The 72089-nt window shown below is 41.0% G+C and overlaps 1 long non-coding RNA gene and 2 pseudogenes across 2 annotated transcripts; 2 read left to right on the top strand and 1 right to left on the bottom strand.

The window, feature by feature from the left end:
- Positions 1-16018: 16018 nt before the first annotated feature.
- On the bottom strand, positions 16019-19185 carry LOC146261663 (uncharacterized; annotated as a pseudogene).
- Positions 19186-41016: 21831 nt separating this feature from the next.
- On the top strand, positions 41017-43226 carry LOC146261662 (uncharacterized; annotated as a pseudogene). The gene is made up of 3 exons (XR_014724784.1): positions 41017-41844; positions 42101-42389; positions 42590-43226. The product of XR_014724784.1 is annotated as an uncharacterized LOC146261662 (transcript).
- A 19285-nt stretch (positions 43227-62511) lies between these two features.
- Positions 62512-64169, top strand: LOC146261661 (uncharacterized). Its single transcript, XR_014724832.1, has 4 exons — positions 62512-63113; positions 63235-63318; positions 63696-63887; positions 64043-64169. It is a non-coding gene; the product is annotated as an uncharacterized LOC146261661 (long non-coding RNA).
- The last annotated feature ends 7920 nt before the right edge of the window (positions 64170-72089 follow it).

Here is a 72089-nt window from a genome sequence, read left to right as displayed (position 1 = left end):
TACCCACTCCTCTCGCCATGGACAGTTGCTCACTTCTTTATCGTCACTCATGTATGAAAATAAGAATAAATAAAGATATATACATAAAATAATAACTATCACTTTTCACTAATAAGTAATTGAGGAGTAGTGATTTCTAAAGTCAGAACCCAACCAGGGGTCTTACCAATGCTTCAGTAGCGGGGTTTGAGGCGTGGCTCCTGGGAGTCTGGGAGGCGTAGGGCAGTGGCTGTATGTGTCCAGTTGTCCTGGTTCTGTAGTAGTCTGGTACTCTGTCCCCAGTCTGCTTCATTTATGTAGAGGCTGCTGTTAAGCCTTTTTATAGAGACACACCCCCTCCCTCTCTCTATGGTGCAGCCCCCCTGCATCCCCCTCTTTCAAAACTCCCCCCTTTCATCAGAGAGAGAAAGGGAGGGTTGCAGGGGTGTGAGGAAGGAAGGGAGATGTGTGAGTGGAGCTGTAAAGAGAGAGAGAGGGACAGAGCAAAGAGAGATAGATGTGAGGGAGGGAGTAAGTGAGAGAGTGGGATGGGATATAGGAAACAAGTGTACAGTATTAAATGGAGCAGGAGCAACAGTGTGTAGAGGCGGATGGAGCAGGTAGAGCCTAATACATCCTACGTCAGACATCACACATCCTGCGCACTATCAGGCTAAAAATATACCGGAAGTTTCTAGTTTGTGGTTACGATCATCACCCCAATACCTTTTTCCATAGACCCCCCCCCCCCCCCCACTGTGCCTCCCTCCACCACCACCCCTCTCTTTCTCTCCAAGTTTATGTACCCATGTTTAGTTCTCCGTCTGTCCTTTACTCTGTCCATTCCTCCATGTCAAGCCATCAATTGATCCATTCTTTCATCCTTCCATCCCTCTTAAGGGTCTCACTCACCGCAGACATCTCCCGAATGGAGAGACCATGAAGGATGAAAACAGAAGTGGTACTATCTCTTCCTCCTTTCTCTCTTTCAGTCCGTTTCTAACAATTCTGTTTACTTTCAGAACATGACATTATGTGACATGACACAGCACTCTCCTCTTCATCTCCTTGTGTTATCTTTAAACCCTGGTCTGAATCAATGAGCCAATCCATAAATCGTTCATGCTTATCTGAGACCACTCTCAGTGCTTGAGACACACAAAAAAACTCTCATTATGTTCATCCGGTGCAGAGAAGATCTGAGAGGAGGAACACACAACAACAACTTGCTACCAGTGAGAGATTTACTTCTATCGTGTGTGTGTGTGTCTCAAAAGTATACTCAGACCCTCTCTCTTACACTTACACATTTATTAGGGTGTTTAGAGCAGTTTTCTTACAAACATCCCAAGTAAATTTCCTGCACTGCACTAAAGGGCCTTCTAATGGCTACCCTAGCCTCTCCTGGTTGGACCAGAGTTTCCATTAGGCCAATAAGGCTGATTTTCTATCCAGCTCATCAGAATCAGGCCTCAATAGAGGAGTCTAATTTAAACTGCTACAGCCTCTTTACAATCCCACTTCAGAATCAAAGAAAGGTTTGCTCAATACCTCCAATATCCCCTGTACACAGACACTCACACACTTATGCAAGGTCCCATTATTATTTTGGGTCTGAACCGAACACACGTCATCATGCATGTTGACAGGTGATTGTCCTTGCAATACATTTTGTGCACACCTGGCTAGTTTGGGAAAAAGATTTTTACATTTACATTTATCCAAAGCGACTTGCAAGAGAGAGCTTTACAAAGTGCATAGGTCACTGATAATAACAACAAGATTGCCCCAGAAACATTGCGAGTAGCCAAAACATGAAGCACATATTGTGAACAACCAAAATAAGTGCCAAAGGTAATAACCATAAGAGCATGTAATCAAGCAATTTACAATTAAACAACATGAACCGCTATAAGTGCAAGTGTACCTGTAGAAAAACAAAAATCAATAAAAACAATATATCACAGCTAGTACAAAAATGTAAATCAGTTACCACTAACCACAACAATTCTCTAAGCAAGAGTCACTGTGATCCTTGAGGAAACTAACATCGGGTCAAGCAAACCATTCCTAAGTACCGTTGTACTCCCGGAACAAGTGCATCTTGAGCCTTTTCTTGAAGGTGGAGAGACAGTCAGTGTCTCTGATGGAGGTGGGGAGTTGATTCCACCACTGGGGGTCCAGACAGGAGAAGAGCTTGTGTTGGGACCGGGAGGTCTTGAGCTGTGGGACCACCAGGCGGTTGTCTGAAAAAGACCATAGGTGGCGGGGTGGTTGTGTAAGACTGCAGGAGATTGTCAAATTTGTATCCAATTAAAACACTTTTTGGCTGTTGCCATTCTTGTTTGTCACATAGACAAACCACTCGTCCCTCTGACTTCTGAGTCTCAATGACTGTGAAAAGCATGAACAGAAAACTAAATTCTGAAGTCTGCACTGGAAGGTAAATGTTAATATGTAGAGGTTTTCAACAAGAGTGCAGACACACAAACAATAATGTTTCTGTGTCTGTGGAGAGCACCAATCATCTCTCTTCAGAGAATCTAAAATCCCATGTAGACATAAGCCATCTATCCTTCATTCAACTCAACTTCTGGAAGGCTGTGTGTCTTACAGCAATGCTTGTTGCATTCTGTCTCCTTGTGTCAACAAAGTCTTAAATTGGCTTCTTTAAAAAGAATAGGCTACTGCAGGCCTCCAGTGTTTACTCTAGGTCCGACAATTTAGAACCGTAAAGGTTCCGGGGCAGGGTCTGATAGGGTCTGCACTATTGTTTCCACCAGGGTTTGCTGTGCAAAATAATTAGTCAATGTTTTACTAACCTTTTTGTAATTCTACCTACTCTTGGTAGAATTGGTGCAACACAAAGTTTTATGTATCAGTGTATTATAATTATAGTGGCCTCTGTTGTTCACCGCTGCATGTTGTGCAGATGACTATGAAATCAATTTTGTTAAGCTAGTAATAGTTCAATCAAGACACTCGTGTATTAGATTTGACCATTTATTGATACCATGATATGGACATGTAGGTTTGACTTTGGCAGAGTAGATGATCTAAGGGAAGCACTCCCTTCTTTCTCGATTCAACACATACATGACATGATGGATAGAACATACAGACAGCAAGGGGGAGAAGGGGATGGTGGAGGGCTGCAGCAGCAGCACTGATCATACAACAACCGGGTTGAGTGTGTGCGTATCCGGGTGGCTCTTACAGTAATGCCGCCTTATCGGATGTGGCCCAATGGGTTTGCGTTGCTAACACGGGTGTAGTAATGGGTGGATGACGGACGCTGCCCGATTGCCATGCCTGAACTAGCTCAGCTTATTACAGTTTTTCTCGATTGCTAAGACACATTTCTTGAAACAGTCACCCATTTTCTCAAAACTGTAAAAACAAAACCTCATCTTCAAGCACTATTTACAAAACCTCTGAATCCTCTTGCAAAACAAAACTTTCACCTCAAAACTGTTTTACCTGTGCGTAAAATCAAAATTTCGCCTCAAAACAGATTACTTGTGCTCAAAATCAAACACTGCTTTCACAGAACATCATAAACAAAGTGGTCAAAATCATATACACTATCAAGCAGTCAGTAAACAATACACCAAAACATACAAAACACATTTTTAAAATACAATAAGTATGATTTTTTATTGCATTTGTTCAAACTTTAACAATGTTGTGTATGTATGAATTTATGTAAAACAATTATTTAAACTAATTTGAGTGTTTTTTCATGTTCATGAATTGGCCATGACTTTTGAAAATGTCATATGGTGCGACCGTGAAATATTCAAAAAATTAACATATTTTCTTAACATTTGTACATTTATTTGACAAGTTCTCAGTAATATGAAGTCTTTAGAAACTAAATATTTGGATTTCTTCTGAAATTCTATAGTTGTTGATATTTGTTTTTGTTCAATAACATCCCGGTCACCTACCTACATGTAGTTAACATACTGTAGGCTGTGAATCGAAAGGCCAGAGACGCGCTTGGTGTTTGTCCCTGGCTTGGGAACCACAATTCACCTTTGGTTAGATTCTCAGGGAGATAATTGACTCGTTAATATCTGACTCCAATTTTTGACAATGTGCACAAGTGCGTTACCTGTAACCTTGAGCGCTAAACAGTTAATGACATGAAACTCTGACGTAGGTAAAAATCGTCTGCTTGATCAGAGCACCGACCCTAAAGTATGCGTGTTCACTAAACAGTCGTTTATCTCTACTATAATATGGATTTTAACCATAGTAGACCTAGTAGGATATGTAATCGATCACTCAGAGGCTCCGGTAAATTCCTTCGGAGCGTGGAGATCCACTGTAAGTGACTCAGAGGCCTTAAGCTAAAACCTACTCCAAAAGTCTATGTTTATAATCAGTTAGCCGCATCAACCAGACTAGATCAAAGTTTTCACCGCCGTAGCTTGATAGATACGTTTTAAGGAGAACAAGTAACTTTAAAATGCACACATTAATAGTTTATTATCTAAATAGCAAGATAATCAATACAATGATAATGAAATATCATCAAGTACAAAACATACCTTCAGAGCAATGGTTATCGAAGGTATTCACAATGAGGACTAGGCGCCTAACGCATCGGAGCTGTATCGTAAACAGAACTCGAAGTGATTGGTAAAAACTTCTTCCTATATACACCCAAACCTGACTAAAAGGGGGACACCGGTCATGTGACGGAAAAGTTGTCTAATGCATACAAATTCAAATTGGATCATTAATCAAGACTGCAGTAGACCAAGTGGTGCCCTTGCAAGACAAGGGAATATGTTAAACATATGTTGGTCTGCTGCAGGCACAAACTCTGTAAACCCTGTACATGTACATGTTACAGTGTTAAAATTATTACTAGAATGTAACACACAAAATAAGAAACAAAAGCATATCAAACATGACATTTAAAGCTGTTTAGAACCTTATTTTCAAGAACACAACTTTTAATGATTTTTTCAGAGTCTTCCTCATTGTCATTTTAGCATTCATGCAAATCAACAACTGTCCCAGACGAGTGTCTGGGTGACCAGTGACAAAGGGGCTGCCAAAACAGCCCTACAATACGCATTTTTCCTGTGAATTGCACAACACTGAAAAAAATATTTAAACAATATAATTCCCTTCAGTATACTCTATCAGAGATTAATATTTTAGCCTCAGAAATGTCACATTGCATTTTGATTTTAATACAGTTATTGCCATTTCTGGTCGCACCACATGATGTGTGGTCGCACCAAATGATCAAAAATCTATATATTAGGAAGCAATAAGTTCTATGCAAAAATCTAACACAGATTTGTATTCAAATTTAACAGATTTTAGTGAAGCAAACATCATTTCATCATTTCATCCATGGCATTTTGTAAACATTTCATTTTCAAAACATCAAATTTTACTACTTATACAACTTATTATGATGAGACCATTGTGATTGATTATAGGCATTTCTTTAACCTTTCATTTTCATAACATCAAATTGCTCCTCTTACTACTCCTACTCATTCTGCTGGGACCATTGGGATTGGGAGTTTGTGGCCACTTGAATAAGTTCTTATTTTCTGACTGCTGCATGGCATTGACCCTGATCTCCTCTCCCACAACCGCAAGGACCTGGCCAATGTATGGAAGCTCATCATATGTTATTATTACAAACTTTCCACTTAAGTCCTGAAGACTATCTTGTTCCATTGGTGGCTCAGAATTTGTTGAAGCATCCTCAGTGTGGCATGTGGTGTCTGTCAGGTCAACTTTTACTGGCTGGTAGCATAAGCAGGTCTTCATTTCTGCATGCTTGCAGAAGCACGACACCTCCCTATGGCTTATCTGTGCAGCTTGTGAAGACAAAACCTGGAGGATCTTTAAGGTGCCCTTCACAGCCATCATCTTGCCTGGAATCAGCTCATCATACTTTTGTATTGCCTCTTTGCTTATCCAGTGATGATTAATGCTTGATCCTAACTTTTTGGCCAGCATTTCGTACAAATCCTGTGGAGTCTGCAGCTCGCATCCTCGTAGAATGTATTGATCGGCCTCCCTCTTTACGGCACCACCAATACCGTCCGGAGCACCCTTTCCATGGGATCGTTCAGAATAGTTCCATGAAACATACTCAAATCCAGACAGGAAAGGTACAGTACTAAGCATGGAAAAGTTTGCTTTGTTCCTGTACTGTGTAACCGGTCCATCACTTATAACATGCAAAGCTGTAATCTTTGGGTAGGTTGCCCGTAGTTCCTTGAGTATGGGCTCTAAGTAGGCTCACAACGCCCGCTCGTCATGACGGAGCCTGTCTGACAGTGTTGCAAAGGATTTTGTGCCATGGAAAGTGTAGAGGATAGCAGTGTGGATTGTGGCTTGCTTTCGACTGCTTACAAAATGATAAGCCTATATCTCTGTGCTCATCTTGCATGCACAGTTCTCTGAGAAATCAATGTGAAGAACCGCTTCAGAGTCAGTGAGATTTCATTTTATGTATCGAAACTACTCTGTTTGGTGGATCCAATTGAACTGATGTATGGCTAAAGCTTCTAGCTTTTTTTGGAACAGCTCTTTCAATTCCTGTATTGGCCCTGTATGTGTGCGCTTTACAACACTTGCAAAGGTTTTCTCTCCATTTGTTGAAGATACCCGCTCCCATTGTTCCCGGTCAAGAGACCGTAATACCGTCTGTTTCAGGAAATTCAACTTCGTCAAAGCAGCACTCAGGACAAACACGATCCATACATGCCTTATTTTTGGGGTCACATACTATGATTTCCACCAACTCTGAGATGCTGGTTGTCTTTAGCAGCCTTCTCTTGGCAAGTTTGTTCATCAACAGACGGATGTTTTCGTGTTCTGAACATGCACAGGTATCTCGGTCCTTGGACTTGGGCTCTGTGATGTAAAATGGCCGCCTTTGAACAAATTGTCTGTAAGACATGGACAGATGCTGTTCGACCTCAGTCTGATACTCTGTGTGGAGCTCAGTGAGGGGCTTTATTAGAACTCTTCTTTGTACCTTCAGTTTATTTTTGGTGATGGTGTCTTTTTTCCCAGCTAAAAGAGAACTGTTTTCATCTCTGGACAAAAACTTGATAACAGTCTGCTTTCTCTCTCCTGACAGTTTTTTGCCTTCCCTTTGCTTGAATTTTTCACTTGGGCCATGACTTTGTCTTGCCATCAATCTCTTCTCTCTCCTTCTACATTTATCCTTTAGTTTTCTAATTTCTGTTAGCTGTTTCCTCAGATACAAGACCTGCTTTTCTAGTGTTCCCTTCTTCTGCAGTCTTTTGCTAACTTTCTCAGCTGAAGTATTCTTCCTCTCAACTTTCTCTGGCGTGGATGCGACTGGTGGATTAAAATCCTTATTAAAGGGTTCTTGGTCTAAGATAGGTAGACCTGCATTTTCTGATGGCTCTGGAGCTACAGCTATATCAGGCTGAACTGGCGGGGTGTTGTCCATAGATGGCGGTGTGAGGTCTGGCGGTGTGAGGTCTGGCGGTGTGAGGTCTGGCGGTGTGAGGTCTAATACAGCATTCGCCATCTTTTTCCTATCCCTATATGAACTGGATGCAGCCCTTCACTTCTCTCTCTGCTTCTTTTTCTCTCTACCAGACAGCTCACTTGAGTTAACATACTGAATCTTTCCCTGCTCTTTTCTTCTCTGGTAGCTGAAACAGATATAATGTCATAAATCTACGGCGTAGTGTTTTCTTTTAGACAAATGACAGTAGATTCATATTTTAATGCAAAAATGCATGTCCTCCACACAAGAACAATATGTAGCTCATGGTGCTTTTCAATTTAGGTTCTGCATTTTACAGCAAACCTTTCTTTTCTCCTGGCAAGGTAATGTGCTCTTGCTGCAGGGTCGAAATTGACGCGTTCCCTGTGGCGAGCAGTCTTTACCTTACTTGGCAGCGGCATCTGATAAAATGGATTAAAATATATTATGAATAAAATGTTATGTTTATGTATTTTTCTCATGATATTGTACAAATACTAATCATTAACTGTTGTCTCTGAAATACATGATTTTTTTTTGAAAAGCCTTAATCTTGTTTATTGAATATTAAAATGAATTACTATTTGTATATAAACCATCAAAAAAATAGAAGAGCACAAAACCTGTCGATATTGGATATATATCAGTCTTGGAAGGCATAATTTAATGGTCACACCACATGATATTTGGTCGCACCACATGATTTTTTAAAATTCAGTCAAATTTTACAGGCACAGCATTGGCCACCTAAATAAAACTAGCTAGTTTCACGCAGAAGGCCACTACGATATTTTCTATCAAAACGTCAATTTGTAAATATAAATGAACATTTATTGTCTTTTTGAGGTCATACCACATGACATCCAAAAGTGGAAACTATATACCAGCCATTCAAAAAGTTACTTTCTTCAAAATATGAGAGAGGGTTACAAACCTGCTTGTTGCTTTCAAGGGTCCTTTGCAAACTGATGTATGATGCAACTTCCTGTCTTTCAGTGGAATTCAAAATAAAAGCTCCAAAATGGTCATTTCTTGACGGTCGCACCGCATGACATTTCATAAAATGGACATACTCAAAGTTTGTTTGTATATTATAACAGAAATATCAATAAAAGAGCACTGTAATTTCATATTAGACTACAAAACACTTGATGCCAAACACGGCAGAAAATACATTTTAATACATTATGAGCAAATTTCCAGGAGTTTCCAAAATAGCCCTCATACCCGACCGGTCGCACCACATGATATTTTGACACTTGTAGTGACATTTTTTTTTTAAAGGCCATATGATTTTTGAAAAATGAATGTGATTACATAAAGGGGAGAGACACTAAATATAAATAGTGTGTAGTCTATAAATCTAAACCATTTTTTACTGGAGAAAATGCAGTCGGAGAGTAAATTTAGGCGTCATGTCATTGACCCACGAACCTGCAACCAGTCAAAATCTATTGAGCAGTCAGTACTGTTACTCTAACCAATGAAATGCACAATGTTCAGTGCCATACAATTTGTTCATTGTACAGTAAACAGCCTACAATGCACTGTACTTTGTCTCGACCAATCAGGGGCCTCTTAATAATAATACAAAATAATAATGATGAAATCGTCTGTATTCGCGGTGTCATTACTCTGCTCTACAGTGGCATCCGGTGGTGGATGTGGAGGGAGGCCCCCCTCTCCTCTTTTAACAAAATGTAACAAAAACTATAGAGGGTAGACTGTACTTGCTTGCGTCGGTTGCAAATGTGTCAATATATGAAACAATATGCAACAAAGTTATTTTAACAACGTTGTCACCAACGGCAATAATTGTCAGATGGAATCGCGATTAGACAGTAGCTACCATCTGCTAACTGAAAATATGCCCCTAAACGCAACTTTTTGGTCTCAGTCGGTCTAGAGCCCTGCGTGGATAAGCTGAATTGTGCTACGAGCAAGCTAGCCTCGCTGCTGTTACCAGTACTATCCAAACTACACTGAGTCGATTGTTTGAATGCGCCGGAAATTAAAAACATTTATTTTGACATACATTTTAGGCTGTGGCATTGAAGACAGTGACAGTGACCACACAAGTTTTAGTTTAAATACATTATTTAATGTGACATTACTTACTGTACATGCAAGTCTTGAATTGTATAAATGTATAATTCTGCTACACCATGGCACAATACAATACTTGTTGTGAGTGCAACAGAAATGCACGTTGTATCCATGCGTTGTTGCTAACGTGTGCTGACGTTGTGACGTAGGCTAGCACAGTTCCCTTCATTGACACAAGGCACTTTTTGCATTTCAGCCTAAACCGTAAAACGGAACGTAAATAAAAATACAAGCAACTCAAGACGATGGTCTCGCTACCAAGACAAAACTTTTAACATTGCGATTAGCGGGCGGGGGCCTCAAAAAATGAAGAAAAAAAAAGTCCATAGCCCAGGGGCCTCAAGTGCTATTACAGTTTTTCTCAATTGCTAAGACAAAATTCTTGAATGTGTACTCTGTTTTCTCCAAACTCTAAAGACACATCTTCAAACTTACACTGTTTTGGCCAAACCCTTGATTTTTGCCCCAAAATCAAACACTGTAGTCAAAACCATATTATCTGTCGTATAAACCTAACTTTGCATTCAAAATACACACTAAGCCCTCAAATAAATTCAACCTTCTGAATACCCTTTAGACACTGCTGGGAGGAATTGAAAACACAATTATAAAAAGGTTTTCAAGAACCATTGACAATAAGGTGTCCCTGAATTTTAGATATGTTCCACCTCTTGAGTTTGACATGATGTAAATCATAAAACTCACAATTACTGCAATTGTCCTTCTTACAGGCTGTTTATTTTCTATTTACATTATACAACAATTGCATTTTGAGCTCTTGTTACTGTAGTGGTCACAGTATACAAATAGTAGTACTGTTGTAAATTTACTGCTGTAAATTGTAATTTTGGAAACAGGCTAAGAAAACAAGGAAATAAACAAATATTTTTTACCTGGGTAACAGAGTTTGAGTACGCAACATCACTGTTCATTGTGGGTCATCATCCTATCTCTGACCAGGGTCAGGCCAGAGATTTTCCTCAACATCACAGGTTTTCACTAGCCAAACAGCCGGGAAAATGCCCCTGAATGCCTGAGACATCCCTGACAAGACCCAAGAGCAATGTCCCCACAAGCTTCTTCCATGGCTTGGAGAAGGTTGTTCTGTCATAGGGATTTCTGTCATAGTGTGGCATGGATCTCATTTGAGATTGTTATTCTTCTTCCTCTGCCTCTTCCACTCCCTTGTCCACCTCCTCTCATTTTGACAATTCTGCCTTTTCCTCTGATATTTGCATCCATGATTTCAAAGTACAGATGAGCTTACCTTTGTATTCATTCCAAACCCCTGATTGCTTGTTGAGTATATTTGCTTGTTAGTGCTTACACATGGATAACTGGTTGTTAAGGGTGTTTGAATTGCGCTGGTTTGGGTTTACTTATTGAATGGCAGTGTTTTCTCAATTACATAATGGTGATAATTGTGTCTTATAGTGAGAGGTGTGTTTAGACTTTTGCAAAGAAGTGTGAATGAACCTGAGAAATGTGTCAAAAAGGGTAAATTGTGTTGGGGTACATGGTATTTCTGCTGGGATTTGGCAAAATGGTTTTGTGGGGATGGCTTACGTTTACCATTTTTGTGTGTTAGCAATCGAGAAAAACTGTAAGACGCCCCTGGTATTTAGATGTGATGATTACTGAAATACAGCCAAATTAAATTTACAGAATTTGTATAGCCCTTTTAACAAGCAACGTCACAGAGGGCTTTACATATGCCCATGGAATTGCACCTCAGCCAACCTCAAGCTTCAAGGTAGACAAGGAAAACCCCCCAGAAAAACTCACTTGAGGAGAAAACATTTACAAAAACCTTGGGATGAGCAATTCAGTGAGGGATCCTCTCCTCCAGATACGGTTGGCGAAAGAGAGGTGCAGAACATAGTCATACATCAGGAAAGTGTCAATTGGTGTTGAAACACCAAAATCCAGTGTTTCAAAATCCAAAATCCATTTTCTTTATTGCTACAGTAAATACATTTACTGTGTAAACATACGTAAACAAATTCTTCTTTACATGTAACCACATGCCCTGGATGCTGTGTTCTCCATTTTTTTGTGTTGTGTCTAATGACTGCTCCATAGTGTTTATATATTGATTGTTTGTGTTTATGATCTGAAAGCATAGTATGATTTTGTGCACAGGTTACATGGTTTAGGAGCGAGTGTTTGATTTTGCCAGAAGAGTCAGAGGTTTTGGAAATTACTTTTGAAAATTTGGTTTTGTTTACAGTTTCGAGAAAATGGTTGACTGTTTCAAGAAATGTGTTTAAGTAATAGTGAAAAACTGTAACTGTTCTGCAAAAGGGTGGGAAAAATGTGTCAATCCAATGAGAAAGTGTTAACACATTTGCAAGAGGTGTAATCTGCTCTGCTGAGACAGTGATTATGAAAACCGAGTGGATCCCAGTTTCTTTAAACAGGTCAAAGCAATCGAGAAAACTGTAAACCATTTCACAGGCTAAAACACAATTTGCCGATCTCACTTAGACTTTTCAGCAAAACTCAAAACATATTCTGCACTCTAATGCACATGTCATCCATACTGGTAAACACAAGTGGCAACAATCAAATACAAATAGAGAAAACGTGTCATTGACAAAACACAACCACTCCAAATTGATTTAACTTGTTTCACCAATATAAGCCAGTTCAGAGAGCAAACAGGTTGTTGAAGGTGGTAAAATATTGCTTGTGATGTTGATTAAGTGCTCTGGCCTGACCCAGCCCAAAGACAAGAAGAAGCACAATTATCACATGTTTAATCTTTAGACTAGTGTCCCTTTTAGTATTGTGTACTGTAGTACAGTGCATTGTAGGCTGTATACTGTACAATTAACAAATTGTATGGCCCTGAATATTGTGCTTTCCATTTGTTACAGTAACTGACTGCTCAATAGATTTTGACTGGTTGCAGGTTCATATCAACAAAGAACAAGAGTGAATTGTGAGTAGTGAGATGCAGGGTACAGTATAGGATGACAAGGAGGAGAAAGAACAAAAACATTTGCAAAGAGCAAAGCAGAGTAGTAATTTTTGATCAATTCTTAGCTAAATAGTTTTTGTTCATCAAAAGACTATTACGGACAAATGATTTTTTTTATTACTGTAAAAACTTCTCCCTGAGCACTATATGTGTTCAACAATGTGTTTTCACTGACTGCTTGATAGTGTATATGATTTTGATCACTTTGTTTATGATTTGATGAGCAGTTTATCACTTTGTTTATGATTTGATGTGCTTGAAGATGAGGTTTTGTGTTTACAGTTTTGAGAAAATGGGTGACTGTATCAAGAAATGTGTTTTAGCAATGGTGTAAACCTGTAATGTGCTTCTTCTTGTATTTGGGCTGGGTCAGGCCAAAGCACTTTGTCGACATCACAAGCAATATTTTCCCATCCTCAACAACCTGTTTGCTCTCCAAACTGGCTTATATTGGTTGTGTCACATCATTTGAAACAAGTTAAATCAATTTTGAGTGGTTGTGTTTAATCAATGACATGTTTTTTCTATTTGTATGATTGTTGCCACTTTAGAAGTTAGCTTTAAACGTTAGCTTTAAACATTAGCTACTGAAACGACTGAGACAAACGTGTGTGACTAGCGTGTGTGTGTGTATATTTGTTTGTGTGAGAGGGTGTAAAGTGGATTCTTAGTTCCTGACTGACTCAATATGTACTAAGTGTGACAATTATGTAACAGAGGTGGCCACACTCCGTCACAACAAACATGCCACCTCGGACTTGCCAAGCGCGACCACTACCAGCTACGCCAACGAAAAGCTAGCTCTTTGTTGACGCCAGTGGCCAGTTATATACTTGAGGAGTGAATTTGACATATTCACATAGCTAACCAAGTGATCCGAGTCACGGCACCAATGTGACAAGTATGTAACAGTCGTGGCCTATGGGGGGTGACAAGTGCCCTCACACACACAAACAGCATGCACTGTATACTAGCTTTGCCCACACGGTGCGTGTCGTCTCAGCCTTTTTATCATTGGTTCCCAATGGGAGTGATTGGCGCCCACGTGGCGACGTAGTACGTGAGGGAACTTTGATAGCGGTGACGTGTACGGCGACGTTACCTTTGTAAACATTGCATTAGTGCGTGTGAAGTGTAGCCCGTCTGCAATGATGGACGCCGCTACGCCAATCGTCTGCAACGATGGACGCCACTACGCCAAGCGTCTGGCAACGATGGACGCCACTACGCCAAGCGTCTGGCAACAATGGACACCGCTACGCCAAGCGTCTGCAATGATGGACGCCGCTACACCAAGAGTATGGCAACGATGGACGCCGCTACGCCAAGTGTCTGCCATTATGTGGTAAGTTAGCTATAACTGGTCTCAGGTTGGCAACTGTAGGCTAGCTAGCTAGCTAGCTATCAATCGGAGATAAAAAATGAAAGTAGCCTACATGATCAACTGTGGCTATTTCCGCTAGGTAGTGTTGGGCTGTATTGGCAGACCTTCATTAGACTCCTAAATTTGTGTTGTGTGTAAATATATCTTTAAGCACGTTTTCATGTAATGTTTGATATGTATTAATTTTGTATTTTATGCATCACCTTCTAGTAATGTTTTCAGTGTTGTAAAATGTATATTTGCTGGTTTGATAGCCTAGAGTTTTGTCGTGCAGAGGCCCAATATGTGTTTACATATTCTCTTGTCTTGCAAAGGCATAGCTATTTGGCCTACTGCAGCCAAGTATCAGTGATTTCCCATTTGAGTTTGTATGTGTCAGGCAATTGTTCTTTCATATAACTGGCGTCGCTATTTTAGTATGCAGGATGGGTTTACAAAAGGAGTTTGATTAGCCTCCTATACTTGCTCAGGTGAGGTAAGCTAGGTTTATAAAATACATTTGTTATTGTTTGCTGTGAAGGTAGCGTTTGTTTCTGTATTGATTTTGTTACATTGTCATAATGTATTGATTGTCTTACTATTTTGATAATAAATTTGTTTTTGGATTTGAAGTAACTTGTCCTTGTGCCTGCTTTCAATATTTGAACAATAGTATTTGCTGGAGTCCTAAGAAGAGGTGAATAGTATGAGTTGTATGCGCTGGTTTTAAAATGTAATACCGTTTCATGTATTTTAAGTTGTTTTATGTGTCCACAGGAAGATTGGATTTCACCACCACTGTTCTACCATTTAGTCTGATTGTTAGTTGAGTTCCAGTTCAAGTCTTTTATTGTCAGATGCACAGAACAATACAAGGTCAGACTGGGCACTGAAATTCTTAGGACAAGACAACGCAAAGCAACCTGGCATGACATTTAAGTACTCTGAACATGGATTACATCTATGATAAGAAAATAAAATAAAAACTCCTAAATATACAAACTAATATACAATACAGTATGCTAAACCTGTAATACACATATTAACCTATACTAACCGTATAAACCTATACTAACCTAAAGACAAGTGGGGTAACAAGTAGTACAAGTAGCTGAAAGTGACAGTGTGCAAAGTGGCTAGTGAGAAAGTGGTGAGAATGTATCAGTGTCCATTCAGAAGCCTGATGGCCCTTGGTAAGAAACTATTCTCCAGTCTGCGTGTGCGAGACCGAATGCTTAAGTATTGCCCGCCAGAAAGCAACGGGGTAAAAAGACTGATGGGCGGATGGGTGGTGACAGTCTCTTCGAATCCAGCCAGTTTTCCTGAGTCATCATGTGTGGTAGGTGTCCTGTAGGGCTGGGAGCTTCCTGCCGATGATGAACTCAGCAGACCTGACCACACTACGTAGGACCTTATGGTCCCTGTCTGTGCAGATCCCATACCACACTGTGATGCAACCAGTCAGTATGCTCTCTATTGTGCATCTATAGAAGTTAGTGCGGATGACTGCTCCTCCTCCTGCCGCCTCCTATAGTCCACAATAATCTCCTTATCTTGCTGACGTTGAGAGAGAGGAAATTGTCCTAGCACCATGATGTCAGGGTATCAACCTCCTCTCTGTAGGTTGACTTGTCACTGTCCCTGATGATGCCCACAATGGTTGTGTCGTCAGCACACTTAACAAGGAGGTTGGAACTGTGTGTTGTAGGAGAGGGCTGAGCACAAAGCCCTGGAGGGTACCTGTGATGGTGATCAATGTGGATGAGGTGCTGTCGCCGATTCTCACCACCTGTGGCCTCCCCGTCAGCAAGTGGAAGATCCACTTGTGGTGCTTAGTCCCAGGACCACAAGCTTGGAAATGAGTCTGGAGGGGATGATGGTATTGAATGCTGAGCTGTAGTCAATGAACAGCATCCTCTCCGACGTATTCCTTTGTCCAGGTGGGAGAGAGCGGTGGGCAAAGTCATGGTGATGGCATCGTCTGTAGACCTGTTGTACCGGTATGTAAACTGCATAGGGTCCAGGGTGGGAAGCAGCGATGAGCAAATGAATGATTTGACTGGCCACTCGAAGCACTTCATGATGACAGCGCTATCGGGCAATAGTCGTTCATGCAGTTGACCTTGGTGTTTTGGGGCACAGGGACGGTGGTGGTCCTCTTGAAGCAGGTGGGAGTACAGACAGGCTGAAGGAAAGGTTAAAGATGTCTCAGCTAAATATAAAAACAATTATTAATAATTGTTATTGTTGATTTATTTGTTGTTTCTTTTAGAACATACAATAATAGCATTTATAGGCATACAATTACTTGTGTAGGCATCGTTATTTGCATAACAAAAGTCAAGAGTGGTTATAGTGGTTTGATTCAATATTGAAGAATTACATGAATTAGAATATTTGGGTTTGGGTGTTGTGTGCCGTGTTAGATGGGTCTTGATCTGGTACATTCATAGAATGGTCATATTTGAAATATGGGATTTAGTGCTAGTTGGCACAGCAAGTAAACTAACAATTTAGTGTAATTGAAGGATATCGATACACATTTGTACTTTTCTCCAAACTATCATATTCTTATTCAACATATCGATAACACAGGCCAACTGACAACTGGGACTGGGCTGTGAGTGTGAGGAAAGGCAAAAAACAATGACAGCTACAGTAGCCTGCCTAGCCAGCCAGTTGCACAGTTTGCTGAAGGTTTTTAACCCTTGTGCTGCCTTCGGGTCACATCACCAAAAGGTTCATAACGAACCATCGTTGTGTTTACCCAATTTTACCCTATACAAAAGCAAATAAAAATAATTTTATTTTCACCTTCGCAATGTGGGGGGTCTGAGACAGCCTAACGATTAAAAGAAAATGCTTCATTTTGTTTTTGTATGCGGTAAAGTTGTTGCAAACAACGGTGGGTCACAATGACTGATGATCCAGAATGACCCGAGGAGAACACAAGGGTTAAAACTATAGTTACAAAGTAAAAACGAATGGGTGACACTTCTTGGTTAGTTACAACTTTTAATAGACAAAATTACAACAGATGTTAAGAAACTTGACTTTATTCGAAGGATCGCTTCACATGGTCACTTCAGGTTCCGTTCCGGTGTCTGGTGAGCTAGCTGCTTATCTTCCTAGCTATCCACAAAATTGCAGACGCTTGGCGTAGCGGCGTCCATGATTGCACACGCTTGGAGTAGCGGCGTCCATGATTGCAGAAGCTTTGCGTAGCGACGGTTGTATGTTGTTCTGGTGTGCGAGGGCACTTGTCACCCCCATAGTGGCCACGCTCCGTCACAAGGTCTACGAGCCGATGTTCGCCACTCGCTGGGCTCGAACACGCCACCTTTGACATGCCAAGCGTGACCACTACCAGCTACGCCAATGAAAAGCTAGCTCTTTGTTGACGCGGGTGGCCTTTTATATACTTGAGGAGTAAGTTTGACAGATTCACATCCGTTACATAAGCATCCCTTATTGGCCAAATACTGTAGCTAGTTTTGTCATTCACACAGCAATCACACTGAACTCAGAATTTGGCATCAACAACATGACTGTGAATACCTTATTCTAGACCAATACATTCATTAACAGTTTTTTCTGATGGCTTGAGCGCATTTTTTGTAACTATTGGCTATTTTGCTAAACTCTACACACAAATAAGAAAACCCTTCACCAAATCAGCAACACATTGCAATTCTCTTGCAAAAACTAATCAACCTTGCTTAACTCTTCAAACCTTTGTAAACATTTTATTTTTGTATCAAACAGTTAACACAAGCCATCACATTAATAAGCACACAATGCGCCAACTACACACTGATGGTATGAATAAAAAACACATCTGGCTTTTGCTGTCTCTGTGCACAAAGTAGGCTATGTCAGTTTGAGGTCATACTTTTGTCATAGTTCTGTAGACATACAGGGATCAAAACTTCAAGTACTGGTATGTATTTACACAAATCAAAACAAACACAAGTGTTTTTCCAGGTCAAAACACCAAATAGTAATTTCACTGAAAAAAAATTATAAAACGAAATCAGTCCACATTGTGTCGTCTCTCTGGGTCTGGCCACAATTTCGTCTACATCACATGCAATGTCCTCTAGTCCAAGGCACCGGGGAAAATATATTCTGGAATGCCGTATCCAGGCCTGACATGATGCCCGGTCAATATCTCCACATGCCTCCTCCATTGCCTGTAAAAGGGCTATGCGTTGATGGGGATGACGGTCATAGACCTTCCAGCGCCAGGCAGAAAATAACTCTTCAATTGGATTCAAGAATGGAGTGTATGGGGGGAGGTAGAGTACAGTGAAGCGTGGATGATCTGTAAACCAGTTGCGGACCAAAGCAGCCCAATGGAAACCAACATTGTCCCATATGATGACGTATCTGGTCTGCTCTGGTCTCTGAACATTAGTGAGCATGTCATGTAAGGTATCCAGGAATATAATAATTTGTGCAGTGTTATATGGGCCTAGGGTTGCATGATGGTGAACAACACCATTTTGACTTATAGCTGCACACAGTTATGTTACCACCACGTTGTCCTGGGACATTGATTATGGCACGGTGTTCTATAATGTTCCTGCCACGTCTCCTTGTTTTAGTGAGGTTAAAACCTGCCTCATCCACAAAAAGCTGCTCATGACCCATGGCACCTGCCTCTAGCTCCGTCACTATCCGGACAAGACAAAAACAAATGCAGCACATCAGGCCCATGCACAGCACTATAAACTTCCAGATTCAGTACCAATGATACTATAGCTTACCTGCACAGTCATATTGCAGTTGTTTTACACGTTCACTGTTTCTTTCAAAAGGGACTCTAGATTTGTTTCATTTGAATTCTGTTGCGGGCAAGTACACGAGATAATACAGAAATGCTCACATTGTGTATGTTTTGGAAGGTGTTGTCGTCCTCAATTATGCACTGCTGTATTTCTTGTAGCCTTATGGAATTATTTGCAATCACCATATTGACTATATGGGTCTCTTGTTCTGCAGTGAACATTCTTCCTCTGCCCCCAGCATCTGGACGTCTAGCAATTCTGTAAAGTAACAATTTAAGTATTTTTTACATGTATGGTATTGTTGTGTTTCTCATTAGAGTATGGCAGTGCTACAAAATTTAGTGCAAAGTGACTGTACTAACCGATTCTCATTTCGAAATGTCCTTATGATGCTTGCTACAGTGTAGCGGCTCAAGTTAGGCTGAACCCGTTGGCCAGTTTCTCTCAGGGCCATTCCATGGTTGATTACATGGTCCACTATTGTAGCTCTGATGTCATCAGTAATTCTATTTCTTACTCTTCCCCCTCCTCGTCCTCCTCTTGCACCTCCTTGTCCGCTTCCTCTAACTTCACCTCCTTGTCCTGGTCGTCCTCTCCCTCTCGCTTCTTCACCTCCACGTCCTCGGCCTCCTCTAATCCTCACTCTTCCTGCTCCCTCCATTGTACTCCACACGGACAGCTTACCTGTGGCTTATTTATAGGCTGATTGCAAAGTGAACTAATTATCTAAAACTGTTTTCAGGTGTGACAGTGTGCCAGACATTTGGCAAAATAGTGTAAATAATAGCCATACAAGTGTATAGTTTTGCTAGGAGTGTGTTGATCATTTAGAAATTGAGTGTAAAGTAGTGAGTTGTGTTAACAGTTCCGCAAAAAGAGTGCTGTGCAGTGGATTGTACCTACAGTTTTGCAAAGTGTGAGTTACAAAATTGCAAACTGAGTGCAAAGCACTGTTTGTGCTTTTAGTTTTGCAAACTCAGTGAGTGGTTTTGAGTGGTGTATTCATCGTTTAGACATTGTGCTGAAAGAATCACGTTTAGGGTTTAAGCATTCAGAAAAAACAGTAAACAAATAGTAGGCTATTGGCATTAGTAACATGCCTCCTGAGACCACTGCTTAGAATACTTCTGATTGAATTAAAAAGAGACTAAAATACTATTTTCATTGACTAAAACTAGACTAAAATGTCATCAGTTTTCGTTGACTAAAACTAGACAAATATAGTAATGGATAATTCTGACTAAAATAAGACTAAAACAATCACACTTTTAGTCAACTGAAACTTGACTTGACTAAAAAGAGTATGAAAGTGACTAAAACTAATAAAAACTCAAATGACCGCTTGACACAAAGACTAGACTAAAACTCAAATTAAAACAGACTTCCAAAAACAACATTAGAGGTGATCTAAATAGGTTTCTAAATTGTCTGTGACAGTTACATGTGGACAAATTATGTCTGGTGTATAGTTTCTCTGGTTTCTCTTGCGGACTAGAAAGTACATTTTTGTTTTTTTTGCACAGGTCCCTTCAGGGGGGTCTGTTCTTTACATTGTGATTACAAGTATTGTTTATCACTCTAAACTACATTTTACACACCCACATACACAATAAGTCATGCATACACACCCCCCACACACACAGATGAGAGGTAAGGTCATAAGCTCAAATTGCCAATTCCCTGAATTTATCTTGTTTGTGGATTGTTGAGTGTGCATATACTTGTGGTAAAAGAGAGACACATTCAAGAGTGTTGGCAATGTAGGGAGTTTAATATTGGCCAAACAATCAAAACTAATTCCCCTATGGTTTAAAGGAAGATGGTAAACTTAACATTGTATTAACATGAATCAAATTATGTCAATACCAATCAATTTACAGTTATTTGACTCTATGGGTTAAACCAGAGCAAGATTGATCAAAAATTTAATAACATTGCAAATAAATGAAATCAATTTCAAGGCAAACATGTTACAAAAAGAAGGTTAACTCTTACTTATGCTACCATGATTATTGTAAATCAGAGAGACAGCAAGAAGTGAACAAGGAGAATGAGTACAAGGACAAGCCAGAGCTGAGGAGAAGGTCTCAGGAGATCAAGAATCCACAGAACAATTCTTCACAATTCCCTTTATAAACAAGAACAACCAATCAGACCACTTCTTGACCCTTACTTATTAACATATGACTAGCAATGCTACAGTAAGTTACAAAATAGGGTGTGAGAGCCATCAAGTTGAGACCCTGTCGAGCAACTCCAGATTTTAGCATATGAGGTCGGACCATTAGCGGACTGGCCATCGGGAGAATCGCGAGAATTCCCGATGGGCCGAAGCACTTTTGGGTCGGAGGGCGGCCCAAAAGTGCATAATTTTTTACTACTAATAAAAATGTTGGAAGAAGATTGAGCAACACGGTTTTCCGGCCCCCCTTTCCCCCAGGCCGGTTGGTCTATTCCAAATGAACGTTTATGCAGCCCTTAGTCCCGCGTATACACAACAGTGATACTGACAGATCGAAAGTTAGCTATAGAGACAATATAAAGATGGAAAACCAGGTTAAGAAACGTAAACGTAGCCTAATTACCTTCACTAAACAATGTTTTGCCAATTGGACAAACGGCTATGTTTGTTTGTTTTACATCAAGCTCAAAAAACTACTTTCCGCTCAAATCAGCCAAAATAATTCGCTCGCGCGCGTTCGCTCGCATTAAGCGTGGAAGTCACAAAGCATCATATCAGGCACAGAATTTGCATGCATTAGCAGGGCGCTCGCTTTGGTGGCGTATACGGGACCGGTTCTGGTAGGCTGGTCTGGATCAAAGTCCAAGGCCTATTTTTACTCCCAGTCCGTCTCTGGGTGGGAAAGTTTGACACCCAGCCTTACAGCACCATCACCAAGACAAAATATGCTAAATGTTCAATTATTCAGCATTGTGAGGCTAATAATACGCGGCGGCCGCGAGTCCTTAACAAGTCTTAAAAAGTCTTAAATCACTTTTCCTAAAAATAAGGCCTTAAAAAGTATTAAATTGTCTTAAATTCAGATTGGATGGGTCTTAACATTTTTTTGTGTCATGTGTCTGCGAAAATGCAGGCAATCTGTTCTGCCAGTTCGATTATTTTTTTTTGCGCTGCGTTGTCTATGGTTAGGTCAGAGCGTAGCCTACAGCGCAGATTTTGATGACGTAAAGCATCGGCAATACACAGCAATGGTTGATGGCCAATCAACTTAGAAACTTGGGGAAATTAAAGTTAAATTACAAATGGCTTGAACAGAAAGAGTATTCTTGGTTAAGGTTGGTGCCTGGAAATACTTATGAAATGAACTGCGTGTGGGGAAAATTTCAAACTTGGGACAATGGGGATCAGAGCGATGGAATGGCACGTGCAGAGCAAAAACACAGAGACTACGAAGGGTACGCCAGAAGCCTGCAAGTGCTAGTTGGGGTGTGTTTGCCTTCGGCGAGCACAAACCATTGTTATCTCACATATATATTTATTTTTATCATTGTTTATTTTCTCGCCCCTAAGGCTCAGTCAATATTTGGACTACATAGACAAAGTCGATGTCAAAAGGTTCGTCTTGGTCACGATTGCGTTGGTTCTATTGGGATTTATGTTCCGTTGTTCCATTAAGTTTTTGTGCCAAAAGTGAAGATAACGGTGGCTAACTTGCTAGCCACAGTCACTGACGCTACTGACGTCACTAACGTCACGAAATATCAATAATATATGTGTGGCAACTGCATAGTAGAGGTGCGCAAAACCACTTTCGGCCAATCATGTTTTTCAGTGATAGGGACCCATTTATGGAATAATTTACCAACTGAAATAAAAACACAAACCGAACTGAAAACATTCAATAGAAAGGTGAAACCCTGGCTGAAAGAAAACCAAACATGTAGCCACTAAGTCAGGTCCATAAAAGCAGGAGCACATAGTGTGTCTCTGTTGTCCCTGTTGTAATGTATCGTGTTGTTACGTCCCTGTTGTAATGTATTGTGTGTCACGTGATGTGCTGTTGTGTTTAATGTGGTCATGAATCTGTGAAATACTAATATATTGCATCTGCTGCATGATTGTGTAACTCACACTATGCAGTAAATTGTATTTAGGTCTGACCAGGGACTGGGGTTGCAAATTAGCCTATTGGCTAAAAACCTTTTATGTAACAAATCTACAACATTATTTATGTATTTAATAATGTGCGCTGCATTGTCCCTGACAAATAAACAAACAAATAAAGATTACGATTGGAAATCCAGAGCCAACAATGCCATCTGACATCTGAGCAATTACACACATTTAGTCAATGTTCTTAAACTCAACCGATTACTGTCATTTTACTATACTGTTCATTTTGAACAGACATCAGTGTGTTTATTTGGAAAGATTACTGTATATTTCCACTTTTGATTTGTATTTCCATTGTAAGTTTGGTCTTAAATTTCATTTAGAAGTGGTATTAAAAGGTCTTAAAAAATCTTAAATTTAACTTGTTTATACCTTTAGACACCCTGTAATAGATTTGAACTTTCCAATTAATCTTGCCAAAAATGAGTTGTTATTCTGCAACAATTTCTCCCCCTTTAACATGTACCAGTGCACAATGTCCATGATTCAGTCGGTGATTAACATGTCAGTGAAACACTCAAATACATATTCCTTGAACTATAAAAATAGTGCCTGTGATAAAATTGGTGGCACACACACACAGATTTCTGGAATTATAGATTGATAGTACAGTTCCTGTGATGCAGCTGGTGATGACAGTTTTTTTCAGTGGTTTTGGTACCTATATTTCTCAGATCACAATGGAAATTCTCTGTCATCTTTGAAGCACTTGTTTAACCTCCACATCTATTCAAGTCAAATTACCAATGATGTGGTAGCCTACATTCGTGCAGATGATGTTAGATATGTAGCCTTTATTTGTCTGCTTCTTCCTATGTTATAAATTGGTTTTACGTTGATCAACATTTGCTATATTGGTTCTCTGTTAAAATGTATTACCAGCACAAACATCTAAACATTTAGTTCATAACAGAAATGTGTTAATCACATCAGTTCAATTGCGGTAGCCTACTGCACTCAGTTGGATTATAAAAAAGACACCTACACAATATTAACTTTGCAGAGTTCCGAGTCGAGATATTTGTAATAAACTAGGACCAATCAGAATGAAGGGACCGTGACATGAAGAGAGCAAGCCAAGCTGAGGACACCTGCAGAATTTGAACTTTGCAGAGTGCCCGGTTCTTGAGTTGATCATGCAAAACTAAACCCATTCTATTTGTACACACACACAAACACACACAGATCCCTGGCATAATTAGAGAGATATGGGCTTCTCTTTTCATAAGACCTTAAAAAAGTAGGGGGAATGTCTGGTCACTTATATATTTGGCAATGTCTATGTGTGTGTGCGCATGAATATGTGTGTGCGAGTGCGATTGTGTGTGCATGTGCGAGGTGTGATGTGGTGTGAAAGCACATGTCTGTGTGTGTGTTATTTTTTTTTGTCTTTTCTGATGAGTGTTTCCCTATTGAATTAATCAATGTCACTCATTTATTCATTAGTCACTCATCATTACCAACCAGCGTGGAGGGAAATAACTGATGGCTAAATAGTATTTATTGAAAATTACATCTAAAAATACCCTTTGTTTCCTCTCTAAGTTTCCATGGTGGAGGAACACATACTCCAAATGAGAAGAAAGATTACTGTTTTTTTCTGCCAATGTCCAGGGAATGATCTCCCATTATGATATGAGACTTGTCTTGGAGAACACAATAACTGGACCCTCCTCTCAGCTCTGGATGTTCTAATCACCCAGTCAAGACCTTAATTACTGATTAACTCTGGGCTGTTCTACCTCATCCTCTCTGTGAATGGGGGACTGGGATAGGAGGGTGAAGGATGGATCGAGAATGAGTGGAGAGATGGGTTTGCTGGGAGGGGGAGAGATAAGGGTGCTTATCTTCTGTTCTGCAGGTGCTGCAAGTCGGGATCCAATCTCCATGTAGCTGGGAGAATTCATTGACTTCTGAACCTGGTAGGACTTGATTGTTTATATGCTTGAGAAAGAGAACAAACAAGCATAGTTTGAATTTGCGCCACAGTTCAGCTCTAGAAAACCCATCACCCAACCACCCAATGGTGGTTTTTGGGCAATACAGTAATGAGAGCTTAAGTTGGTTTGATGGTTTTCATCCTGCCAAAATGTTTTGTGAGAAATCACTGGAGAGTTTAAGGTAAGAAATATTTAACAGTAAGTTGTATCTGGCATTGGTCATTCAATAAAAGCCATTGGGGAATAACTTCTTACTAATAGAGTTCCCGACCGGGTTCTGAAACACTCCAGAGCAAGAATTTGTGGTTTGTTCAGCAGAACTGGACCTAAAAACCTTTCAAGTAAAATCCCTCCCAAGGATGGTAATTACCCTTTAGATAATGTACAAATCCTGGTGATGCAGGAGAAAGAAGGAGCAAGAGAAAGAAATAGAGAGGAAACAAGAGGGAGCAAGAGAGAGAGAAAAACAGAAGAAAAGCAAAGAGTTATAGGTTAAATAAATTGACAATTGATCAAAATGTTCCTGCTTTCTATTCCTTTTCTTCCATCCAAGTATCCAATACTCTCTCCATCTCATTCTATTTCTCCCTCTCTCTATCTCCCTTTCTTTCCCCCTTCCTATAGTTCTCCTTTTACTTTTCCCCCCTGTCATATCCCTGTCTTTTGCTCTTTTTCAATATCTCTGTCTGACCAAATGACTGTAGATATAGTAGAAGACAAAAGGGGTCTCCCCCCTCTATAGACTCTGTATTGGCAGGCCTTAGCTACCCACTTAGCCTCAGTGTCTGAGCAAGTTGATTGCATCAAAGGGCCAGATAGACACAGAGCAGAGAGGAGTTTCCTCCATGCTCTCTTAGTCCCATGATAGCATGGTGTATTGCATGGCATGTTGGTACACAGTCAGGCTGTAACAAGAAGAATGATCTGCTATGACACAATTATGCATGATATTTATCCTGTTTGCAGTACTTTCCAACAAAGTATTCTTCATCATGGCAAGCCTCAGCAAGGGCTAGTTGAGGATTTGCAGGATTTTAAAATGTGGAGGGCATGTAATAAAGATGATGTAATACTCATCAGCCTGAACCCACCACCCCAACCCCCTTGCACACAAATACAAAAACACACACAATCATGATTGTTCAAGGAATAGAGAATTCTCAGAAAGGGAAGAAGAGGGCAGAAAGAGAGTAGATGCTGTGCTAATGTTCAATTGTGTTTTCCGGAAGGGTAGGGGGCAGGTGTGGAAGATGAAACGCTGGGTGTTAAGGTGGGTCTGCTGTTCATTGTAAAAGGCCAAGCCTCTTTCTCTACTAGGAACAAATGTCATCCACGTGATTCATCTTAAAAGGCAACCAAGTGTATCATTTTCCCCTAGTGGAGAAGACACAAAGGTTATGGTCCCTGCCCCTTCCTCTCTTTACCCAGACAGCTCACATCTCTCCCTGCCAGATATCAGAGTAATGGGGCTCTTCCTGTATACACCAGGAGTGCTCCTAGTAGTCTTCTAGTGAGTATAGGAAGATTTATCTTTTGAAGAGAGCACCAAATATCACTTTTCGGACAATGTTAGCAACTACTAATGTGACAAATAGACATAAAAGACTACCTCTCCTTATTTCAACCGGATTTCCTCAGGTGTGTTGTGTGTGTATTTTGACAATGTCAATGAGACCCATAAATTTAGCTAAGCAGATCAGAGGAAACGGACACAGGGACTGTGTTTACAGTTTTTCTCGATTGCTAAGACACATTTATTGAAACAGTCACCCTTTTTCTCAAAAACTGTAAACACAAAACCAAATCTTCAAACTCAATTTCCAAAACCTCTGACTCTTCTGGCAACATCAAACACTCGCCCATAAACCATTTACTAACTTGTGCTCAAAATCAAACAATGCTTTCAGATTATAAACACAGCAAATCAATATATAAACACTATGGAGCAATCATTAGACACAACATGAAAACATTGAAAACACAGTATCCAGGGCATGTAGTTACATGTAAAGACAAATGTGTTCATGTTTACACAGTGAAACAGTCACCCTTTTTCTCAAAACTGTAAACACAAAACCAAATCTTCAAACTCAATTTCCAAAACCTCTGACTCTTCTGGCAACATCAAACACTCGCCCATAAACCATTTACTAACTTGTGCTCAAAATCAAACAATGCTTTCATTTTATAAACACAGCAAATCAATATATAAACACTATGGAGCAATCATTAGACACAACATGAAAACATTGAAAACACAGTATCCAGGGCATGTAGTTACATGTAAAGACAAATGTGTTCATGTTTACACAGTAAATAAATTTACGTAGCAATAAAGAAAATAGATTTTGAAACACTGGATTTTGGTGTTTCAACACCCATTGACACTTTCCTCATGTATGACTATGTTTAGCCTGTGTTCTGCACCTCACTTTTGCCAACTGTCTCTGGAGGAGGGGATCTCTCACTGAATTGCTCCTCCCAAAGTTTCTTCAATTTTTTCTCCTGTTTGAGTTTTTATGGGAGTTTTTCCTTGTCTTCCTTGAGGGTTGAAGTTGGCTGAGAGGCAGTTCTATGGGCGTATGTGAAGCCCTCTGTGACATTGTTTGTAAGAAGGGCTATACAAATACTTTACATTTGATTAGAAAATATTACAGTAACCATCACAATTTAGAACAAAGAAAAACAGGGTAAAAAACCCTGTGCTGTGTTGAATTCAGCCTTGAAAACACTCCACACCTATGTGGGTTTGGGTCATAGACCTTCCACTGCCACACAGAGAACAACTTTTCAATTGGATTGAGAAAAGGGCTGTATGGTGGAAGGCAAACATTTATAGTAAAAACTGCTGGTTGATGTTGAACTGGCCACGCCACAGAAACTGCCCTCCAGTCTGCCAGAGCGGCCTCAAGATTATCCATCATCATACTGCTGGACCTTTCTGCACCATTTGATACGGTTAACCATCAGATCTTGCTCCCCAGACTTTCTGAGATGGGCATCTCTGGCACCACACTTCAGTGGATCTCATCCTACCTGTCGGGAAGATCCTACCAGGTCTCCTGGGGAGGCAAAGTGTCAGGCCCCCGCCAGCTCTCCACTGGTGTCCCACAGGGCTCTGTCCTTGGACCCCTCCACTTCTTCCTGTACACCACCTCACTTGAACCAATCATCACCTCCCATGGCTTCTCCTACCACTGCTACGCTGACGACACGCAGCTGTACCTGTCATTCCCCCCCCGACTGATCCGGGGATCTCAGCTAGAATCGAGGCCTGCCTCACAGACATCTCCACCTGGATGACTAAGCACCACCTCTAGCTGAACCTCGCCAAAACTGAACTTCTCATCATCCCGGCCAAACCCTCCATCTCCCACGACCTCTCAATCACCCTGGGATCTGCAACAGTGACCCCTTCTTCCTCTGCCAGGAACCTTGGGGTTACCATGGAGGGCAAGCTCTCCCTCACAGCCCACATTGCTGCAGTCTCCCGGTCGTGTAGATTCACCCTCTACAACATCCGGAAGATCAGGAAATACCTGTCTGAGCATTCCGCCCAGCTGCTAGTCCAAGCACTTGTCCTCTCCAAGTTGGACTACTGCAACTCGCTGCTCACCGGTCTCCCAGCATGCGCAACCCGCCCTCTCCAGAAGATTCAAAACGCAGAGGCCCGTCTGGTCTACAATCTACCCAGACACTCCCATGTAACCCCGCTCCTCATCTCTCTCCACTGGCTTCCCATCACGGCCCGTATCAGATTCAAGACCCTGGTACTGACTTTCCGAGCGGTGAACAGGACTGCACCCGACTACATCAAGTCTCTCCTCCAGCCTTACACCCCCACCCGCCACCTACAGTCTTCTTCTGACAACCGCCTGGTGGTCCCACCTCTCAAGCGCGCCCACTCCCAACCCAAGCTCTTCTCCTGTCTGGCCCCCCAATGGTGGAATCCCCTCCCCACCTCCATCAGAGACACTGATTGTCTCCTCACCTTCAAGAAAAGGCTAAAGACACACTTGTTCCGGGAGTACAACGGTCCTTAGGAATGACTCTTATTGAGGGACTTGTTGCTCTTGTTGGTTAATTGTCACTGATTTAACTTCTTGTACTCGCTTTGTATTATTGTTGCTTGCTTTCCTACAGGTACACTCTTGCACTTTTGAGGTTCATGTTGTTTAATTGTAACTTGTTTACAGTTTTTCACAATTGCTATATCACATTTCTTGAATCAGTCACCCACTTTCTCAAAACTGTAAACACAAAACCTCATCTTCAAGCACTATTTACAAAACCTCTGAATCCACTTGCAAAATGAAACTTTTGCCTTAAAATAGATTTACCTGAATTATGACAACCTTAGTTTGGATTTTTTTCCCATGTGTTTTTAGTCCTCTTAAGGCATACAAAAATGAAGTTGAACATTATTTATTTTATAAACACATTTTTTATGCACAATATTTTTGTTCCACTCAGATGGACAGCATGCATCTGGGTTATAAAAAAATAAGAAGTTGAAGAAATATGGATTAACCAAACCAATAAGAAAAATCATATATTATGCTGTTAAAACTACGGTGTCACATTTTTACCATCTTTCTCAATTAAATGCAATGAAATATGAAGAATCCTCTGATTCCTCAGCCTCTTCCCTCTCCCTTTTTACCGTTCTCAGATAACAACCCATTCATTTGAATCAGGTGTGTTGGATCAGGGAAATATCTAAAACAGTCAGGACAGGCGGTACTTGAGGACCAGGGTTGAGAACCTAGTCCTTAGGGCAGAGGTCTTCAACCCTGGTCCTCAGGGACCCCCTGTCCTGCACGTTTTAGATGTTTCCCTGCTCCATCACACCTGATTCAAATCAATGGGTCGTTATCTAGTTATGCAGAAGCCTGTTAATGACCATTCATTTGAATCAGGTGTGTTGGAGAAGGGAAACATCTAAAACATGTAGGGCAGGGGGTCCCTGAGGACCAGGGTTGAAGACCTCTGCCTTAGGGACATCCCTGCACACCTGATTCAAATGAATGGTCATTATCAGGCTTCTGTTGAGCTAGATAACAACTCAATCATTTGAATAAGGTGTGAGAAACATCTAAAACAGGGGTCTCCAACCCTGGTCCTGGGGAGCTACTTGCCTGTAGGTTTTAGCTCCAACAATCTAGCACACCTGAATCTAATAATTAGCTGGTTGATCAGGTAACTAGTGTAGGACAAAGTCAAATGAGTGTTGTTGGAGAAAAAACCAACAGGCAGTAAAAAAAAAAACATATATCAAATTATAACACCCCAAAAAATTGTTGCATATCAAGTATTTTCAAGAACATCAAAGTTGCAGTACTAGAATAAATCGTGGTTGATTTAAAGCCACTGACGCATAATGTCCAATTTAGTGGACAGATGATCAATCGTAATTTCCTTCCAAAATAAAAGCAATACTTCGAAAAAAATCAATAGCATTGCTCCTTAGTAGTTACTTTATGTGACGTTTTATTTACCTACAATTGTCTACTTCTATAGAAGGGTTGGCAAGATATTTATGAGCTAGCTAGAGTTTTTTTAAATCCGTCGGCCATCTTGGAATTTCGAAAGTTTAGTTGGGGTGTGACTGCCTTCGGCTAGCACAAACCATTGTAATCTCACATATATATTATTATTATTCTTTTTGCCCCCCTAAAACTTTGTCAATATTTGGATTACATAGACAACCTGTGTCAAAAGTTTCGTCTTGGTAGAGATTGAGTTGCTTGTATTTGGATTTACGTTCCGTTGCACAGTTTAGGAGGTTACAACGTTTTTGTGAGGACAAAGTGCCTTTTGTCGACGAAGGGTAATCTGTGCTCGCTACGTCACCACGTCAACACACGTTAGCAACGACGCATGGATACAACGTGATAGACTTTCTAGCTCGCAAATTGGATTACGAGTGAAAAATACCACCCCAAAAAAATCACAACCATTTGGCTTTGTAGAAAGCGTCATAGTAGTATTTTTTGTAGCAAATTTTCTAGTTCAATTTTACACCAAAAAACAGAAAGAGGGAAATGTTATGACGATATGACTATTGGGAAAACAAACCTCGCTATCGCTCGGTCGATATGTTCCAGCCTCAGTTTGATATTTCCCGGCATGACCGAACGGTCGAGGTTAGTAAGTAGTTTATTATATGGCATTTTTAGCTTCTTTTCATTTTGTAAACGAAAATAAATGGTCCCTCTAGGCTAATTGTAGCTAGCTCTCAAGTCTTCTCACGCTGTGTTTCATGTGTTGCCTAGCAACTCATTACTTTTGATAGAAGGCGGACAACATGGTTCTGCTAAAATGGCTTTAATTTCAACACAAAATAACGACACAAGTGATTAAAAAGGTCTAGTCTTCATCCTCACTTTCGATGACAAATCTTTTCAGCATCCTCTGGATAGTAAAACTCAGCAGCTGACAATAAGCGTCTGGCATGACTCCCCATTAGCCAATCAGAAAGCTTTTACCGTCGTTGCCATATAATATGTCTTATTACACGGCTGTTCTTAATGCTGTAGAATGCTCCATTCACTTGAATGGGGCTTCCCAACGTTCTGCGGTGAACAATTTTCTCATATTTGACCGTTGCTATGCATATTTGACCGCTGTCAAGGGAAGTGGCCTTTTTGTCTCGGATTCATGTCTTTCGTAGCACTCCGCAAGTAGTTCGGTAACTTTTCAACCCCAGCGTACTCTGTTGCTTAGCGACGTCAGTTGATTTGAAGCCAAAATAATGCTCAAAGTCTATGCAGTTCAACGTCTTTGGCGAACTATTTCTCTGCTGATCATCAATATGAATGGTAAATACATTGTAAAAAGACACACTGTGTTAAGTAATTTTTGTTGGCAAGTAGCCGTGTAATAAGCGGGATAATGTAAAGAATGCCGGTCATTATCGGGGAAATAAGCCCCTTCAACTTAGCGTCGCTTTCAAACAATCAGTGGAGTGTGGATAGCAAGGGCAGCTAGCTTGCCTCTAGCAAACTGCTTTTGAATTAGCCATCTCCCCCTAAATTAATCTGTCTGAGCGCAAACCTCAGTACTCTGAACAAAGTTTGCAGAGAACTCCGCTAGCTTCTTCGTAGCTAAATATATCAGAAAACTTCATCAGCCTAACTGGACCATCGCTTGTGTCCGTCTGAACAATTTCATCAAGCCATTTGTGTTTAAATGTAAAATTTACCCTTTTTGGGGCGCATGTAACAAGGGCGTAGGTTTGGTCTCAGCTTTGGTAGGGACACTTTTAAGGTAATTGGTTCAGGTTTTATAGAGCTGTACTAGGCCTACATAATCTGTACTGGACTTCTGAGCAATGACATCTTATATGATGCATACATTTGGGCATCCCAATTTTTAGCAACTTTTTACTATCTACAAGTATAAGTGTGAATGATAACATTCATGGGTAACATTGTTTAATCATCCCTTATAAAACTGCAATTTAATGCAGTATTTACCAAAATGGACAATTCAACTTCTCACCTGAACCCCTGATGCTGATTCATCACCAACCTGCTCTACATCTGTATCTTCAGGGTGCTGTTTTTCCTGCACAGTAATTCATCAATTTAATACAGACGCTAACCATGCTTAGTTGACTGTTGACATTGGTCGAGATTACAGGGAAAGGCATATTACTATCCAAGGGATCATATCATATAGGCCTACTTATTACCAGTTAATGTCACTTTTGAGTTGCTAGCCTGCTGGTACTAGGCTAAACTAGCACGGTCCCATTATGTGGGTAGGTTAGCTTTATCCTTCTGGCTTCAACAAGACAAGCTGCTGCTAACACACTGGTTGAAAGATTGCAGATGCTAGGGATAGATTGAATACAAGCAGAAGTTACATGCTCCACTACACTAACAACTTTCAAAACAGGTTTCCATTGTAGAATGGGTGTCAATGTAAGGCCAGCAGGTTTGCACTGTGTGTAGTTTTACTATTAGCTGACTAACAACGACCTTCTTGCTAGCTACTTACTCTCTGGGTGGTGAAAAAACTTCGGATATCTCTCTTCTTTTTGGGTGAAATTTTCCTATCTATAAAGCACAGAAGTGTCAAAAATATCAATGCTGAGACCAAACAAAATACTAATATGAGGCTTTATTATTTCCTGGCGTACTGAGTGCTAGCTCTCTTTCTGCAAGTCTCAATTCACGAAGTGTTTCTGACTCTGCCTGCCACTTCAGCCAATTAAATGACATTGTCTTGTCTCGCAGGCTCGAGGGCGCATTGGTTAACTTGGAAATGTATTTTTCACCTTTCTGGGCAATGAATATAGTAAAGATAATAATACGAATGAGTTTTGCAAATATATGTGCAAAATATTTTTTTTCGAAAATTAACAAAATATTGGTGGGGACAATTGTATCTTTCCCAAACTTTGGTCGTGACTAGTCCCTATGGACCCTATGCAAACTTACGCTCTTCGCCTGTAAAGGTAACGTTTCTTGAGCTTGAACAGAGCGCCAGGGTCGTTGTTTTGTTAAAAGCTTGCGTCTAGAGTGACATTGAAATGTATGAAGTGGGCTTCGCCGCATTTCGCCGATCAACTGAACATTTATTGGTTTTATAAAATATATATATTTTTTAATATACAGATTTTATTTTGTGTGCGGTCTGGAAAATCTAGTGCGCGGGTCCTTCAACTGGTCTGCGCGGCCGCACAGCTTAGAGGGAACATTGGTTAGCAGACTGTATTATTTGAATCGCAATTCCATCTGAAATACTGCCAGTGACAACGTTATTACAGTAGCTTGTTTCAAAGGGGGTTCCTTGTTTCAAAGGGTGTTCTTAATGAATTATGCAATATGAGTAGGCTAAATGCTTGAAAATATCACTAGAAGGGAAAACGCCCACCTGCAACTGAAGCAAGCACCCTACAATTTCCCCAGAAATTGTACCCTCTCTAGTTTCACTTAGACCAACTGACCAATGGGTAGCAGTGTATGGGATGATGCAAAAGGGTCCACTAGAGTGGATAATGTGCAACTAAACCACCAAAACCCATGCATATACAAGAAACAGAGTTTTTAATAGCTGTCCACTGTAGTGACCACTATGCGTGAAAGGGTTAAAATCAAACACTGCTCTCAAATAAACAAAGTGATCCAAATTATATACACTATCAAGCAGTCAGTAAACAATACACCAAAAATAGAAAACACATTGTTCAAAACATATTGTTTTTACGTAATCTCAAAACAAATTTCATATTTATCCGTCATTGTCTTTTGATGAACAAAAAGTTACTACTCTGCTTTACTCTGCTTTGCTCTTCGCAATTGTTTTGCTCTTCTCCTTGTGCCCCTATACAGTACTGTACCCTGCATCTCACAACTCATTCTTGTTCTTTGTTGATATGAACCTACAACCAGACATCTATTGAGCAGTCAGTACTGTTACTGTAACAAGTGGAAAGCACAATGTTCAGGGCCATACTATTTGTACATTGCACAGTATACAGCCTACAATGCACTGTACTAGTATACAATACTACAGTAAAAGGGACCAAAATCAAAGGAGTAAACATGTGATCAAAGTGCTTCTTCTTGTTTTTGGGTTGGGTTAGGCCAGAGCACTTTGTCGACATCACAAGCAATATTTTCCCACCTTCAACAACCTGTTTGCTCTCTGAACTGGCTTATATGGGTTGTGTCACATCATTTGACAAGTGATATCAATTTTGAATGGTTGTGTTTATTCAATGACATGTTTTCTCTATTTGTGAAACTGATAAACGGTTCGGGTTAAAGGACTGTATAGGTTCAGGTTCAGATATGGTGTGTCGCCCTATTACACAGTATTCAGGCATATTAGTGTAACTATTTTATCTTCTTGTTTTTGGTTTATCAAAAGAGAATTAAATACAGATTATACATTAGTATGCATACATAACATTCACATACAGGTTTAATATAAACATCACAGACACACAACCAATTTCTAATAACAGCATAATAATGGTGATTACTATGTGATTTTGCTGCCATCTAGTTATCATTTACGTCCGTTTCAGTAACCTATAATTATAACTACGTCTGTAACGTGCATCTTTGCGGGTGAAATAAAATACTCATTCACATTACAAATAATAATAACTGAGAGCTTACACATATTACACAAGTCTAACATACTCACAAACATCAATAACAGTTAACCTAAACTGCGTTTAGAGTAGCCAGACATACAGCTAACGTTTTCACATACTAACGAACTCTAACATGCTAGCTGCTGACCAAACCAACGTCATTACAGTCCTGAATTCTCGCGTACATTGACATAACAATAAAAAACAACTTACTTTCGTCAGTGACGCACAAACATGTCTGAGAACAGGTAACAGGACTAATTGTACTAATTAAACTACTTTATAAAACAATTGGGTTTTTTCGACTTAAATAGCTGTTTCTGTTTGGACGAGAGACGTTCCATGAGTTGAATTATCTGACAACAACCCACTCTGACTTTTCACTCCAATAATAAATCACTCCGCGATTAAACATTCGCGTTGATACAAATAACTAACCATAACAACGGGGACGAGTCAAAGCCTCCATTTACAATTTTGAAAGACTTTAACAAGCTAACTTGTATTTACAACAATGAGTGACTTCAATATTTATTTTAACGTATTTGAAAAATGTTTATTTTCAGAATGTACTGTGTCAGTGTCACGTAACCGCTCATCTCACATCCCATTTGCTATTCACCTCGCTATTCACTCTACTTCAGACGGACTGCGGCCGACACGACAGCAGTTACAGCAAGTCTACACATGGCCAATCATTTTCTTCTTAAACATCTTGATTTTGTTTGGGGACAATGACATGGCTCGATAGCTGGCTAGTCTTGTCGTTTAACATACTGTCAAATTATAATCACTGTTTGGAGAATATGTAAACTTTGATGCGGTCATCTCACATCCATTTGCTATTCAACTCGCTCCACAGGCTGCGGCCATACTGTAGCCTAGTACGGCCGGTAGCCTATTGTTCTTGAAAATCTTGATATTGATTTTGGGACAGTGACATGGCTGGTTAGCTCGATAGTCTTCTTGTCAAACATACAAATTATATTTACTGTTTGTCAACCGTAAACAATGTTATTGCCTTTGAATCTTGCTAGCATAACGTTAGCTTTCGGGCTAATAGCTCAGCCAAGGGAAAGCCGGTGTTGGGTATGAGCTGTGCGGACTATAAAATATCAGACTTGGCTTACGTTAAAAAACGTTAGATTTCTTTTGCAAAATGCCTGAAAACATGAATTGATGTTTGTAAAAAAAAAAATCGTTGGAAAGTGACCATGGTATGAGCGGGACAATGCCCTTCGAGGTGTCCAATATCACTTGATAATGGACTCCACTAGCGTCGGACGGTTCACGCCTCCACATCGTCCATTATCAGGTGATATTGGACACCTCGTTGGGCATTATCCCTGAAGTATAGGAACAACCAAACTAACACTGTGCAGACTCTTCTGGTGTTTTTGCCACAAACTTCTACTCACGAACTCACGATCTCTGCGCATGCGCAACCTGGTGTCTGGTCTTTCTAACACTATTTGTATTTAATTGTTGCCATTTGTGTTTAGCAGTATGGATGACATGTGCATTACAGTGCAGAATGTGTTTTACAGTTTTTTTCAAATGCTTACACACATTTTTTTACTTGTCCTCTTTTTTTCAAAACTTAACACACAAATCCAACAACTGCACACAAAAAATGCTAAATGCCTCGCTTCTCTTGCAAAATGAAACACTGCAATCAAAATATCCCAAACACATCTCAGAAGCACACGTCTCATGTTGCAAACACTTTTGTTATACGAACAATTATATACGATTTTTTGATATATCATATACACACAGTTATTCAAAACCTAAAGCTCTTTTTACATGAGCTAATTGAAAGTACAGTTTTTTACAATCACTTTGACACAAATTTCAGAGCCATGATGTCCTTTTTCAAATCTCTAGACACAAAACTCACAACTGATGATCAAAATGCAAATTTTTCAAAACGCTAAGATAATTTTCAATTACTTGGATACCTTACACGTACACCTTAGATCATTTGTTCATTGAACTATAATCATCTGTTCAAAATGACACAACTTAAGATCAAAGTATTACCATTTCAAAATGCTAATTCACACATAACATCTGAAATGTCTATTACAGTATTTCCTTACATTACAATGATCTAACTGTCAATTGATACTACTGCTCAAAATGATAAGTAACTGTTGCATTTATCTTATTGCATAGTTTTATAGAAACTGACGAACAATATTCCGTTGTTTAGAACATTTCAGTTTCAGTGTAGCGAGATCCATTGACACCAATGACTAACAAACATGAACAAATTGGACTAAACCAACATGTTTTCAGATTTGAAAACCAGCAGCACCTGTAGTTATGCGGGCCTTGTACTGTATTTGCTTTGTCATTTTACAGCTTTGTACTTGACCCCATACTCTCCCTTCCTCAACCGTATTGAGGAATTGTTCTTCACATGGAGGTGTACGATAGGCACCCTCATGAACAAGTTACTCTTCTCCAGGCCATGGATGAGGGATACAATTACATCACAGCAGACCAGTGTCAAGCCTGGATTCGCTATCCCTGGAGATTCTTTCAGAGATGTTTGTCAAATGGAAACATCTATTGAGATGTGAATGAAAACTTGTGGCCAAATCCACAAGACATGGGTGATGGAAATATAGGACAGTAATCAATCCTTTATTTTGCTTTGTTTGTTTTTTGAGCCAGGTGAGGAACACTGAATTACATGTTCACGTGCTGTAGCATCATTTTCTTTTGTAGCTAATTATCTTTGCTTTGATACCAAAAAACTGTAATTTGATTGTATTTCATCAATACATTTCTGATTTTGCTCAATGATTCCACTGTCTGTAGTATTTTCTCTTAGTCCATTTATGGTGATGTAGTGTCTTATGAAACATGTATCACACATTTTGTAGTACAATATTTAATGATTGTACAAACAACTACATGGTGAAACTATGGGTATATTGTGTGTATATTGTGTATGGGTATATTGGTATTGGTAGACCCTAATGGTCTACCAATACCAATGTTCCTATGGTATTTCATGATAAATTCATTTTTGAACTAATGATTCTGCATGCGCATGGTGTCTTTAAAGATATGAACATACAACGCTATGCTTTGAACATGTGGCAGTGTGTTTTACAAGTACTGACTGTTTTGAGTTTTGTATCTACGGTTTTGAAAAAGGACATCAAGGTTCTGAAATTTGTGTCAAAAAGATTGTAAAAAACTGTAAATGGCAGAGATGATGAACAATTCATGGTAAACACAAAAACAAGATTGAAACCCAACTTGCCGTATTTTTTTTACAATAAACATTTGTGGTTGTGAATACAGTATTACACAGTACAAAAGAAAGAGTGTAGTAGGACAGAAACCAAACCTACAGTAATTTTGAAAAAGGTGATTACGGAATGGTGTGTCTGTGTGTGCCATGAACTTAAGCATACAGTAATATATACTATTTTCTACAATATTGTCAGAATGTCTTCTTACAGTGACTGTACTGTTGCACGGTATGATACAGTAGTCCACCAGACTGTAACCAATCATGTAGTGCGCTGCAGTCAATGGATGCATGGGTGCTACGTAAAATATATGTTTGTGTGTAGTATACCGTGCGTGTGTACCGTGAAACAGCTATTATGTGTAAATTAGAACAGAAAAGAAATTAGAATATGTGTATATTACAGTATTGTGTTTCATACCTGTAATTTTTTCTACAGTAAAGGTTCAAATGTAAATCCCACCACTGTAAATCCACTCAAATTAGGCTATTTATAGACCTATTCTAAAGCCATGATTGGTTGGTGTTGAGTAAAGCAATGAGTGTTTGCACAGGTGAGGAGTGAATGAATCACTGATGAATTAGTGTGGCATTTTGATTTAAAAAGGAAATCAAGATGGTAACACTTTACAATAAGGGTGCATGAATTATCATTAATTAATGCATTAACTAATGCATGAATCATCATCAGTTAATACATAACTCAGAAAGTACTTAATGATGCACTGATCATGAACAAATCATTTGGTGATAGGGAGTCACATATGATTTACTATTACAGTTTTATGGATAGCTTACACACTAAAATTAGAAGTAGTACACTATTAGCAAAACCTTACACTCAAGAAGCAAAACATCAGCCCATATTTGCACAACTATAAGCACATTGTCAACCTCACACTTGTTGCAAAATTCTACACACAGTGATTTGCAAAACACTAAACACACTTAACATACATTACACACAAAAATCTGTCATGAAGTCACTTCCTTGCAATACCAAAGCACTGACTGTCAAATTACCGCTCCTTCCAACCAATTGGTTCAAAACAGTCATCAGGTGTGCAAACACTTGTTTGCTTAATTGTAGACACACTAATCAAGTGTGTAAGCACTATAAAAAGCAGCAGGTGATTTCATCGGTTTTCAAGCACAATGGAAAGAGTCAGAGAAAGAGTAAGACGGGGAGGAGAACGAGGGGGAGGACAAGGAGGAGGAAGAAGGGGAGGAAGAGGAATCAACAGAGGAGGAATCAACAGAGAGAGAGAGAAGAGATGGAGGCCATGCTGGAGGTAGAGGAAGAGGAAGACAAGCAGGCGCTCAAAGAGGACCGAATCTGTCAAATGAGATCCGCGCAACACTGGTTGACCATGTTGTCAACCATGGCCTGACACTGAGGGAGGCTGGACAGCCAAATCTAAGCCAATACACAGTGGCAAGTGTGATTAGAACATTTCGACTGGAAAATAGGTATTGTAAAAATATCATCATATCAAACACATCTGCACGGTTTCAGTAACTGCTTACAGTACTGTATTCTATGCACTCAGCCTTCTGTTACCTTTTCCTGTGAAATTACTGTACTATTGTATACTGTTTTTTTTTCTACATAGGATTGAGGGTCAGGAACGACGAACTAACGACTGTTAGTTAGTTAATGCATTAATGAATGATAATTCATGCACCCTTATTGTAAAGTGCAAGATGCTTCCTGTTAGAATTTTGTGTGTTACGTGGAGAATTGTGTGTTGTGTTTTGCAAAAAGTGTTTTATGCAATTGAAAACTGAGTCAAAGGCCCAAAATGTGATTATGGTTTTGCAGATTGAGGTGTGGTTGTGGTATTTGAGTGTCAGTTTTCAGAAATTGTGTGAAAAGTAAGGAATTTGAGTGTAAGCATTTGAAAAAAACTGTAAGCAATCATGTGTCTGCGCACCTGATGGCTGTGTTTAACCAATTGCCACATAGGTGTGGTAATTTGACTGTCAGTGCTTTGGAATTGCAAGGAAGTGACATCTTGATATACTTCTGTGTCTAATGCATTCAAGTGTGTTTAGTGTTTTGCAAATCACTTGGGTGTATTGTTTTGCAAAAAGTGTGATCTCGACATGTGCTTACAGTGGTGCAAATCTGAGCTGTTGTTTTGCTCCTTGAGTGAAGGTTTTGATAATTGTGAAATACTTCCGATTTTAGTGTTTATCCAATCGTAAAAAAACTGTACTACACTCTCTGTTGTACTGTGTAACACTGTATTCATTTAGCAGACGCTCTTATCCAGAGCGTATTCACAGAGCGTATTCAGAGCGTAGTCACAACCACGAATGCTTATAGTAAAAAAATAAGTTTGGTTTCAATCTTGTTTTCGTTTACGTAACATGAATTTTTCATCATCTCTGCCATTTCAATCTTGTACAAAAATGTACAAAGGAGCTCATGAAAGAAGGGCTTTAGGTTTTGAATAACTGTGTGCAGTGGCGATTTTAGACCCTTTTTAGGGGTGCTCAACAGCGGCGGCGCCAGAAAATATTTAATGCAGGTGCTGAGGGGGTGCTAGATTATTGACATGGAGAGCTGCGCATTTATATATGTATATTATATAAATACTATCAGGGCCTGAGTTGGACCCATTTTCAGCCCGGCAGTGTAATGGCCAAAACCAGCCCATCCCCACCAGGGGCCGAGCCATACGTTGAACATTTGGGGCTTAACCCGAACTTCAAGGTTTTGATGTGAGCTGAAATCGGAACTTCACACTAATGCTTGATTCTTGTCATTAATTTCAGTGCTAAATCGTTTTTTTTAGCTTTATGTAGCCTAATATAAACATTACTTTGGACTCATATTGTTATGTTTTCCGAAAATCTTTCTTGGGGGTGCTGAAGCACCTGCAAGCCCATCGCTTGCGCCGCTCATGGTGCTCAAGCACCCCTAAATTTAATCTCAGCACCCCTAAAAATAATAATAAAAATACATATTGTTAGTTTCTTAATTCATTATTTTGCATAGTAATACATAAATGTATTACAGTTTTTGTCCGTTGCTTGAACACTATAGACACATGCTTAAACCAAAGTAACATAACTTGAAGTTGTTGTTACTATGCCTTAAACAAAGTGTAACCATACTTTCAACAAAAGCGCTGCTTTGCACTTTAGTTGCAATTCTGTAACACACTTGCTCCTTTCTGCAACACACTTGCTCCTAGACACTACACACTATTTCATACATAAGAGACACTTAGTTCAAAAATGAAATGGTCCAGGGTACCATTGGGAAAACACATCTATTCAAAATACAACACACATTGGTTAATTGAAAAGACATAGACACACACCAGAAAACACTTACTTACAAAACTGAACACCAATCAGCCCGCTACAAAAAGGCCTCAGTTATGCCATTTTGACAACTTTGCAAGCATGGAGGCAGGGAGAGCTAGTGGCAGAGGAAGAGGAAGAGGAAGACAGACAGAGAGAGGAGGACGTGGTCAAAGAGGCCACGCAAGGACCATTATTGCGGATGACATAAGAGCAACTTTGGTGGACCATGTCATAAACCATGGTCTGACTCTGAGGGAAGCTGGGCAGGGAGTCCTTCCTAATCTAAGCCGCTTCACAGTTTCATCCATAATAAGGACATTCCGACTGGAAAACAGGTATGTCTTCAACTCTCTACTCTACTCAGACTGTATCTAGAGTATTTACAGTACTGTACCATATCACGTTTCTGTATCACATGTATTCCAGGGTGGCTAATGCTCCTTTTTCAACAGAAGTGGTAGTTTTGTGAAACATACTGTGATAACGTGTTGAGATGTTTCAGTACTGTTGGTAAATACAGTAAATTTCAGTGTACACAGTACTGTAGAAAATAAACGAACAAGAACAATTTGTGGTTGCATTTTTCTACAGAATGTAGACCTACTGGGGGTGGATGGGGGGTGGATGCCAACGCCTGTTCACCCAACAGCAGGAACTTGCCATAGTGAACCTAGTCAGAGCAAACAATGCAATCCGTCTCCACCAGCTACAGCAACAAATACTTGCAGATGGGCAAGTATTCAACAACATAAATCGAGTAAGCATTATAACTATCAGACGAATCTTGGTAAAGCACAACATGACCATGAAGCAAATGTACAGGGTCCCATTTGAGAGGAACGGTGTCAGGGTCAAAGAAAATCGACATGAATATGTACAGGTAAGTGTTTCAGTCCTTTACATATACAATAAAGAATGGGTGCAGTCCAGTAACAGATGGATATGTACCACTGGATTAGTTCCTCATAGATACATTCAGGTACCTGTGTGGTGGGGGGTTGGTCGGTTCTGTATATGTAGTCAATGTAGTAAGTGTGTGCTTTGAGTAAAGCCATCCACAATATGTATTTTTTGTTACAGAGACTCTTGGACATGGATGGAGCTGCCCAGCCGCATGAATGTATTTACATTGACGAGGCTGGATTCAACCTTAGCAAAAACAGACGATGGGGATGTAATATAATTGACCAAAGGGCAATTTTGCACGTCCCGGAGCAGTGCGGGGGAAACATCACATTGTGTGCTGCTAAAAAAGTCTTTGAGGGCTACTGCACCATCATGCCAAATTGGATCCCTATAATGCGCAACACATAATCACATTTCTAGATGCACTTCATGATGCAGTTGTACAGGATGGACCAGAGCAGCCCAGGTTTGTTGTTGTCTGGGATAATGTTAGTTTCCATCGGGCTGCTCTGGTCCAGAACTGGTTCACCAACCATGATCAATTTGAAGTTCTGTCCCCTTACTCGCCTATAGAAGAATTATTTTCCGCTTGGAGATGGCGCGTATATGACCGTCAACCACATGCCCGTATGCCTCTGCTGCAGGCCATGGAACAGGCCTGAGGGGACATTGAGGTGAGGTCAATCCAGGGATGGATTCGCCACACAAGGGGATATTTTCCCCGATGCTTAGCGAGAGAAGACATTGCTTGTGATGTTGATGAGATCCTATGGCCAGACCCCAACAGACGGCAGGATCCATAAGCCCACTTGTGCACAATTGTGTTTACAGTAGTGTATTTGTTTTATTTTTTATTTAACTGAATTTACTGTAAAATATACTAATGTAATGATTTTGAATTCAGTATTTCATTTTTTTGCTTGTTGTGAAAACATGCCCTCTATGAAAATGAATAAAAACATTGAAAACAAAAGACTGCAGTTTTTTATACAAAGTAGACTAGTGTGTTGCTGCTGATCTGAAAGTGTATTCATATGATACAAGTGGGTATCATTTTGTCATCAGTGACATTTTGACAAAGGATTGGCAAAGTTTCAATTTGACATACATGCGAATAGATTATTTCCCAGTGTTGTGTCTTATTTGCTTGTGTGTAGAGTTGACACAATGAGCCAAATTTTGCAAAACGTGTGTAAGCAATAGGCAAAAACTGTAATTATTATCCAGTGAAATTAGGGATTTATATTAGCAAGGGGGTTTAGCACTTTTAGAAGGCACTGTATTCATGTCACATTCTCATTGCGTGAGCACCCTTAACGGTCTGATCCTAGAATTGCCCCTGACTGTGTATATGATATGTCCAAAAATGTAATATAATGGCAAAAGTGTTTGCAACATGAGACATATGTGCTTTTGAGATGTGTTTGTGATATTTTGAATGCAGTGTTTCATTTTGCAAGAGAAGCGAGCCATTTAGCATTTTGTGTGTGCAGTTGTTGGATTTGTGTGTTAAGTTTTGAAAAAAAGAGGACAAGTAAAAAAAGTGTGTCAGCAATTGAAAAAAATGAGAATGTGTTTAAGGTTTTACTGAAGATTCAAAGTGAGATCTGCAAATTGTGTTTTACCATGTGAAATGGTTTAAGGTATTGACAACAGACAGGCACAATTAGCTACATGAGTTCAGGCAACTGAGAACTTTGTTCAGCCAATGGGTTTTAGTGTTTTAACAATTGAGAAAAACTGTAACTACATGCTCTTGTGTTTCTTCCCATTGGCACTTATTTGCTTTTCACAATGTATGCTTCATGTTTTGGCTACCCACAATGTTTTTGTTTATGATCATTAACCTATGTACTTTTGTAAAGCACTTTTGTAAATGCGGGACACTCAAATAACCAAATTAATTTGGTTATGTAGCAATCCTCACTCAAATAACCAAAGGATTTTTGATTTTCAAAACTGTCCAGTACAGCTAATCAAAATAGCAGCAAAGCAACCAAACGGGAAGTTGGGTCATATCTCAGCTAACCATAGAGAAAAATCAACACCAAACTTGATATCTCAACTCCAAACCCTCTTCTGAGGATGTCCTAACAATTTGATGTCATATGACCACTGGGAGTGGCTGCAGGAAGCAAAAATGTGATTTGGCTAATAACTGTTGATTTGTTTTCCTTGGTTGAGTGATTACTTTGTCTCATAATATCTTAGACGCTCCAATGTTGGATACATGATGACTTGTAACAGACGAATTAATGCGGCCGCCATTTTGAATTAGTAAAAAAATTAATAATCGCTACTCCTTCTACTAATCAGTCCCCCCAGGATTTTGTGGGCCTTTTTTGTGATAGTTGTGGGCAAAAATTCCTGATTTAGCGGGAGCTTTTCCAAAAAGTTGCGATGAAAGTTACAGTGTTTTTTAGGTGTGTGTTGCGATGAAATTGCAGGAGCAAATGAAAGTTGCGATGAAAAGTTGCGAATTTCCCTCTTTTTCTTTAATTGAGTTATTGGTTGAAAAATAAGTAATTAATAAACAAACATTCATTAAAGAATAAAACCATTAATCCCCTAAATAACCTACCAACATGCCAAACAAAAGATAACCAGGACTACCAAAATTTTGCAAAATAGGCTTTACTTATCCACAACATGAAACAGATACCCATGGATCAACAAAATTCAAGTATGCAAAAAGTCAGTTCAACTTGAACTCCATACGGAAGTAAGGCGGAAGGGAGAGAGTGAGAGTACACTTCTCGCTCAGTATTCGTTAGGGTAATTGGCGGTCAATGGTCGATGCTGCTGATTGGCGGCTCACTGGCATGTCGCGGGGAATCGTTGAATTGGAGTGAATTGGTGCGATCCCAACATCGCAAATTCCTGGAGGGCCTGACAAATGTCACCCGATCTTCACCAAATTTACCTATACTTTAGAGGTTGTGTAAAGTATGGTTTGCAGACATCCCGACCTGCAGAGACTCATTTCCGGGAGGTGGCTTTTGTCCCCCCCCCCCCCGGGGGTCCAATCCGGACGCATCCGAGACGCTGTCATGCCGCGCGATATGCACCTATCTCTACCAGAAATTACCATTTGACAGTCTCTCAAATCCCCTATTTCCGGGAGATTGTATAGCAATTGCGGGCGTCAGGGAGCCGCTATTGCGGAAGACTCCCGGACCTTCTGGGAGACTTGGGATGTCTGGGTTTGGGTCATTTCACCTGCTTGGCTACCTCATTGCTGCTTGCACCTATATTTGGCAGTTGGTTTTGTAAATTCAGGTTACATACAACCCTTCAGGATAAAATTAAACCAGAAAAATTTGAGAATGGAAGAAAGAAAGGTATATGAGATACAGTATGTAACTGCAGAGACATTTCACCGTTTCATCTATTGTTTCCAGGAGGACTCCAAGAGTAGTAGACCTCTATCATCACATATCACCTGGGCTAACAGGCACACAACAGCTGAAAGATGGAGAGAGGATGGAAAGTGGAGGGGCAGAGGATGAGTGGGAAGACCAGTTGTTGTTTTAAATTGGCTCTATTGCTCAAAGGGGACAATAGAGAATTGATCACAGAAGAGCAGAGATCACTCAGTTGGACAAAACATTAGCAAGGCTTTTCACCTCAATAGGTTCCCTCCATCTCCCCCTTTCCACACCTCCCTCCCATCCTTCTTCTATTCTTTTTTCTCTCTCTCATGACGCTCCTCCAGATGCAAATAAATCCCTCAAGGTCTGTCATGAGTCACTATGTTTGCAGTCTCCTTTGCTGAAAGATATATTTAACGTGGCAATAACTTGACTCATGAAACAATAACTCACAAGAGGTGTGTGCGTGCGAGTGTGATGTTCATTCACTAAACCCCATGGGTTGTGCTGTAGTTATAGACAATCCTCAGCCAAATAATCTGATGTTTTCTCTTTTACCTCCTCCCTCTGTCCTCCCTCCCTACCTCTGGCTCTCTTTATCCACATTCACCTTTATTGTCATCCCTTCAGTTCTTCCCTACAGGCCTCAAGGTTATCATAATCTCGAGAATAGTCAACGGCTCAGATGACAGTTTTCTCATTGTCCGGTTGATAAGTAGCCCCTATAAAGAGTTTATAGGGTGACTCAAGACCTCTGTCTGTGACTTCATTTCATCTTCCTGGGAAACCTCTGGGGTAAGGGGGGCTATCTCTCTAAATATAACCATATATAATAAGTATTTATCTCCTTTGCGACCTGTTTGTCTTTGTTTGATGTATTGGTTACGGCAGCATGAGTTTAAAGGAGCACTTAATCACCGGGGCTTCAGGCCAGTGGCAGAGAACGGGATTGAAATGTAATTGTTTATAGCTATTGGTCAATGAAGCAGGATAAGCCCATGAGAAAAGATGGAGTGAAAGGAAGAGTAGGTGATCTTTGTTATTCTGTGTTTGGGTCCTTTGTGGTTTTTACATTCTGGGATCTGTTGTCACGATAATAATAGCTGATATTGTTTGATTTATAGTCTGACGAGCTGTTTTTAATTACCATCGCGTCTCATTGTAGTGAGAATAGAGCATAAGGGGTGTCAGATGACTTAAGGAGGGCTATTAATCAGAAGGTTGTTGGTTCGATTCCCCGGCTGTGCCAAATGACGTTGTGTCCTTGGGCAAGGTACTTAACCCTACTTGCCTCGGGGAGAATGTCCCTGTACATACTGTAAGTCGCTCTGGAAAAGAGCGTCTGCTAAATGACTCAATGTAAATGTAAATAAGGCAGCATGAATACTGTGACATCCACAGAACATTTCGGCCTGAGCCACACAACAGTAGAGAAGATTCGCACACCAAAGGTCAGTTTTAGCTCAAAAGGAATGTCTTTATTAACAAAAATTATGTCTTCAGTAAAGTTAGGAAAAAGCAGGAACAAAAACTATTTTCCAGTATGAAAAAAACAATGACGCGCCCTCTTGTCTGCTGGTGCGCTGTCCATGGTTCTGAAGGTGGCTTGTTTTTTCTCTCCAGGGTTGCCACACACCCCCCTGCCCAGACAGAAGCTGGGGTCCCCTCGGACAGCCCACAGCGGGCTTTGAGTCTGGACAGGGCGTAAGCATTTGCTTCACCTGTAAGTTGCTTTCCGGAACGGCCAGGAACCACCTCATTACCCAGGCATTTGTGTCCGTGGCCCTGGACATCCACACACATCAATGGTGCATGATCGGTGACCAAGCTGAAGCGCCGACCAAGAAAGCAGTACCTCAGCTTGTCAAGAGCCTATTTGCTGGCCCCAGGGCCTCCTTTTTCATGGTGGAGTAGGCCATCTTGTGCAGCAGGTATTTTCAGCTGATGGTCCCCAGGTGCTCCTCGCCACTCTGGCTTTGGGAGAAAACCACCCACAGTCCAATATTTGAAGCATCTGTGTGGACTATTAAGGGTGCAGAAAAGTCAAGGACTAGGACTGGCTAAGGCTTGCCAAAGTGGGGGGAAGGCGTCCTAAGTTGCCTCGGTCCAGGTGATGCTCCTCCTTGCAAGGTCTTTGGGCGTGCCAGCCAGGGTTGCAAAGTGAGGGATAAACCTCTGGTTGTACACTATGAGATGTAGATTTCACCTGTTTCTTTGTTGCCTCTCCTCCACCTTGGGCTTCTGGGGACACACATTACCCTGACCAATCCGGTAGCTGAGGTAGGAGGCTTCCACCAGTCCTAGGTGGCACTTCTTTGGGTTAGCTGTGAGTCCCGCGTTCCTCAGGGGCCCAAGAGTAGCTCACAACTGCCCCATGTGCAGCTCCATGGAGTCGCTGTGGACAATGATGTCATCAAGGTACACAACGGCATAGGCCTGAAGGATTGGCAGAACGCGGTCTAACATCCTCTGGAAGGTAGCACGGCGTAATGAAACAAGCCATCCGGGGGTCGCGAAGGCTGTTTTTTCCTGGGCTTGGATGGACAGGGGCACCTGCCAATACCAATTGTGAGGTTGAGGGTTGTGTTGAAGCGCACTTGACCCAGGTGCTCGATAAGTTCATTGGCCATGGAATAGTCATTGAGACATTGAGCTTCATGAAGTTGTTGTAGAATCGTAACGTTCCATCTGGTTTGGAGACCAGGATGACTGGACTGGATCTGGAGCTGTGAGACTTCTCAATGAACCAACTGTAGCATGTTTTTCACCTCTTCCCGGAAGGCTGCTCTCCTCAACTCAGGGATCCAGTAGGGTCTGAGGCGTACTCTGATTCCCGATTCGGCCTGGATGTCATGGCAGGTGACTATGGTTCTCCTTAGCCGGTCTGGGAAAAAACATCCTGGTTCTGGAGGACTAGCTGGTGGAGGTTCTGTCTCTGGCCCAGGCCCTTCCGGTTAACGAGCGGGACTTCTGGAAAGGGGGGAGGGCCTGCAAGGGCTGGGAGAGCGGGGGTCAGGGGTGCAGGTAATTTTTTTTGTGCAGGTTAACATGATAGACATGGGTTGGCTTGCACCGCCCGGGTTGATGTACCTTGTAGTTTACTTCTCCCACCTGGGCAACCACAGAAATTGCATTCCATCTTGGGGACGAGAACCAGGACCCATTCTCCCAGCTGAAACTAACGCACCTGTGTGCCCCTGTTGTAGACTCAGCCCTGAGCACACTGTGCCAGCTGTATATGTTCTCTCACCTGTGTCATCCGAGCCTTCATCTTCTCAACGTCTTTAATGGGTGGGAAGAGGAAGAATCTGCTTAAGAGTCTTACTGAACTGCTCAATAAGCCCATCAGCCCATCTGTGGAGAGTACATCAACGTAATCATCTGCTTCACCTGTAACAGGAGTCAAGTGGCTGAATGGTTAGGGAATCGGGCTAGTAATCTGAAGGTCGCCAGTTTAATTCCCGGCCATGCCAAATTACGTTGTGTCCTTGGGTAAGGCACTTGCCTCGGGGCAAGTACTTGTACTTGTACCTGTACTTACTGTAAGTCGCTCTGGATAAGAGCGCCTGCTAAATGTAATGTAACAGACTGTAGACCTATTTTAAAATGCTGGACATGAAACGAGAGCCGTAATTTGTTAAAATACCCCCCATGATTCCCACCCAACAACAATATAACAACATAAACAATGACAAACATAAACAATATAAAAAGTTATTTGGAAGGCAGGAAGGGGAAGGCTCTCCCCTTGATGGCGCGCGTCTGCTGGGGGCACTGTTTGTGGTGCTGAAGGTAGGTGGCTCTGTTCTCCTGAAGCTCTAGGGTTGCCATAATATTTATATTTGATCATTAATAATGTATGCTGTCTGCAAGGCTCTGTCATTGACAAAGGAGAGCACAAGAAAGGAGAGGAGAGAGGATGTCTGAATGGACCTCAAGCTCAAAATCTCTGCGGACAGCAGAAAAACTGTCGAAAACAGTGCCACAAAAAAGGGCCCTGGTAATTATGTGATTTATATCACTTAATTAAACAACAAAGTACATTAAAGCAATTGGCATTACTCTAACTGCCATCTAATACCTCACCAAATTAAAAGACCAAAGTTATACATAAATGATTGACACAAAAAGTCAATGAATAAAAGATTAGGGTTTTTTGAGGGCCTTTGTCTAGAAGAGAACATAGTAACCACCGTTGGCAATTATTTAACCTGTTACATTTAGTCATTTAGCAGACACTCTTATCCAGAGCGACTTACAGTAAGTACAGGGACATTCCCCCCGAGGCAAGTAGGGTGAAGTGCCTTGCCCAAGGACACAACGTCATTTGGCAAGGCGGTGAATCGATACGGCAACCTTCTGATTACTAGCCCGACTCCCTCACCGCTCAGCCATCTGACTCCCTGTTGGGTGGACTGTATTGGTAATCTACTTTAATTTCATTTGAATTATTATGGCAATGGCCCAACATTTTAAGTGGTATGCCTTCAGATTATGAGTGTCTAAAGTAAAGTAACAAAAGAGAAGGACATTACAAACAAATGGGCCAGCACCAGAATCATATGTAAAACCAGACACATCTCATGTGAAGTTGTCTACAAATGTCTGTTATCTACGAAGGTCTGAACTCTATCCCCAACTCATACACTGAATGAACATACAGTCTGCAACAGGAGAGTTTAAAGAGAGGGAGAAGAGGAGGAGGAGAAGGGGAGAGGAGAGGGAGAAGAGGAGAGGTAAAAAAGCAGTGAGGAAGGGAGAGAGGAGAGAATACGTTGATGAAAGGTAGAGGTGCATGCAGAGATGGGGGGGATGTGGGGAAAGAGAGGGGTAGTAATTGGGGTCAGATGGTTCAGGATGCTGTTGGCAGATGGGGGAGCAAGGCCTTTGGGATGCAACGTCACGGTGAAGGGGATTGTGGGAAGTTGACTTGAGGTCTGTCAGCACAGAGATGAGTAAAGGTTTTCAAGGACAGCTGAATCAGCACAGGTTCTACTTTATTTTTTTCACAAGCACTTATAACAAGATTTGACACCACATATACAAAACCTTACACACGGAACCCGTACATGGCCACACACACAGCACAAGCATGACGTTCTTTCGTCCTGTCCTTATCAGTGAGACAGGAAGTGATTGGTCTCCACTAGAGCGGGGATCGGAGACGCTCGCTTATCTCAGACTGTCCCTGGACAGCAGCCTGTCTGTCACAGACACACACATGCAAACTCATACACACACACACACAGAGAGAAACAGACAGACAGCAGGTTATGAGTGTGAAACCACACAGTGTCTGTGTGGAAAAGCTTACCTGGATTTGGAAAGTTTACAGCGTTTAATATGGAGCAAAATCCTCTTCATTTTCTGAGCGTGAAGATTACTGTTTAAGGACCATGGGTGTGTGAGAGAGAAGAGGGGGTTGGGGGGAGAGAGGGAAAGGGAGAGAGATAGAGTTTGTGAGGTCAGGAGAGTCACGTTAACACAGGACTAAAGCAGAACTTTTGCTTTCCTCACACAGCCACCACAGCAACTGGTTGTTTATGTATACAGTGTTTATGTACCACCTACCCCTGGAAACCCCAACCTCACCCTGATTCTCAGCAGAATCTGATTGTAAGTTTAACTTAAAGTTTGTTACTGTAGGTATTGCTATTTAGTTACATAGTACCATATTTGTCGGAAATAAAACCGCGGTTTATAACTCGATTTTTAAATTTTATTGTGGTGAGGCATGAATGCTATTTAACCCGTTAAGGAGTAGCGTCGCACGTATCCTATATGCAGGGCTGCCAACTTTTCCAAAAACCTTGGAGTGAGATTATACATTTTTGTGTGGCCAACCCAGGGCTCCAGACTGCGACCAAATGGTCGCATTTTGCGACCAGTTTTTGAAACAGTGCAAGCATTTTTTACAAGCACTCGCGCATGTGCAACCTACAAATTTTGAATTCATTGGGTGTGCACAATGTCAGCACACTTAAGCAACAACGCATAGATACGACGTTCTAGTAAGACGGCGATATCAGCTTTCCTTCTGCATTAGTACCGTAGCTTAAAGTATAGGAAAGTTTTGGCTATTTTCGCTAGGTACCTATAAACCTAGCTAAAAGTCTTGGAAAGTTTAGGATATTTTTCGCTAGGTTCCTACGAACATGTCTTATTCTGCCAGACAAGTGGGTGCCCCTTCGTTCTTTTGGTGAGCAGTTTCACGAGCCCTTCTTACCAGGCATCATGGAGCCGAGCAGCTAAATACTTATTTAGCACTAGCGTTGCTGCTGTATCCTTGCCTGTGTTTGAGCTGTTGCTCTGTTATACTCGGCAAGTATCGTGTTGTGGTGTCGGAGGACTGATCGAAAAGTGCATCATACATTTAAGTCATTTAGCTAAGACTTGCATGTACAGTACGTAATGTCACATTAAATAATGTATTTAAACTCAAGCTTATGGTGCATTGCAGGGGTGATTCTAGGATCAGACCTTTTTAAGGGTGCTCAGCCCCCAACGACAATGTGACATGAATACAGTGCCTTGCAAAACGTGCTAAACGTAAATCCCCTTGCTAATTTAAATCCCTAATTTCACTGGATAACAATGAATAAATTTATGTATTATTATGTAAAATATTGAATGAAAAAACTAAGGATGTCCCTTTCTTCATGAACTACCACCATCAAATGATAATAAACAATATATTTAAGAAAATATAAAAAAATATTAGGAGTGCTCAAGCACTCCTAATATTTTATCCTAATAATATAGGATCTAAAATTGCCACTGAATTGTACCCTCTCCAGTTTCATTAATAAATGCATTGCAGGTCAATATAAGGTGTGCCCCTTAAGTTTCTGCTTGCGCTCCAAAAATTTTCAGTCACGCGCTACTGTGCTCCTAGTAAAAAAAATTAGTCTGGAACCCTGGGCCAACCATAATTTTCCAGCAAATTAGTTTTAGCAGTTGGTATGTCTACTAGCATGGTAGTACTACGAGTAGGCTAATACGCTAGCTAACTTAGCCCGGAAGCTAACTAAAGTTAGGGAGCTACCGTTTCGGAAAAATAACTTCCGCTTTGGGGACTGTCGCAAATATTTAGAACTCTTGCATCAAAAGGTAAATATTAGTTAATTTCCGGACAATAGAAAACATACATTACGCACTTACTTTCGTTTTCGTAGTGTGTTACACAACGGCATGCTGTACTGCCTATACTCGTGCATTGCTTGATAGGCTATCATTGTTCCCTTATCAAGTGAGGCATATATTCCAGTGCTGTTTATACTCAGATTTACAAACATAAAGCTCCCATTGTGGTGGGGTGCGTTTTATAGAAAATGCGGCCTATTTTCCTATAAATAGTGTAGTTTATTTAACCTTAATGTGAAGTGTTATACTCTTTCTTACTCCAGTCCAATTCTGGCTCCTATTTGACCACTTTAGCTCCACCAAAGTCAAGTCCTTGAGTCACAGTATGTGTCAAATCTTGTAGCCCTTTATCTTCATCCTCCCCACCGTGGTAGTCAGATCACACTTGGGGCCAGGTGTGACGTGGAAGCAGGAAGAGGCAGGCTGGCGAGTCGATGCGGGAGCAGCGTCAATCGGATGTCAATGCTGCCTTATCGCTGTCTTCTCTATCCTGAGACCTTTCTCTGACGCAGGTCAAGGTGGTCCTCACACACACAATTTAACATTCACTAAGAGAGGCTATGGTAGGGTAATGTCATCAAAGCATTGGCCTTATGTTTGTAATAGACACCAGGACCAGTCACCTGTGAGGATCTTCTGAAGGCATCATTCCTGTAGTGCGGCAGAAGCCACACTTTCCGATGTGTTGAGTGGGATCCACTCAGGTACACAACTTAACAAAATTCCCTTTTGCATGGTAACTGCAGGAAGTGGTGATGACCACACATTAGATTCCCTTGCCTTGGTAATGACCCCCCCAACACACACACACCCCACCTCACCCCCATCCCAGCCCCTCACCCATAAAACCATCTTCCTCTTTTGTCTTAATAGAGCTCTCTGTAATGGAAGGGTATATTCTAGCAGCTAGACTGTAGGCTATAAAAAAGCAGCTGTAAGCGTCACTCACTCAGGGATCTTAAGCCCATTCTCGTCCCCTTCAGGATATTACACAACACCCACCCAATGAAAAGTAACGCATTTGGATATGGTTTTATTATTGTTTGTTTGTGTGTGTGTGTGTGGGGGGGGGGGGGGGTTTACATAGTAATGAAATTAAGCTGTATAATCAGGACATGAGAGTAAATGGATATTATGATGGGGATAGATGGAGATAAGAGATGGGAGACTGGAGAGGGGAGAGGAGATGATGGCAAAGGAAAAGATAGGAAAGGATAAAGAAAAGGAGAGGACAACACACATCCTGTTGAAGCAAGAATAGGTTTTGATTCTAAAGGAGGCTTCTTCAGCAACAACCACCCGGAAGCTAAGATAAGAGTCGGTCTAATATTAAAACAACTGCCCCCTAATCAACGTCTCTTTCTTGCATACACAAATACATTATGACCAGTCACTCTAAAGCACACACCCCGCAGACATCACACACACGTCCCCTGTCGAGCTTCCGTTCGATTAGTCGCTGGAACAATTACTCTAATCGTGTCATCTTTACCATGCAGCTGATAAGACAAGGGGCGGTGCCAAACACTGAGACCTTTGCCCGCACCCTAAATCAGTCCTTATCATCCATCTCCATATAAAAAAATCACCACACACACATATGCAGTATACTGTACGTACCGTATCTACACAAACATACACACAAACATATATGCACAAATTCCAAACTGAGATTGTCCTTTGCTTCTTGTTCCAAAGATTCCACAGATCTGCATGCATACTGACATTGACAAAATGATGACATTAACTGAAAGAACAGAGGTTCAAAGGACCTGCCCTTTGCGTTGGGAAACCCCTTGGTGCCCAGCGGCTCACATCACAGATTATCCCTCCCAAGGCACCAGTCAGGGGTCTGGGATCCACTGGCCCCACGATGGTAACATTTACATTAAATTAGCCTGCTTCAAATACACACACAGACACCACAAAATGTCTAGTCACCAGGATCTTTAAACACACGTTTGAAATATACTGGCTAATGAGTAGGAATTGGGTTTTTCCTTGTGTCTACTTTAGTTGGAGTATTCATGAAGGAAAAAGTATATTTTCTTTGTCCAGCTGAGCTATGACTGATGGACTGTGTGTCAACAAGACTCCTCACTATAAAAAAGACAAGGATCAACCCCTACACACACTGCCATGAACCTGAACAAATTCTTACACACACAAACAAAAAGTTTAAAGAAAATACACACACATTGTACAAGAAAAAAATCGTTAAGACACACACACACATTGTTGACTAGCCTACATGGAATACTCCTTCAATTACACAGCAATAACCATTAGATTAGCTGAATTCTGCACAGGTCATTTGGAGCTATTAGACCAGTGGAACCGTCTTAGCCGCTGGCAGTGACTTCTGAAATAGTATTTCAGCATCATCCTCAATGATGATGACCTTTAGGGCAAGGACATTTCAGACTCCACTTAAAGAGTAAAAGAAAGTCCAGAGGGAGCAGTGTGGTGACTATGAAAGAGGTTGGATGAGGGGCATTGAACAAGAGATGGAGATAGGAGGGAGAGAGTGAGAGAGAGAGTGACATACTGTATGAACTACTGCTCAGTTAGATCCTCTAGTAATGTGGTATAGTTTACTGTACTTGCAGCCAAATTGCCTCAGAATGTGTTGCCAGGGGGCCATGGCCGAATTGAGGGGCAGTTCTCTGGTTGGTCGTGCCTCTCTGCCAGAGGTGGGGCAACAGGCAGAGGGTACCAGACTGACTGGCGTCTCCTGGTCTCCCCCCTCCCCACAGGACGAGTCGACCAATCACAGCGAGCAGCAGGACCCCATCACCCTGGCAGTGGAAATGGCAGCTGTCAATCACAGCATCCTGGCCCTCGCCACACAAGCGGGGAGTGGACTGGAAACTGGAAGTGACATAAAGACTGAGATGCTGGATGAGGACGGAAAATTGGAGGGTGGAGTGGGAGATGGATAGCGTGTGTGTGTGTGTGTGTGTGTGTGAGAGAGAGAGAGAGAGAGAGAGAGAGAGAGAGAGAGAGAGAGAGAGAGAGAGAGAAAGAAAGAAAGAAAGAAAGAAAGAAAGAAAGAAAGAGGCATACTGTATGAACTACTGCTCAGTTAGATCCTCTAGCCTTGTGGTATGGCACCACCCAGTGTTAGTTCACTGCACTTGCAACCAAATTGCCTCGGAATGCATTTCCTCCAATCTGGACAGGAAACACATATATAGATTTCAGTTGCCAAGGAGCTAAATAGTTCCTGTTTCAGTTTTATGCTTAAATGATAGGGTGTGCGTGTCTGTGTGTGGGGGGGGGGGGGGTAGTGTATTGCATGGTTCAGCTATATAATTGACCTATCGCAAAAAGCTAGACTTGCTGGCAAACTAAACTTTGCTAGACTACAAACTAAAAATCCATTCTATGGCTGCAGCCTGGGAGGCCCGGTTGAGTTTAGGTGTCACAACAACGGTTAAGGTTGTAATTAGTTTAAGGCCAGGAGTCGTAGCAGAGGTCGAGGTTAAGGTTAGGCACAACCACGACGGTTGGGGGACAATGATGGTTGGTACAGCACACCGTGCATTTTGTCACCTGTGGCGTGTTTTTTTTTTAAGACACTGATGTGTACCTTAAGGAAAATCACATAAAGAAACCATCAAAGGCCGGGTTTCCCAGATTCGTTAAGAAGCTCTTAACGCTAAGAGCTTCTTAGGAACCTTCTAAGAGCGTAGAACGTTCCTAAGAAACTCTTAGCGTTAAGAGCTTCTAAGAGCGTAGAACGTTCCTAAGAAGCTCTTAGCGTTAAGAGCTTCTTAACGAATCTGGGAAACCCGGCCAAAGTCTGCAACCATTAATTGCTCTAGGTAACGTTAGCTAATATTCGCTAACAAATGTCAACATAAAACGCTGATGCAGTTTTAAATGAAGGTCCTCGCAGGTTTCATCAAATATACGTTAACATCAGGGACAGAACAATAACATTCAGAAATCAGCAAACTATGTGGATCAAGTCTTTCAATTTATTGCAACAAACATCCTCACGAATTTACCTTTAACTCCATCCGTAAAATATTATATATATATATATATATATATATATATATATATATATATCGATAAGGCACCAATACATTTTTTATGAAAACTGGAGGAAAGCTCCTGTGAAAAAGACATCTGTGATCAAGCGTTGATATTAGTAAACTGAAAGATAATAAAGCACCAGGTAATAATGGCCTCACTGGTGAATTTGTATTTCAAGATCACATTTCTGAATTTTTACTATGTGTCTTCAGAGAGGCTATAGACGTTGGCAAACTTCCACCAACTATGTGTCAGGGTATAATTACCTCTTACCTAAACCTAATAAAGACAAACTTGTGCTTGATAACTGGAGACCCATAACCTTAATTAATAATGATACAAAATTATTCTCCCATGTCTTTACACAAAGACTCAAGGCATGTCTAGACGCAATTATAGATGACTGCCAGTCTGGATTTATGCAATGAAGGCACATCAGAAACAATATTCGCTTGATTTTAGATTTGATTGACCATAAGAATTACATAACAGCTACATTTTATTTATAGACATATATAAAGCCTTTGATACTGTAAAGCATAGTTTTTTATTTGATGTGTAATATTTTTGGGGCTTTGGTCAATACTTCAAAAGAGCAATACAAACTTTGACTGCAATAGTTTGGTTAAACTTCCGTGGGGAACAACTCATAGATTTAACATATCTTGTGGTATAAAACAAGGAGATCCTGCAACCCCGTTCTTGTTTCTCTTAGTAATGCACGTAATGGCACTACATTTGTATAATGAGAAATTTCAAGGCATTAATGTTGTAGGGAAATAAAATGTTGCCAGCTAGCTGATGATACAGCCATTTTCTTAATAGATGGATTTCACGTTTAAAAAGTTATTGATTGTCTTAATGTATTCTCTACAGAAAATCTGTTCTCTACATTTTCAGGATTAGCGTTAAATATATTAAAAAATCCACTCAAAGAAAGCAATATACATTCAACAGAATTTGAGGGTATCCCTATTGAAGAGGAAGTAACATACTTAGGAATTCATATTTTTAAAAGTCAGACAGAAAGGATTAAATCCCATTTTCAACCTCTCATTCCAAAAGTTACAAATACATTTGATAGATGGCTCATAAGACATTTATCACTCAAAGGTCGGGTACTGTTAGGAAGACCAGACCTGTTCTTAACAGGGAGATCTGTGTTTTGCTCTACTTTTGTCCAAGTCTCGATCTTCTACAGTGTACATCTTTATAATATTTTGCCATTTTGCGGAGGAACCCGCATTGCTGCTTGCAGCTATATTTATATGTTGTTATTATTGTCATCAAATGTTTGTTTATGTTTGTGTAAGTAATTGATTATTGTTTGTTTTGTATTTAAGGACCATCTAAAAAAGATGGGCCTTCGAGGCCCTAAGTCAGAATCTCCGTGGACAAGTTTCCAACGTCAAGTATGATGTTAAACGTAACCCTGCACTACTGAGACTTAAACCTGTAAATACCAATCTTTTGTTAATTTTGCAATATTTTACAGTTTTACTTCAGAAAGAAGGATCTCTTATCTACGTTGTCCTATTTGTGTTGCTTTAAGGACCACAAGAAGAAATCCGTGAATACCGGTGTTGGTGTTGAAGCTGGTATTGGTGCTGGTATTGGTGCTGGTGTTGATTCTGGTGCTGGTATAGATGCTGGTGTTGATGCTGGTACTGGTACTGGTTCTGGTATTGATACCGGTGCTGGTATTGGTGCTCGTATTGGTGCTGGTGTTGATGCTGGCATGGGCGTAGATTTAGGGGGTACGCTAGGTACTTGTCCCCACCAACATTTGAAAATGACAAAATTGTCCCCACCAATATTTTAGCAAATTGTGCTGCTATTTGGATCCACTCCGACGGCCAGGACGCGACAGTACAAGAAACACCATAATTTGATTGGCTGAAAACCCGAAGGGGAAGGGTTATCTGACACGCAACACGCACGGGAAGAAGCACATGCTACTTTGCTTGCTTGCACTGGCAGTTGTAGACAAGCTAGCGGGTGTGTCGGCGACAACGGTACAGCTAACTTACCAGGGCTGTCTGCCAACAATACATACATAAAAGGCCAGAGTAACACATTTTTTATAATCCCTTTGCCCTTTAGCATGTACATGTTTGCCCCTTTTTGTGCTTTGTATATCAGATATGCCTCTACCCAAGAAGAAGAATGACATACTAAGCTTTTTCAAAAAGCAGTGTAAGTCAGGCTAAATAACTAGCCACACTAGCAGTGGTAGTGACCAGGCTTTCAAATGCAGATTCTATTGTGGAAAAAGTATTAATTGGTGATATTGTGTTACCCAGGATATTGTTACAGCTAAACCTAGCTTCTGTAGCTAATCTTTCAACCAAGGTTAAGAGTCTATCCTAGGACAAATTCACAGTTGATGTACTGTCACTGCATTGCTAGACAGGTGTTGGAAAAAACAGTTGGCAATGTGAATAAGTTAACACTGTTGGTTATTCAAATATAATGAATCATTATTTGCTCATTCATGTCCAAATAACACTGTATACCATATGGTAGAAGGGTTAAACTTGCTAGCCATAGGATAGGCTACAAAATTAATAAACCATTTTGTATGTAGGAAAGACAGCATGAACACTCCAGATGTAGAGCAGGCTGAGGAAACAGCATCAGGGCTTTAGGTGAAGTTTATGATAATAAATCTCATGTTATGATAATAAACATTTTGTTGCTCAGCATTACAGTCTCATCATCACAGTCTGTTTTTTTGGAGAGTGCATTTTTTAGATTATACCATTCCACCATTCATGAGAATAGAGTAAGACAGTTGTTTGTGAAAGCCAGTGGATAATTGTGAATTAAAGATTCAGTATCTCTGTTTACCTACCTGTAGAGGATTGATATCTATGTATTCCATCCCAGGTACCATTGTTTAGCGATCTAGACAAATACATCTGCCTTCTGTTGGAAACAGAAAATGTTATGTTGGTAGATGAGGAGAGTAAAGTGTTCATCATCAACACATTCAACCATTCCATCAAGCGTCTTAATGTGAGTTTTTTTTTAGCCCACTTCATGCTTTATAATCTATTTAATGGCAAGTGTTGTTAAATGTGTGTGATGAAGCATGTGATTATATTATTGTCTTTCTCGAATTGGCAGAATGATAATTTTGCCATAATCAGTAGAAGAGCAATGCAGTTTCCAGAGGGCTGCAGGTGGATATGTATATGTTCATGCAGAGACCACCAATGACACTGTCTACACATGTGGACACATCCTTTGATGGTATTACGTTTATATTGTACTTAATATGTTTATGAATGTCCAGTATCTAAACTCCCCTTTTACAAATATAAGTGTTATCTCGATCATGACAGAGTTGGCCTGGGTGGACTGTCTCCACATCAAGGCATTTAATGGGGTTTTGCCCAGTATTGAGGATGTCCCGGATAGTCCCAGTGAAATGGGTAAGTATTAACTTCTCTGCTCCATGCCTCTAAAATAGAGCTAAAGCATCACAACATGTGGTTTAAACAGTTGCGTTATTTGGACCAATGTTGTTATGGAGGCAATAGTAGTTGTTTACTGTACTATTTATTTTCTTCTCAGAGCACAGTTATGCCACTAATGGAACAACAGAGGTAATGGTGACAGTAATTGGTAATAGTCGTGCCATACAGTATGAAACTTCATGTCACTAATTGTTCTTTCTCACTGTAGAACAGCAATGTCAAACGTATTCTGTTTGCCAATAGTTACTTTGCTGTTGAAAAAGATGGATATGCAATCATCAAAGTGAGTGCTGGCGCAATGAGGTGTCAGATGTGCCGTTTGCACCAGAAGAACTGCTGCCACATGCAAATCTTGCAGGACATCCTCAACGATGAAGCACACCTTTTATCGTTAGGGATTAAGGAGGCAATGAAAGAGGGGTCTCTATACCCTCACACTGTGAAAGGTATTCTTTCACATTCCTTTACCAGATAGGGTATGTGTTTGTTGACCATGTAGTTTTGTAAAAGGTCTAGGTATTTCTCCCCTCTGTATACGATCCGATTCAATTTCTGTTCCAGGTTCGTTATGGGACTGCTTTTCCTAATCTTCACCAAGAGAAGGATGGAGTGTTCCTCCTGTATCCCACCCCCAAGGAACAATGTGACTGTGGAAGGCCATTATCCTTGACCTCTCAAAAAGATACACATTTGTACACCAGATGTCATGTGTACAAAGTGAAAGGTATTCACTGAGAATTATCTAGAACTAATAAGATTTAGGGTTTATTTCTGACATGATGATTGGTTTTGACCATGGAATGCAATTACAATTTGTTTGTTTTTTTACCAAAGGCCACCAACTCACATGCACAATGTGTCCCAAAACTCAAAACTATGATGGTGGATGTGATTTCATTTGAAGAGGTCTGCCCTTAAACCATTTATCAGTTAACAACAATTAAAGAAAATGATTACTTTATTATTTCCATACTGTTTAAAATGTTTTGAATATAATAAACAATGTTTGATCTATACCTTGCAATATTAAGCTTATGAGCACATAACCTTTGGTTATGTCCAGGAGAGAAAAATCTATTCATGATGTTTGTTGTATCATTGATACATTTAAATTATTCTGTTTTGATTATGCCTGCATTGCCAAAAGTTGGGTCTTTGTAAGGTGTGACTATGAAAGGCCTGGGTCACTAAAGCAAGTCAGAGGTCACAATATTGCCGAAGTGTATAATGCCATGCAACTTCGTATGAGGGAAAGAGAAGGAATGACAAGGCCATTTCTGGGAGCCCTATCAAAAGACCCAAACAAAAGCTATTTAGCATGCAGTGTCCTTTTTCAGTGTCTGCAAAGGATATGTTAAACATATTGTATCCTCCCATATCGTGATACCATATACTCTCTTGATTTCCTGTATTCAGGGCCAGTCTTCTGTGATACTCGACTTGAGTGTAACAGACACCTGCACCACACATATGTGTAATAAATGCTTTGATTTTGTCTTAACCTTGTCTCGACTAGATCTTAACAATTCCTTTCAATGACTTGGCACTTTCAGAGCAATTGGGTAAAATAGATGCTTCTTCACATTCTAAACATGGGCACATACATGGTGCACCATGAAGTCCTCAGGGACTATGTTTATCATTTCCTAAATTCAAGGCAAGTTACCCAAATATGATAAGTAATCATGTGTAGAAACACAGATTATTATCAATTAATTAAAATGTTTCCATGGCTGTATATCACAAACATGTTTTGAGCCTGTAATTAATTATGTGATGCATGTGTACATTGTCTCAATAGGGAGGTTGTTATGGATGGCACCTCTTTGGGGTATCAGCAGCGGTATGCCCTCAAAGAAAGGCTTGTTCCTGGCCACAGTGTAATGAACAGTGGAAGATAAGTCTATGATTTTCTTGTTTATCATTGTGTCTCACGCCAATTGTGTGTGTGCACGCCAATGTTACCCCTAAAATTTGTAATTTAAATGATTAAGGCCTAATGTTATTATGACCTTTCTAAATTTGTTTTTCTTTCAATCAATTCACCAGTCACAGAACGAGAACTTTGATTCCTGAGCCAGACCTCCGTAAGCTGCTGCAGCGCTACAGTGCAGACGGGCTCCTCCCTGGAGAACACAGGGAAATGATGTTACAGAGTGCCCAAAGTGCTGCATTCCTCCTGCCCTAACTTCACCCACACACGCAAGTGAGCCCTACCGCCCTCTCATTACACAAGTCAGCAAGAACTCCCCTGCCTGTGCTCTGCTACATCCCAGCAAAGAACTCGGGGAGTTGATGTCAGAGATGGAGGGATTGCAGTACTGCCAGATCGAGCGGCAACCAGCACTTTTGGGCAAACTTGCCAAGAAATGCCCTTTGTTTTTTAGCTTGGTTGGGATGGAAAGGACTTTTCCTCAGGAGGTGGTACCCATCTTTCAGTGCCTCTATAAAAAGGTACTGGGAACAGTGTCCACACCTCCTCGACACCCCTAACTTCCCCAGAGGATCCTGGGCATTACTTCCCCAATCTGCCTCCTATGAGGGACAGAGGCACGTACACTACAGACAGGTGTAAAAAGGAGGCCGGTGACTGTAGGAAGACAGCAGGCGGACACCCTGACCTGATCCCTGGCATACTCACCCTGTTCCGCACACATGGTGAGGTTACTTTACTTGAACATTGACATTACACTATTGAAATTAATGCATGTTGCTGGTCAGGTTATTGAGGTTTTGTTTTACTGTTTTGTTACGCAATGGAATGTTTTTTGTACTTTAGGTGTTTGTCTTGGGTTTTCAATAATGGAGCAAATGGAGTCGGTGAACGTGCCATTTACCATACTCCACACACATTTTCAAAAATGTAAGTTCAGGTTTTGCTTAGCATTGGCGTGACTAATTATCTGTGAATTTGTTGGCCTTAATCATCTCTGTGCACCCCATTCAGGCCCCAAGATAGGCATATATGACAATGCCTGTCAGCTGCAAACATACTGCTTGCGGAGGGACCCAGGTTTTTTTTTTGAGAGACTTGCTTTCTAGTGGATCGTTTGCACTGGCGCAACCACTGAATTGCAGTGCTTTTTATACCGTGTACTTGCCTTTTTATATTGCAAATGCTAGTCAATGAAACTGTTGTGTTGGTTGCACATGTGTAATGTGTAATATCTTGTTAAAATCTTGTTATTATGATCAAACCAACATCAGTAAGATAATACATCTTTTTTTAAATTATTTAAGGGTGTAACATTGGATACAATCTGGACAGCTATCCTCAGTTCCAGAAAATAAATTCTCAGGTGGCAGAGCAGAATAACTCGCTCCTGAAGAAGATGAAAGGACAACTGTCCTACATGAACAGGGAGAACTTCATCAGGCATCTGATGCTCTTCCTGTGGCACAGATTGTGCAAAGTCATTACAAAACTTTGAGGTAAACATGTATTATGCAACATGTGTGTGGAAATGAACGACTGCATGCATGTGCCCATTCAGACTACAATTCAAGGATATATAGTTTTATACTTTTATCTTCTTTTTATTTATTTTGTATCTACTTTTATTATCTATCCCTTCTTCACTTAAAAGGTATGTAATGACTTGGACCAATACACCCAAGACCATCAACCGAAGGATATTGGCAGCAAACTCGCAACTATAGGACGAAGGATATCGGCAGCCAACTCAACCACAATATCTCAAAAGTCATTTTACCATCTGTATTGTTTATTTTTCCATTTTAAGTGTTAGGTTTTTTTCTTTAATCAACTTGTTTCATTGGCCAACCTGAGCAAGATAGCAAACCCTGGCCCAGTGGTTGTGTTGGGCATAGGCATTGCCCCTGTTACATAAACAAAATAAACAAATGTATCTGTGTTTCCTATAATGCGCCTATGAATCTGGAAGGACATATATAATTTTAAAATCCTTTCCCGTATTATAAGCCAATAATCCTTATGGCGTTCAAATACGGATAGCCTATGCCTAAGCGCACCTTGCACACATATGTATAGGCTAAGAAATAGGTGAGAAATGCATGCATTTCATTCAAGACAATCACGTAGGCCTATTAGATTTGAGCGTGTATTGATACCATGACATGGAAATGGTTTGACTTTGGCGGAGTGGACGATCTAAGGCAGTGGTTCTCAACAGGGGGGCGCGTAGAGATCGTTAGGGGGCCACCATTAGTTTACAAGAAAAAAATACAATCAGACAAATAATATTTTATGTAGGCTACTCTGTGTTGTTCAGGAAAATACATTTAAGTTGCCATGGAGGAGCAGTTAGTCGAATCAAAGAGTGACACCAGATTGCGACACCTCTTAAGCTCTTGCTCTCTGCCTTCGTTTTGGTTTTGTGTGATGACTGAATATCGTCAATCATCACACTCACTACAAACCCCTATTTGTAGTCCAATTAGGGTCCGGTAACTCACTTTGGGTAGTGCTCGATGGCAATGGTGTTTTGATCGAGATTAAAGGTTGTATTTTTATTGGCTCTGCTGCAAATGTAATTTAGGGTTTATTTAGGGTTAATTGGTGTACGGATAAAAAATTTGGATCTGATGTGTCTGTGATGTACCTATGAAGATGTAGGCCTTTTATTTTGTCTTATATATATGTCTCATGTTGTCTCATATATTATACTGTATGTACTTGTTCTTGAACGAGATTGCGAATACAAGCGGCCAAAATGAGCTTTCTCCGCAGGGTGTCCGGTGAGAAGCTCGGTCATCCGAGAGGAGCCCAGAGTAGAACCGCTGATCCTCCGCATCGAGAGGAGCCTGTTGAGGTGGCTCGGGCATCTGATGAGGATGCCTCCTGGACGCCTCCCTGGTGAGGTGTTCTGGGCACGTCCCACATGGGAAGAGGCCCCGGGGAAGACCCCAGACACGCTAGAGGGACTATGTCTCTTGGCTGGCCTGGGAACTCCTCGGGACAAGCGGCAAATGACGGACTTGTTCTTGTATCTATTATTTAAATTTCACATGCCTTGCTATGTATTAGTTTGTATCATGTATCATGTTAGTATCATGTATGATTCTTACCGGAGATTGTACACAGCAGAATTCTTCTAAATGAAGTTCATAAAAACAAAGACATTGGCCGGGTTTCCCAGATTCGTTAAGATGTTTCTTAATGCTCAGAGCTTCTTAGGAGGGTTCTAAGAACGCTTTAGAATGCTCTTAGAACGCTCTTAAGAAGCTCTTAGTGTTTCGAACGAATCTGGGAAACCCGGCCATTGTCTATTTTACACTGATAACACTGTGTATCGTAACTCATGGGATGACCCTTGTCCAATCCAATTAATAGATTGGAACTAAGTGTAAATAACTGTTGTATTAACTACTCAAAAACAAAAGACTAATTATGAGTCAAGTTCATTTGATACAATATTTATTCATATTTATGTACATGTTAATTTACAGTGGCTGAACTCCCTTAAAGCTATTTGGATAGCTGGCAACCTCCATTTCTACATTGTCAATCTGAAAAAACCCACACAAATAATGTAAAAATGCTGAAGGGGCTTGCATGCCTGCTTCATAATGTTAGAGCCTGTACACCGATGTATCTATAATTGCTAGAACCTAAATTACAGTTAACCTTTAACTTCAGGTTTGTACGATGAGCTGTATGTGTGTGATATAATGTGGTTCAAGACTCAAAGTGGGGGTAAGACTAAAAAGTACTTTTCTGAGGGCAATTTATAACAATTTTTACATGCGTTTTTCTGGATTTTTTTGTCGCTGTTCAAATACATGTAAATGTGCCAATTAAATTATAGACTAATTACAGACTAATTTCTATGTCAGTGGGCAAATGTACAAAATCAGTAGGGGATCAAATCCCTCACTGTATTATTGATCATATGATAAATTATTATTACTTTTTTAATACCTCAACTGTAGTAACAAAACTGTAAACCGATCAAATTAAGGCCAAATAAATGTAAAGCCCTTTGTGTTGATAAGTGAAGCTGAAAACACTGAAACTGCTCATCTTCTCCAGCATCACAGGTATTTAAAACCCAGTCAATAAATTGTTTATGCTTAGAACAACACTTCAATAAACTCCTCAAAAAAAGTTTGGAAACGTTAATTCGGTCGATTATTCCTCCCCTTCAATTAAAACCAATTGGTAATGTATTTCATATTGTTGGAACGCTGTATGTGCCAGAGTGACCAACGCAAACATGTTTGTTTATATGGAACATTGCGGTATGAACATCTGCAAAAGAACAATAACATTTCACATGAAAGATATTACTGTTTAGTAACAAGGGCATGTACTTTCGTACAGTAACAATAATATTGGAGTAAAACAGTAGTAAGGCCATGTTCCTTTTCATGTAAAATGTTTCTTATTTTCTACCAAAATACCTGAATGCCTCCATATGGGTTCAATTCCCTTAGAGGGGAAATTAACCCAAGTGGCATTCACCTCCGAAACACTCCTCACTCTCCCTACACAATGCATTTATCTGTTCAGAAAATCATTAGATCATTTGTATCGTTTTAAGAGGCTCATTCTACCTTTTCTATATGGACGAATATCATTTTTATGGTTCACCTCATGCATACAAGTGTTAGTGTCCATATATAAGTGAGATACCGATACACTGCATAGACAAACACAAAAGATACATAGTATTACCTTCTTTTCAAGGGGTGAAATGTGTGAAATGGAACCTGCGTTCCTTCTGCCTTTCGTTTCTAGGACGAAACTTTGGTTGCTTCTTGGGGACAGAGAGTAATTTGTGCAGCATTATAGATATTATGACATACTTAATGGGGATATGGTGAGGGGATACATCAATATTAAGCTGCTCATTCTATATAGGCCAGAAGGATACTTAAGTAATAAAGATACAAAAAAATATAACTTAGAAATAATAATATAAGTTAAATTGAATTTGTACAATCATCATTTAGTATACCTGCTGCCCTGACGCAAGAACATTCTCCTGACACTCTTCTGGACTCAGATCACCCTCCTGGGTTGCCTGATCCTCAAGATCCTGGACTGAGAGGGAAATATGAAGTGTCAAGAGTAACTAAGCACAATATTTCAATCAGGCATCAACATTTATTGAAACCAGCATGGCATTCAACATAAATGCTTAAAAGCGGGAGCGAAAAGTAGGGATCAGTGCTGGGGATGCAGAGCAGGAGGCTGGGACCAGCGCTGGATGCAGAGCAGGGGGTTGTGACCAGCGCTGGATGCAGAGCAGGGGGTTGTGACCAGCACTGGATGCAGAGCAAGGGGTGGGACAAGCGCTGGATGCAGAGCAGGAGGCTGGGACCAGGGCTGGATGCAGAGCAGGAGGCTGGGACCAGCACTGGATGCAGAGCAGGGGGTTGGGACCAGCGCTGGATACAGAGTAGGGGGTAGGGGTAGGAGGCTGGGCCCAGCGCTGGATGCAGAGCAGGGGGTTTGGACCAGTGCTGGATGCAGAGCAAGGGGTTGGGACCAGACCAGCGCTGGATGCAGAGCAGGAGGCTGGGACCAGCGCTGGATGCAGAACAGGGGGTAGGGGTAGGAGGCTGGGACCAGTGCTGGATGCAGAGCAGGAAGCTGGGAGCAGCACTGGATGCAGAGGAGGAGGCTGGGACCAGCACTGGATGCAGAGCAGGGGGTTGGGACCAGCGCTGGATGCAGAGCAGGAGGTTGGGACCAGCGCTGGATGCAGAACAGGGGGTAGGGGTAGGAGGCTGGGACCAGTGCTGGATGCAAAGCAGAGGGTAGGGGTAGGAGGCTGGGACCAGCCCTGGATGTAGAGCAGGGGGTTTGGACCAGCGCTGGATGCAGAGCAGGGGGTTGGGGTAGGAAGCTGGGACCAGCGCTGGATGCAGAGCAGGGGGTAGGGGTAGGAGGCTGGTAGGCAGGAAGCACACACAGGGTACCAGGGGTTGTGGACCTGAAAGGCAGGCTGATAAATAGCTGTTCTGCTTTGAGATTTGAGGATGTTCTGGTCATAATAAACACTGATAAACATTGGATATGTCTAAGCATGTAATACAAATAGATGTTCCTATATGTAACTGAATGCAAAAAAGCATCAACCCAATCCAGTAACTAAGAACGTTAGCTAGCATCAAGGAGAACATCAAGGAGAACTCTGAACTCTGAACTCTGTTATTAATTAAAAACTCGCAAACATATTGCTTTGCAAACAACTTCTGACTTCAAAAGTGACCACATTCTAGTAATAAAATACACATATTTTGACAAAGCTTGCTACTTAAAGTACCTGTTTTGTTTGAAGCCTATGGAGGAACTGCGGGCGTGCTTGGACTGTACTGACTGGAACATGTTCATGACTGTTACAAATAGACTGGATGAGCTCACGGAGGCTGTGACATCATACATCAGCTTCTGTGAGGACTGCTGTATACCAACATGCACCAGGGTGAGCTACAACAACGACAAACCCTGGTTTACAGCTAAACTCAGAGGATGTACAAAGAGGCCGCGTTTAGGAGTGGGGACAGGGACAGATTCAAGGAGTCGAAGAACAGGTTTACCAAGGCGGTGAGAGAAGCTAAACGACAGTACTCGGAGAGACTAGAACATCAATTCTCTGCTAACAACTCTGCTTCTGTCTGGAGAGGGCTCAGGCAGATTACCAACTTCAAGCCCAGAGCCCCCCACTCCACTAACGACTCCTGCCCTGGCCAACGACCTGAATGAGTTCTACTGTAGATTTGAAAGACAATTGGACAGTCCTGAACAACCCCTTTCCACCCGTGAGGCCTCCCCCCTCCCCCCCTCTACAGTGACAACCCTCTCCATTCAGGAGAGAGAAGTGAACAAACTACAGCCTGTCTCAAGTCCTCCACCATCATCCCTGTGCCCAAAAAGCCAAGGCCAATTGGACATAATGACTACAGACCCGTCGCCCTAACTTCTGTGGTAATTAAGTCTTTTGAGCGCCTGGTGCTGGCACACCTTCAATCCATCACAGACCTTCTACTGGACCCCCTTCAGTTTGCCTACAGAGCCAACAGGTCTGTGGACGATGCAGTTAACATGGCCCTCCACTTCACCTTACAGCACCTGGACTGCCCAGCATCCTACGCCAGGATCCTGTTTGTGGACTTCAGCTCTGCCTTTAATACCATCATCCCTGCCCTGCTTCAGGACAAGCTCTCCCAGCTGAACGTGCCTGATCCCACCTGCTGGTTTACAGACTTCCTGTCTGACAGGAAGCAGTGCATTAAGCTGGGAACACAAGTCTCTGATTCCCGGTCCATCAGCACCGGATCTCCCCAAGGCTGCGTCCTTTCTCCTCTGTTCTTCTCCCTGTACACCAACAGATGCACCTCCAGTCATCCACCGTCAAACTCCTGAAGTTTGCGGATGACTTCACCCTCATTGGGCTAATCTCTGGTGGAGACGAGTCTGATGGGTGGGACAACCTACATTTACTTTTACATTTAGTCATTTACCCTTCACCGCTCAGCCATCTGACTAACCTAGAGCTCAATGCTCTGAAGACAGTGGAGATGGTTGTGGACTTCAGGAAGAACACAGCCCCACTCACCCCCATCACCCTGTGTGACTCCCCAGTCAACACTGTGAAGTCCTTCCGCTTCCTGGGCACTATACTCTCCCAGGACCTCAAGTGGGAACTGAACATCATCTCCCTCACCAAGAAAAAGCACAACATAGGATGTACTTCCTGCGGCAGCTGAAGAAATTCAACCTGCCAAAGACAATGATGGTGCACTTCTACACAGCCATCATTGAGTCCATCCTCACCTCCTCCATCACCATCTGGTACACTGTTGCCACTGCCAAGGACAAGAGCAGGCTGCAGCGTATCATCCGCACTGCGGAGAAGGTGATTGGCTGCAATCTGCTTTCCCTCGAGGACCTACACACCTCGAGGACCCTGAGGCGAGCGAAGAAGATTGTGGCCGACTCCTCCCACCCTGGACACTCCCTGTTTCAGTCAATCTCCGGCAGAAGGCTGCGGTCCATCATGACCAAAACCTCATGCCACACAAACAGTTTCTTCCCTTCCGCTGTTGGCCAACAGTTCACACTGACTTAATGACTTCATGTCTTAAAACTATTTGCATTTTGCAATACATTCAATTCCTGTAAGACTTGTATTTTATATTGTATTTTATATTGTAAATTGGCAACTTATATTTTATTTGATGGCAACATCTGACAGGGAGTCAGATGGCTGAGCGGTGAGGGAGTAGGGCTAGTAATCAGAAGGTTGCTGGATCGATTCCCCGCTGTGCCAAATGATGTTGTGTCCTTGGGCAAGGCACTTCACCCTACTTGCCTCGGGGGGAATGTCCCTGTACTTACTGTAAGTCACTCTGGATAAGAGCGTCTGCTAAATGACTAAATGTAAACTTATATCTTATTAGGGTTCCTCCGGTAGGAGGGAACCTATTATTTTTGTCAGTATTCTTATATATTTTTTCTTCTCCTTGCTCCCCAATATCTCAAAAAGTCCCTGGTCATACATTTTCTAATTTGGCACATTGATACTACATCCAAGTGGGTACCCCTACACCAAATATGGGCCACATTGGACCATAGGGGGCACCGCAGGCCACGCCCAAAAGTCAAATTTTCAAAGTGATGGCATCTCCACCCCATTACTCCAATTCTTCTGAAACTTGGTGTGCATGCTTCATTTTTCATGAGGAACAAAAAAGCCTCAGGGACCCATAAGGTCCGCCATGATGTATTTTCCTGTACAGTGATAATTTTGGAAAACCTAAAAAATTCCTTTTCTCTTGAACCAAGGTCTAATTGACTTGACATTTTGTACAGATATGTATCATTGACATATTTACAAAAGTTACTTAAGGCAATTGAATCAAATACAAAATGGCTTAAAGGGCTGTATTTATGTTAGTGTCCACATTGCCTCAATATGTTAGTGTCACTAAATCAAATGTAGTTTTGAAGGATGGTTCAAACCTAATAGGCTTTAAGGTGATACGCCCCGGAAGTACCATGCAAGGTTTCACCTTGATATGTCAAAATATGACTGAATTACAGCTGTTTGAACTTGGACCAAATCTGACAATGCTCGCCATTGGAGAAACTTTTTTTTCTCGGATACTGACCTTTTTGTAGTCCATGTCTGGGAATGGCTCAATTGGCTGAGATGTTGTGCTGTTAAGAAAAGGGTTGTAGGTTGAATACCAGTCAGAGGCATAGTTTTTTATTTCGTTTTTTATTCTGACAAAGCGGTTTCTAGTCTTCCGATAAATCCTCCAGGTGTAAAACATAGCAATGCATGTTTATTTGAGCCCACACTCTGATCATCTGTTTAGCGAGACTTTGTAAATCACTGCAAAACAAGCCAGAGTCACCACAGTAGCTAGCTATTTGTAGTCTACGCATGGTAGAGATAACTGTCATGGTTATCTCTGATTAAGTAAATTGATTGTTCAGGTGGATCACTTGCCTGTTGCACAAATTCATTTCAGTAACCCAAGCCAGGACACATCCCCACTGATGCTAGGCATGATTTGAGATTCCCTTCCATGTCAAGTTATGGCACTCAAAACAACCTTTTAAAAAAACTATGAGTAAGCTATTCTTTACAGCAGCAACCCAGTTACCCCGTTGTCCCGTTTTTTATAGTCATCAAG

Source organism: Hypomesus nipponensis, chromosome 12 (assembly GCF_054491055.1).
Source record: "Hypomesus nipponensis isolate SF chromosome 12, ASM5449105v1, whole genome shotgun sequence".
Classification (NCBI taxonomy): domain Eukaryota; kingdom Metazoa; phylum Chordata; class Actinopteri; order Osmeriformes; family Osmeridae; genus Hypomesus; species Hypomesus nipponensis.
This window is presented reverse-complemented; position numbering and strand designations above follow the sequence as displayed.